Genomic DNA, 67,681 nt, shown 5'->3' with positions numbered 1-67,681 from the left:
ATTTTGTAGGACATGCCATACCTGTCAAATGGTGGGAAAACCACAACCGACCATAAAACGGGCAGCACTAGTTCCCATACTAGTGATTGAGGAACTATTTAGTAGGGTATTAGTAGACGGTGTTGGACTCTTGCCATAAACAAAAGCGGGACATCAATACATACTATCATGGATATAGCTACTTGATTTCCAGAGGCCATTCCTTTGAGGACAATTACTGCTAGAATAGTAGAAGAAAAATTAACCCAATTCTACATGAGATATGGGTTACCACTTGAAGTTCAATCGGATCAAGGTTCTAATTTCAAGTCTAGGATATTTCAAGAAGTCATGAGCAATTTTGGAATTAGACAGTTATAATCTTCAGCATATCACCCACAGCCACAGGGATCTTTAGAAAGATTTCAGCAGATCCTCAAAATTATGATTTAGAACATACTGTCACGAATATCCACATGACTGGGATTGAGGACTAGATTTTCTTTTATTTGCCACCAGAGACTCACCTAATGAGTCTACAAGCTTCAGTCCTTTTGAATTGGTTTATGTACATGAAGTAAGAGGTCCTCTAAAATTTATAAAAGATAGATTCTCGGAACAAAAGAATGAATCTTTGATGATAGACTATGTATCTGTGTTCCGGGAAAGGCTCACAAAAGCTTGCGGTGTGGCTCAGGAATACCTTAAAGCATCCCAAGACAATATGAAAAAATGGGCAGACAAGAATGCAAAAGGCCATGATTTTCAACCAGGAGATGAAGTATTAGTGTTGTTACCATTACAGGGAGAACCATTAAAAGCACAGTTCAGTGGCCCATATAGAGTAATCAAAAGACTGGGTAAGGTAGATTACTTGATTGACACCCCTGATCGCCGGAAGAAAAACCAGTTGTGGCACATCAATACGCTAAAGCAATATTACCGCAGGGAGAAGGATAAGCCAGTAAAAGTATGTCAGGTAATCGAGACTGAGGATGAGGCAGAAGCAGGCCGAGGAAATTCTCAGATTGAATCTCCTACTATCAGATTAGAGAATACAGAATGGCTAGGAAAATTAGACAATATGCTTTTGCACTTAGAGGCGAAACAGCGTGAAGACCTAACCAGGCTTTTCTCAACGTTTAAAAGAGTTTGTAGGGATAGGCCGAGATATACAACCTTAGCCACACATGATGTGGATATAGGGGGAACCATTCCTTTAAAACAACAATCCTTACTACTTAGGTCCAGACAGACAGGCCCAAGTGGAAGCAGAGGTACAATGCATGCTGAAGGGGAGCTTAGTTGAACCTAGTGAGGACAGCTGGAATTCGCAGATGGTCTTGATGGCTAAACCTGGTGGGACGGCTCAAACTTGCATGAACTGTAGAAAAATAACTCTGGTAAAGAAGGTAGACTCCTACTCAAATTCTCATTTAAAGGACTGTATGGACAGAGTGGCAACACAATGAGTCTTAAAGAGACAGATGTGTTGGAAGGATACTGTCAAATTCCTTTGACACCCCAGGATAAGAAAAAATCAGCTTCTGTTACACCAGACAGGGTTTTCCAGTATCAGGTGATGCCACATAGGTTAAGGGGTACTCGAGAAACTTCTCAGAGAATAGTGAACCCAGTGGTGGTCAGTGCTCCTGGATGGACAGCTCACCTGGCTGAAGTGATGGACAATAGAGACACTTGGAAGGAAAACACGAAACAACTGGGAGACAATGTCTGGAAATTTGAAATGGGCTAATTAGGACAATCTTTGAAAAATCTAAAGCCGAAAATGTTCTGATGGAACTTGTTGCTATAGTCCTAACATTTAAAATAAATTGCATATATATCGGGGAAAAAAAATGTTAGCGTTTTTCAATTTCCATTTTATACATTCTAATGGAATGCATTTCAGAATGGCGTTTCATTGAGCCAGGGATGGAGGTATCATGATCCTTTTTTTTTTGGGAACTATGCAGTGTGCCTTTAAGGCTGTAAGAGATCAGTAATTCTTTAAGGCAGCAAGCTTCAGAAGTTACCAAGTAAAGGTGCATCTAGTTGCCCTGGATACAACCATTCAGAGACAGCGAACAGGACATACAATGTTGCGTTTCACTTTTGAAAAACCTAACTTTGCAGAGACAGTTGAGAGACAGACTGTTCTGACAGACACAGCTGTACCAGCCTGGACTGAAGGAGAGACTGCTCAGTCAATTTAAACTGTTTATTTTTACCTCTCAAATTTCTAAAAGTTAAGCCAGATTGATTTTTTTGAAAGTGGTTGCAAATTGTTGATCTGCTGCGTCATCGCTGGAAAGAAGAGTTTGAAGCTTGAAATGTTGAACCGAACTACTGATGGCCTATCGATGAAGAACTGTTTTCCTTAACCGTATCGGACCCTGGAAGACTGTGAGTGGACTTTGAATCAAAGGACTGTTCTTCAGGAAGCATAAATCTGCAAGGGCTTTACTGTTATTTCTATTTTTAAATAGTTTTCTCTTAGTAGTGTTTAAGATTTTTAGTTTTTTCTAATAAACGGTTAATTTGTTGATATCTAAAGATACCTGGTTTGGTTCACCTCATTCAGGGGTTACTAGATTATTCAACTCAGCTGTGGCTTTCTTTGATTTGGGAAAGCTTAAAGAGACATGTTATGCGACCTGTGGAGTGACGGGACTGAATTGACAGTGCGTTGCTCCCACTGCAATCAGCAGCATATATTCTGATTGGGGGCTTTGTCTTGAGCAGTTGTGTCATAGCACAATTCAAATGGATTATTTTTCTATCGTGCTATTAGTTATGCCATTTTTTTCTGCTGGCATTAAAAAAAAATGTTGCAAAAGGCAGTTTTTGTAGATTAGGAAGTGCAGTGGCCAAGGATCGGTCCTTCAGGCACACTGGCAGTAATGATACAGTGGGTAGGAAGAGAAGTCATTGTGGGAGATTCCCTGGTTCCAAACGTACAGGGAAGAGTGGAACCAGTGGATGACAGTCCCACTGAGCTGGTCCACAGAGGAGGCGTGTCGAAAGTGAATGGTGCAGAGAACCATGTCAACAGCTGCAGAGAGGGATGAAGAGAGGTAGTGCACCTTAGTCACCATCACATAGGATGTCATTTGTGACATGGTTAGGGTAGCAGCAGGGGCGGAAACCTAATTGGAGATTTCAGACATGAAGTTATGAGAAAGATCGACACAGATTTGGGAAGCATCAACACATTCAAGGACTTTAGTGAGGTAAGGGAGTGTTTTTTGAGGAGGGGGTTCATCACATGCTGTCTCAGCTACCTGGTGATTCCATGTTGTTTTCCATATCTACTGGTCACATGCCCCCCCAGCAACCTGGGGGTGACCTGCTCTCTTTCCTGCTCTTAGCAATTGGAAAGTAAATAGCATCTTCATTATCCAATAGGATGGTCAATCAAACAGCCTTATTCCAATCGCCAACATTTTATAACCAATCAACAACTTCCATTTATATAACACCTTTAATGGGATAAAACGCCCCAACGTGATTTACAGGAAGATTATGAAACAAAATGTGACACCGAGCTACAGAAGGAGATATTAGGGCAGTTGACCTAAAGTTTGGTCAAAGAGGTAAGCATTAAGGAGTGTCTTAAAGGAGGAAAGCGAGGTAGAGATGCAGAGAGGTTTAGGGAGGGAATTCCAAAGCTTAGGGTCTTGGCAACTGAAAGCACGGCCACCAATGGTGGAGCTATTAATATCAGGGATGCACAAGAGGCCAGAACTGGTGGAGTGCAGAGATGTGAGTGGGTTTGTAGGGCTGAATGTGATTAGAGATGGGGAGGGGTGAGGCCATGGAGGGTTGAAACAAGGATGAGAATTTTTTAATTGAGGTGTTGTTTAGCTGGGAGCCAATATAGTTCAGCGTGCACAGGGGTGACAGCTGAACAGAACTTGGTGGGAGTAAGGAAATGAGCAGCAGTTTGGATAACCACCAGTTTACAGAGGCCAGAACGTGAGAGATCAGCCAGGTGCGTGTTGGAATAGTCAAGTTTCGAGGAAACAAAGGCATGGTGAGGGATTCAGCAGTGAATCAGCTGAGGCAGGGGCAATATTAGGCGATGATAAGGTGAAAACAGGCACTCACAGCGATGGGCGGTGGGGGGTGGTCAGAAGTTCATCTCAGGGTCAAATATACCATCAAGGTTGTAAACAATCTGGTTCAGTGTCAGAAAGTTGCCAGGGAGAGGGGTGGAGTTGCTGCTGAGGGAGCAAAGTCTGTGATGTGGATTGAAGACAATGGCGTCAGTCTTCCCAATATTTAGATTGGAGGAATTTTTTGTTCATTCAATACTGGATGTCAGACAAGCTGTTTGATAACTTAGCAACAGTGGGGAAGTTGAGAGAGGTGGTGGTCAGCTGGTACTGGGTGTCGTCAGTGTACGTGTGAAAACTAAAGCTGCACTTTCGGATGATGTCACTGAGAACAGCATGTAGATGAGAACTAGGAAGGGACAAGGAGAGATCCTTTGGGAACACCAGAGGTAATGGTGCAGGAGTGGGAAGAGAAGCCATTGATGGCAGTTCTCTAGTATCTGTCCTGTTGTAGCCAATGAAACCAGACAAGTGCAGTCCCACCCAGCTGGATGATGGTGAAGAGGCATTGGAGGCTGCAGACAGGTCAAGAAGGACGAGGAAGGATAGTCTGCCTTTGTGCAGTCACGTAGGCTGTCACAGGTGAGCTTGGTAAAAGCTGTGTCACAAACATTGCTCCCCGACACTGTCTCACGGGTCTGCATACAGTGAGACTGCGTAAGCTTGGTGATGTTGCTGCAAATTATGGAACAGGTATCACAATGGAACAGCTGCTCAGCTGCAGGGGGACAAGGCAGCCTGGAGACAGCTCTGAAGACCATCGCAATGCTGGAGGACTTGAGTTTGCTCCAAGCCGATGTGGCTATGTCAGTGAAGCAGTTCTTGCAGTGATCATACTGGAAGGGAGGAGGAGGAGCAGATGGTGAAACTGCACTGGTACATGTCAATCTGGGAGGGTTTCTATCCTGTGTGGAGACTCTGGTGAAGCTCTAGAGAGGAAGAGTAGGTGAAACATTCCTGGCACACGTCACACTGGAAGGGTTTGCCTCCTGTGTGAGTACGTTGATGTTCCAGGAGATCAGGCAACTGTTTGAAAGCTTTGTTGCAGAACTCGCACCTGAATGGGGACTCCCTTGTGTGGGTTCGCTGATGTTCCACCAGGTCTGACAAATGCAGGAAGGTTTTCCTACAAAACTCACAGCGGGAGGGTTTCTCCCTCGTGTGGGTCCTGAAGTGAACCAAGAGGTTCGATGAGCGTGCAAAGACTTTATCACATACCTCACACCTGAAGGGTTTCTCTCCTGTGTGTGTTCTGTGGTGATACAGGAGGTACAATGAGCGTGTGAAGGTTTTATCACACACCTCACACCGGAAGGGTTTCTCCCCTGTGTGGGTTCTGTGATGCTCCAGGAGGTACAATGAGCGTGTGAAGGATTTATCACACGCCTCGCACTTGAAAGGTTTCTCTCCTGTGTGCACTCGCTGGTGGACCAGAAGGGTGGATGACTTCACAAAAGCTTTATCACACACCTCACACTTGAAGGGTCTCTCTCCCGTGTGATTCCTTTGGTGTTCCAGAAGCTGGGATGGGTGCAGGAAGGCTTTGTCACACACCTCACACCTGAATGGTTTCATCCCAGTATGGGTTCTCTGGTGCTCCAAGAGGTTCGATGAACGTTTGAAGGTTTTATCACACACCTCGCACCTGAAGGGTTTCTCTCCCGTGTGGGTCCTGTGGTGTTCCACGAGGTGCAATGAGCGTGTGAAGGTTTTATCACAAACCTCACACTTGAAGGGTTTCTCTCCCGTATGTACATGCTGGTGGACCAGGAGGGTGGACGAATTCACAAAAGCTTTGTCACACAAGTCACACTTAAAGGGTTTCTCCCCTGTGTGAATCCTTTGGTGTTGCAGAAGACGGGATGGGTGCATGAAGGCTCTGTCACACACCTCACACCTGAAGGGTTTCTCTCCCGTGTGGGTCCTGTGGTGAGCCAAGAGGTTCGATGAGCATGTGAAGGCTTTATCACACACCTCACACTTGAAAGGTCTCTCCCCGGTGTGGATCCGCTGGTGAATCAGGAAGGTGGAAGTTTGCGTGAAACCTTTTGCACAAACCTCACAGCGGAAAGGTTTCTCCTCCATGTGCACTCGCTGGTGGACCAGGAGGGTAGACGACTTCACAAAAGCTTTGTCACAAACCTCACACCTGAAGGTTTTCTCCCCTGTGTGCATCCGCTGGTGTTGGAGGAGAGCTGAGGACTGTGTGAAGGCTTTATTGCAAATCTGACAGCTGAACTTCCTCTCCCCTGTGTGGGTGCGCTGGTGTTTCAGAAAGTACAATAACTGTACAAAGATCTTCTCACACACTTCATATTAGAACCACCTCTCCTCTGTGTTGGTGGATTGGGGATTCACAGGGCTTGATGAACTTGCAGAGACCCTGTCAAATTGCCCACATTCAATTGTTTTCTCTGCCATGTGGCTGCCCTCGTGTTACAGGAGACACAATGGTGTCACGAAGGCTGTCTACACTCTCACCGTCTGTGGATGAGGAGGTTCAACAATCATATGAAGTCCTCAGCAAACGTCAGAGAGGATATTCCAGTGTTTCAGGAACACCAATGACTGTGTGAAAACCACTCCTTGTGGAACCTGAGAGACTTCTTTCCAATCTCACCCGTTACACTCCCTCCATCTCCTGGACAGACTGATATCCCACAGCCAAACCCATGGAAGTGTTGGTTTTGATTGGACGCTGGATACTGGTCAGTTTCACTTCTCCTGACCAATCAGATTTATTGGAGATGCTTTTTCTGTGGAGTTGTCCCTGGGGTGATGTCCGGGATCTCCTCGGGTCTTGGCTGGGTGCGGTGTCTATCCTCTCTATTCTCTGATTTAATACGGTGAGATACTCCTGTAACACAATAAAATAATGAGTGATTTTCCTCTGATTCTTTCCCGTCTCTGAAGGTGCTGACCCCTCACTGGGAGACTGGTGCCCAGGGAGGGTCAGCAGGTTACTGAACTGTGGGGGCAGAAAATGTGAATTAATGGATTTTGCCTGGACTACCTGTGTTGGATTTTTTGAAAACAATCTGTACAAACTCTGCTCCGTCACTCACTCGATATTCAATCCTGACAACTAGTGTGGATATTATGGGATACAATCTGAACAAACTCTGCTCCTTTACTCACTGGATATTCAGTCCTGAACATTAGTGTGGATATTATGGGATACAACCTGTACAAACTCTGCTCCTTTACTCACTGGATATTCAGTCCTGAACATTAGTCTGGATATTATGGGATACAATCTGTACAAACACTGCTCCGTCACTCACTGGATATTCAGTCCTGAACATTAGTGTGGATATTATGGGATACAATCTGTACAAACTCTGCTCCGTCACTCACTGGATATTCAGTCCTGAACATTAGTGAGGATATTATGGGATACAATCTGTACAAACTCTGCTCCGTCACTCACTGGATATTCAGTCCTGAACATTAGTGTGGATATTATGGGATACAATCTGAACAAACTCTGCTCCGTCACTCACTGGATATTCAGTCCTGAACATTCGTCTGGATATTATGGGATATAATCAGCACAAACTCTGCGCCTTTACTCACTGGATATTCAGTCCTGAACATTAGTGTGGATATTATGGGATACAATCTGTACAAACTCTGCTCCGTCACTCACTGGATATTCAGTCCTGAACATTAGTGTGGATATTATGGGATACAATCTGTACAAACTCTGCTCCTTCACTCACTGGATATTCAGTCCTGAACATTAGTGTGGATATTATGGGATACAATCTGTACAAACTCTGCTCCTTTACTCACTGGATATTCAGTCCTGAACATTAGTCTGGATATTATGGGATACAATCTGTACAAACACTGCTCCGTCACTCACTGGATATTCAGTCCTGAACATTAGTGTGGATATTATGGGATACAATCTGAACAAACTCTGCTCCGTCACTCACTGGATATTCAGTCCTGAACATTCGTCTGGATATTATGGGATACAATCTGAACAAACTCTGCTCCTTTAATCACTGGATATTCAGTCCTGAACATTAGTGAGGATATTATGGGATACAATCTGTACAAACTCTGCTCCTTTACTCACTGGATATTCAGTCCTGAACATTAGTGTGGATATTATGGGATACAATCTGTACAAACTCTGCTCCGTCACTCACTGGATATTCAGTCCTGAACATTAGTCTGGATATTATGGGATACAATCTGTACAAACTCTGCTCCGTCACTCACTGGATATTCAGTCCTGAACATTAGTGTGGATATTATGGGATACAATCTGTACAAACTCTGCTCCTTTACTCACTGGATATTCAGTCCTGAACATTAGTCTGGATATTATGGGATACAATCTGTACAAACTCTGCTCCTTTACTCACTGGATATTCAGTCCTGAACATTAGTGTGGATATTATGGGATACAATCTGTACAAACTCTGCTCCTTCACTCACTGGATATTCAGTCCTGAACATTAGTGTGGATATTATGGGATACAATCTGAACAAACTCTGCTCCTTTAATCACTGGATATTCAGTCCTGAACATTAGTGTGGATATTATGGGATACAATCTGTACAAACTCTGCTCCTTCACTCACTGGATATTCAGTCCTGAACATTAGTGTGGATATTATGGGATACAATCTGTACAAACTCTGCTCCTTCACTCACTGGATATTAAGTCCTGAACATTAGTGTGGATATTATGGGATACAATCTGTACAAACTGTGCTCCTTCACTCATTGGATATTCAGTCCTGAACATTAGTGTGGATATTATGGGATACAATCTGTACAAACTCTGCTCCTTTACTCACTGGATATTCAGTCCGGAACATTAGTGTGGATATTATGGGATACAATCTGTACAAACTCTGCTCCTTCACTCATTGGATATTCAGTCCTGAACATTAGTGTGGATATTATGGGATACAATCTGTACAAACTCTGCTCCTTCACTCATTGGATATTCAGTCCTGAACATTAGTGTGGATATTATGGGATAGAATCTGTACAAACTCTGCTCCTTTAATCACTGGATATTCAATCCTGAACATTAGTCTGGATATTATGGGATACAATCTGCACAAACTCTGCTCCGTCACTCACTGGATATTCAGTCCTGAACATCAGTGTGGATATTATGGGATACAATCTGTACAAACTCTGCTCCTTTAATCACTGGATATTCAGTCCTGAACATTAGTCTGGATATTATGGGATACAATCTGCACAAACTCTGCTCCGTCACTCACTGGATATTCAGTCCTGAACATCAGTGTGGATATTATGGGATACAATCTGTACAAACTCTGCTCCTTTACTCACTGGATATTCAGTCCTGAACATTAGTGTGGATATTATGGGATACAATCTGTACAAACTCTGCTCCTTTACTCACTGGATATTCAGTCCTGAACATTAGTGTGGATATTATGGGATACAATCTGTACAAACTCTGCTCCGTCACTCACTGGATATTCAGTCCTGAACATTAGTGTGGATATTATGGGATACAATCTGTACAAACTCTGCTCCGTCACTCACTGGATATTCAGTCCTGAACATTAGTGTGGATATTATGGGATACAATCTGTACAAACTCTGCTCCATCACTCACTGGATATTCAGTCCTGAACATTAGTGTGGATATTATGGGATACAATCTGTACAAACTGTGCTCCTTCACTCATTGGATATTCAGTCCTGAACATTAGTGTGGATATTATGGGATACAATCTGTACAAACTCTGCTCCTTTACTCACTGGATATTCAGTCCGGAACATTAGTGTGGATATTATGGGATACAATCTGTACAAACTCTGCTCCTTCACTCATTGGATATTCAGTCCTGAACATTAGTGTGGATATTATGGGATACAATCTGTACAAACTCTGCTCCTTCACTCATTGGATATTCAGTCCTGAACATTAGTGTGGATATTATGGGATACAATCTGTACAAACTCTGCTCCTTTAATCACTGGATATTCAGTCCTGAACATTAGTCTGGATATTATGGGATACAATCTGCACAAACTCTGCTCCGTCACTCACTGGATATTCAGTCCTGAACATCAGTGTGGATATTATGGGATACAATCTGTACAAACTCTGCTCCTTTACTCACTGGATATTCAGTCCTGAACATTAGTGTGGATATTATGGGATACAATCTGTACAAACTCTGCTCCTTTACTCACTGGATATTCAGTCCTGAACATTAGTGTGGATATTATGGGATACAATCTGTACAAACTCTGCTCCGTCACTCACTGGATATTCAGTCCTGAACATTAGTGTGGATATTATGGGATACAATCTGTACAAACTCTGCTCCGTCACTCACTGGATATTCAGTCCTGAACATTAGTGTGGATATTATGGGATACAATCTGTACAAACTCTGCTCCGTCACTCACTGGATATTCAGTCCTGAACATTAGTGTGGATATTATGGGATACAATCTGTACAAACTTTGCTCCTTCATTCACTGGATATTCAGTCCTGAACATTAGTGTGGATATTATGGGATACAATCTGTACAAACTCTGCTCCATCACTCACTGGATATTCAGTCCTGAACATTAGTGTGGATATTATGGGATACAATCTGTACAAACTCTGCTCCATCACTCACTGGATATTCAGTCCTGAACATTAGTGTGGATATTATGGGATACAATCTGTACAAACTCTGCTCCTTCACTCACTGGATATTCAGTCCTGAACATTAGTGTGGATATTATGGGATACAATCTGTACAAACTCTGCTCCTTTACTCACTGGATATTCAGTCCTGAACATTAGTGTGGATATTATGGGATACAATCTGTACAAACTCTGCTCCGTCACTCACTGGATATTCAGTCCTGAACATTAGTGTGGATATTATGGGATACAATCTGTACAAACTCTGCTCCGTCACTCACTGGATATTCAGTCCTGAACATTAGTGTGGATATTATGGGATACAATCTGTACAAACTCTGCTCCGTCACTCACTGGATATTCAGTCCTGAACATTAGTGTGGATATTATGGGATACAATCTGTACAAACTCTGCTCCATCACTCACTGGATATTCAGTCTTGAACATTAGTGTGGATATTATGGGATACAATCTGTACAAACTCTGCTCCATCACTCACTGGATATTCAGTCCTGAACATTAGTGTGGATATTATGGGATACAATCTGTACAAACTCTGCTCCTTCACTCACTGGATATTCAGTCCTGAACATTAGTGTGGATATTATGGGATACAATCTGTACAAACTCTGCTCCGTCACTCACTGGATATTCAGTCCTGAACATTAGTGTGGATATTATGGGATACAATCTGTACAAACTCTGCTCCGTCACTCACTGGATATTCAGTCCTGAACATTAGTGTGGATATTATGGGATACAATCTGTACAAACTCTGCTCCGTCACTCACTGGATATTCAGTCCTGAACATTAGTGTGGATATTATGGGATGCAATCTGTACAAACTCTGCTCCATCACTCACTGGATATTCAGTCCTGAACATTAGTGTGGATATTATGGGATACACTCTGTACAAACTCTGCTCCATCACTCACTGGATATTCAGTCCTGAACATTAGTGTGGATATTATGGGATACAATCTGTACAAACTCTGCTCCTTTACTCACTGGATATTCAGTCCTGAACATTAGTGTGGATATTATGGGATACAATCAGCACAAACTCTGCTCCTTCACTCACTGGATATTCAGTCCTGAACATTAGTGTGGATATTATGGGATACAATCTGTCAAAGCTCTGCTCCTTTACTCACTGGATATTCAGTCCTGATCATTAGTGTGGATATTATGGGATACAATCTGTAAAAGCTCTGCTCCTTTACTCACCACCCCTCACTTGGTTTTCAGCCCCTGGCAGGAAGTGAACCAGCTGCGTTCGAGGAGGAGGAGGAGACATTGGGCAGAGTGGATTGACTCTCTGAATGACGTCTCTCATAGCCAATCAGGATTTGCCTTAAACACAGAAACAAACCATACCCAGGCTGATCACATTCTAAGCCAATGAACTGAAGCTAAGAACCAGTTCCTCCCATTCCAGGGTGAAATAATGAGCAGATGTCTGCTAGTTAACCCTTGATGGGTCATTACAGAACACAAAGACAGAGTCCTGAATGTGTGAGGAAAGTAGCTTCGTAAGACTGTAATGTAAAAATTATAACTGGACTGGAAACACTGAAACTGGGGTCAGGTAAAGGCATGTCATCTAATACGACACAGGCTGAAAACATGATAAATATATTTTTTACCTCAGTTTTTAACCAGGAAAGGTGCTTCACTGAGCTGCAAAGGAAACTTGAGTGTTTTGCAGAGATAGGTTGAGACATTGCTCACATTACCAACACCATGGTTATAAAAAAAACTGTGCAAATATCAGGTGAATAATTAATGGCTGGATCAGGTGCATTTAAGCAGTCTTGGAATAATAAGGGATAATACAAGTGGAGCTCTGGCCCTGAAAACTGCAGAGCTGCCTGAGGAATGGAGACAGCAGATATTAGTTCTCCTTTCATTTTAAACTGGGAAAAGTGACTCTGCAAACTCAGGAAGGACCATTACTGAGGAATACCATGGAAATTTGTGCACACCTGGTGACCAGCATCAGTGAGGAATACCAGGGATTCCTGTACACATCTGGTGACCACTATCACTGAGAATACCAGGGATACCTGTACACACCTTGTGACCAGCATCACTGAGGAATACGAGGGATACCTGTACACACCTGGTGACCAGCATCACTGAGGAATACCAGGGATACCTGTACACACCTGGTGACCAGCATCACTGAGAATACCAGGGATACCTGTACACACCTTGTGACCAGCATCACTGAGGAATACCAAGGAATACCTGCACACACCTGATGACCAGCATCACTGAGAATACCAGGGATACCTGTACACACCTGGTGACCAGCATCACTGAGGAATACCAGGGATACCTGTACACACCTGGTGACCAGCATCACTGACGAATACCAGGAATACCTGCACACACCTGATGACCAGCATCACTGAGAATACCAGGGATACCTGTACACACCTTGTGACCAGCATCACTGAGGAATACCAGGAATACCTGCACCCACCTGGTGACCAGCATCACTGAGGAATACCAGGAATACCTGCACACACCTGGTGACCGGCATCACTGAGGAATACCAGGAATACCTGCACACACCTGATGACCAGCATCACTGAGGAATACCAGGGATTCCTGTGCACACCTGGTGACCAGCATCACTGAGGAATACCAGGAATACCTGCACACACCTGATGACCAGCATCACTGAGGAATACCAGGGATACCTGTACACACCTGGTGACCAGCATCACTGAGGAATACCAGGAATACCTGCACACACCTGATGACCAGCATCACTGAGAATACCAGGGATACCTGTACACACCTTGTGACCAGCATCACTGAGGAATACCAGGAATACCTGCACACACCTGGTGACCAGCAACACTGAGAATACCAGGGATAGCTGCAAACACCTGGTGACCAGCATCACTGAGGAATACCAGGAATACCTGCACACACCTGATGACCAGCATCACTGAGGAATACCAGGGATTCCTGTACACACCTGGTGACCAGCATCTCTGAGGAATGCCAGGGATACCTGTACACACCTGGTGACCAGCATCACTGAGGAATACCAGGAATACCTGCACACACCTGGTGACCAGTATCACTGAGGAATACCCAGGATATCTGTGCACACCTGGTAACCAGTATCACGGAGGAATACCAGGATACCTGTACACCTGGTGCCCAGAAGCACTGAGGAGTACCAGGGATACCTGTAGACACCTGGTGCCCAGAAGCACTGAGGAATACCAGTATACCTGTACACACCTGGTGACCAGTATCACTGAGGAATACCCAGGATATCTGTGCACACCTGGTAACCAGTATCACGGAGGAATACCCAGGATACCAGTACACACCTGGAGCCCAGAAGCACTGAGGAGTACCAGGGATACCTGTACACACCTGGTGACCAGTAACACTGATGAATACCCAGGATATCTGTGCACACCTGGTGACCAGTGTCACTGAGAATACCCAGGATATCTGTGCACACCTGGTGACCAGTGTCACTGAGAATACCCAGGATATCTGTGCACACCTGGTGACCAGTGTCACTGAGAATACCCAGGATATCTGTGCACACCTGCTGACCAGTGTCACTGAGAATACCCAGGATATCTGTGCACACCTGGTGACCAGTGTCACTGAGGAATAACAGGGATACCTGTACACACCTGGCGACCAGTATCACTGAGGAATGCCAGGGATACCTGTACACACCTGGTGACCAGTAACACTGAGAATACCAGGGATGTCTCGACACACCTGGTGACCAGTATCACTGAAGAATACCAGGGATACCTGTACACACCTGGTGACCAGTATCACGGAGAATACCAGGGATACCTGTACACACCTGGTGACCATATCATTGAGGAATACCCAGGATATCTGCACACATCTGGTGACCAGTATCACTGAGAATACCCAGGATATCTGTGCACACCTGGTGACCAGTATCACTGATGAATACCCATGATATCTGCACACACCTGGCGTCCAGTATCACTGAGGAATGCCAGGGATACCTGTACACACCTGTTGACCAGTATCACGGAGAATATCAGGGATATCTCTACACACCTGGTGACCAGTAACACCGAGAATACCAGGGATGTCTCGGCACACCTGGTGACCAGTATCACTGAAGAATACCAGGGATACCTGTACACACCTGGTGACCTGTATCACGGAGAATACCAGGGATACCTGTACACACCTGGTGACCATATCACTGAGGAATACCCAGGATATCTGCACACACCTGGTGACCAGTATCACTTAGGAATACCAGGGATACCTGTACACACCTGGTGACCAGTATCACTGAGGAATACCCAGGATATCTATACACACCTGGTGACCAGTATCACTAAGAATACCAGGAATACCTGTACACACCTGGTGACCAGTATCACTGAGGAATACCCAGGATACCTGTACACACCTGGTGACCAGTATTACTGAGGAATACCCAGGATATCTGCACACACCTGGCGACCAGTATCACTGAGGAATACCAGGGATACCTGTACACACCTGGTGACCAGTATCACTGAGAATACCAGGGATACCTCTACACACCTGGTGACCAGTATCACTGAGGAATGCCAGGGATACCTGTACACATCTGGTGACCAGTATCACGGAGAATACCAGGGATATCGCTACACACCTGGTGACCAGCATTACTGAGGAATGCCAGGGATACCTGTACACACCTGGTGACCAGTATCACTGAGGAATGCCAGGGATACCTGTACACACCTGGTGACCAGTATCACTGAGAATACCAGGGACACCTGTACACAGCTGATGACCAGCAAAACTGAGGAATACAAGGAATATCTGCACTCACCTGGTGACCAGTTTCACTGCGGAATACCCAGGATATCTCTACACAGCTGGTGACCAGTATCACTGAGGAATACCAGGGATACCTATACACACTTGGTGACCAGTATCACTGAGAATACCAGAAATACCTGTGTACACCTGGTGACCAGTATCACTGAAGAATACCAGGGATACCTGTACACACCTGGTGACCAGTATCACGGAGAATACCAGGGATATCTCTACACACCTGGTGACCAGCATCACTGAGAATAGCAGGGATATCTCTACACACCTGGTGACCAGTATCACTGAAGAATACCAGGGATACCTGTACACACCTGGTGACCAGTATCACTGAAGAATACCAGGAATACCTGTACACACCTGGTGACCAGTATCACGGAGAATACCAGGATACCTGTACACCTGGTGCCCAGAAGCACTGAGGAGTACCAGGGATACCTGTAGACACCTGGTGCCCAGAAGCACTGAGGAATACCAGTATACCTGTACACACCTGGTGACCAGTATCACTGAGGAATACCCAGGGTATCTGTGCACACCTGGTAACCAGTATCACGGAGGAATACCCAGGATACCAGTACACACCTGGAGCCCAGAAGCACTGAGGAGTACCAGGGATACCTGTACACACCTGGTGACCAGTAACACTGATGAATACCCAGGATATCTGTGCACACCTGGTGACCAGTGTCACTGAGAATACCCAGGATATCTGTGCACACCTGGTGACCAGTGTCACTGAGAATACCCAGGATATCTGTGCACACCTGGTGACCAGTGTCACTGAGAATACCCAGGATATCTGTGCACACCTGCTGACCAGTGTCACTGAGAATACCCAGGATATCTGTGCACACCTGGTGACCAGTGTCACTGAGGAATAACAGGGATACCTGTACACACCTGGCGACCAGTATCACTGAGGAATGCCAGGGATACCTGTACACACCTGGTGACCAGTAACACTGAGAATACCAGGGATGTCTCGACACACCTGGTGACCAGTATCACTGAAGAATACCAGGGATACCTGTACACACCTGGTGACCAGTATCACGGAGAATACCAGGGATACCTGTACACACCTGGTGACCATATCATTGAGGAATACCCAGGATATCTGCACACATCTGGTGACCAGTATCACTGAGAATACCCAGGATATCTGTGCACACCTGGTGACCAGTATCACTGATGAATACCCATGATATCTGCACACACCTGGCGTCCAGTATCACTGAGGAATGCCAGGGATACCTGTACACACCTGGTGACCAGTATCACGGAGAATATCAGGGATATCTCTACACACCTGGTGACCAGTAACACCGAGAATACCAGGGATGTCTCGGCACACCTGGTGACCAGTATCACTGAAGAATACCAGGGATACCTGTACACACCTGGTGACCTGTATCACGGAGAATACCAGGGATACCTGTACACACCTGGTGACCATATCACTGAGGAATACCCAGGATATCTGCACACACCTGGTGACCAGTATCACTTAGGAATACCAGGGATACCTGTACACACCTGGTGACCAGTATCACTGAGGAATACCCAGGATATCTATACACACCTGGTGACCAGTATCACTAAGAATACCAGGAATACCTGTACACACCTGGTGACCAGTATCACTGAGGAATACCCAGGATACCTGTACACACCTGGTGACCAGTATCACTGAGGAATACCAGGGATACCTGTACACACCTGGTGACCAGTATCACTGAGGAATACCCAGGATATCTATACACACCTGGTGACCAGTATCACTAAGAATACCAGGAATACCTGTACACACCTGGTGACCAGTATCACTGAGGAATACCCAGGATACCTGTACACACCTGGTGACCAGTATTACTGAGGAATACCCAGGATATCTGCACACACCTGGCGACCAGTATCACTGAGGAATACCAGGGATACCTGTACACACCTGGTGACCAGTATCACTGAGAATACCAGGGATACCTCTACACACCTGGTGACCAGTATCACTGAGGAATGCCAGGGATACCTGTGCACACCTGGTGACCAGTATCACGGAGAATACCAGGGATATCGCTACACACCTGGTGACCAGCATTACTGAGGAATGCCAGGGATACCTGTACACACCTGGTGACCAGTATCACTGAAGAATACCAGAGATACCTGTCCACACCTGGTGACCAGTATCACTGAGAATACCAGGGACACCTGTACACAGCTGATGACCAGCAAAACTGAGGAATACAAGGAATATCTGCACTCACCTGGTGACCAGTATCACTGCGGAATACCCAGGATATCTCTACACAGCTGGTGACCAGTATCACTGAGGAATACCAGGGATACCTATACACACTTGGTGACCAGTATCACTGAGAATACCAGAAATACCTGTGTACACCTGGTGACCAGTATCACTGAAGAATACCAGGGATACCTGTACACACCTGGTGACCAGTATCACGGAGAATACCAGGGATATCTCTACACACCTGGTGACCAGCATCACTGAGAATAGCAGGGATATCTCTACACACCTGGTGACCAGTATCACTGAAGAATACCAGGGATACCTGTACACACCTGGTGACCAGTATCACTGAAGAATACCAGGAATACCTGTACACACCTGGTGACCAGTATCACGGAGAATACCAGGGATATCGCTACACACCTGGTGACCAGTATCACTGAAGAATACCAGGGATACCTGTATACACCTGGTGACCAGTATCACGGAGTATACCAGGGATACCTGTACACACCTGGTGACCAGTATCACGGAGAATACCAGGGATACCTGTACACACCTGGTGACCAGTATCACGGAGAATATCAGGGATACCTGTACACACCTGGTGACCAGTATCACGGAGAATACCAGGGATACCTGTACACACCTGGTGACCAGTGTCATTGAAGAATACCAGGGATACCTGTACACACCTGGTGACCAGCAAAACTGAGGAATACAAGGAATATCTGCACACACCTGGTGACCATTATCACTGAGGAATACCAGGGATACCTGTACACACCTGGTGACCGGTATCACCGAGAATACGAGGGATACCTATACACAACTGGTGACCAGTATCACTGAGGAATACCCAGAATATCTCTACACAGCTGGTGACCAGTATCACTGAAGAATACCAGGGATACCTGTACACACCTGGTGATCAGTATCACTGCGAATACCAGGGACACCTGTACACACCTGGTGACCAGTATCACTGAGAATACCAGGAATACTTGTACACACCTGGTGACCAGTATCACTGAGAATACCAGGGAGACCTGTACACACCTGGTGACCAGTATCACTGAGAATACTAGGAATACCTGTACACACCTGGTGACCAGTATCACTGAGAATACCAGGGATACCTGTACACACCTGGTGACCAGTATCACTGAGAATACCAGGAATACCTGTACACACCTGGTGACCAGTATCACTGAGAATACCAGGGACACCTGTACACACCTGGTGACCAGTATCACTGAGAATACCAGGAATACTTGTACACACCTGGTGACCAGTATCACTGAGAATACCAGGGAGACCTGTACACACCTGGTGACCAGTATCACTGAGAATACTAGGAATACCTGTAAACACCTGGTGACCAGTATCACTGAGAATACCAGGGACACCTGTACACACCTGGTGACCAGTATCACTGAAAGGTCACAGATCTGAAACATGAACTCAGTTTCTCTCTCCACAGGTGCTCCTGACATATTGAGTATTTTCAGTGTTTTCTGTTTTGATATGAGATTGGAAAGGTCAAGTCTCGAGGACATTTGGCACAACTGGTCCATTCAGGTGATTTTGCTCCACACAAGCCTCTTCCCACCTTTCTTCATCTCACCCTATCGGGATATCCTTCTTCTCATTTCTCCCTGACGTACTGAACTAATTTCCCTTTAAAGGCAGCTATACTATTTGCACCAACCACTAACATGGTAGCATTCTCACCACTCTCTGGATAAAGAATTTTCTGCTACATTCATTGGATTTATTGACAACTATCTTTTATTTCTGGATGGATCCTCGGTTTTTTCTCACTGCAACAAGTGTAAACATCTTATCTACATCTACTCTATCAAACCTTTTCATAATCTTAAAGATCTCTATTAGGTCACTCCTCAGCCTTCTCTTTTCTCAAGAACAGAGCCTTAGCCTGTTCAGCCAAGGTTCAATACTCATTTAACATAATTTCTCTGCTTTTCAGTTCAATCTCTCTGGAAATGAAACCTAGTGCATAGTTTGCATGTTTGATGGCCTTATAAACCTGCATTGTTATTTTTAGTGATTTGTGTATCTGTACCCCAAGTATGATTTGCTCCTTACCACTTACCCTTTTTTCTTCTACTCCATTTAGACTTTTATTTCCTGAACAGCATGTGGTCTCCACATTCTTCCTACCAAAAGGTAATACTTCACACTTGTCTATACTAAAACTAATTTGCCAAATTACACAACACCCATTCTGCACGTTTATTAATGTCTTCATGTATTTTGTTGTAGTCTTCCTCTGTATTAACTACACCCTCCACCTCAATTTCGCATCAAAACAGAAAGTGCTGGAAATACTCAGCAGGTCTGGCAGCATCTGAGGAAAGGGAAGCAAAGTTAACATTTCAGGTGTGTGACCTTTCATCAGAACTGGAAAAGGTTAGAAAAGAATTAGGTTTTAAGCAATTTAGTGCTCTCTGAACATTTTAAATTGTACTTCTGGTTCACGAGTCCAAATCATTAATGTAAATTATGAACAACAGTGGTCTCAGCACCAATCCCTGTGGAACACCACTTCCTGTCATTTGCCAATCTACATAACAACCTTTAAACCCTACTCTCCTTTCTGTTCTGTAGCCAGCTTGCCATCCGTTTTGCTACTTGTTCCCAGACTGAACATGTCCTGACTTTAGTCATGAGACTACTATGAAAAAGGACTTTGCTGATAATGCAAATATATTACAAGGACTACATTACACTTGTTACTTTTGTTACTGCTCCAGAGAAATTAATAAGGTAGGTCGAGCATGATTTTGAAATGGATACTGACCACTTTTATTATATTGTCAGTTTCTTGATGTTTATCTCAAACATCTTTCAGTGAGGATTCCATTATTTTCCTATCACTGATGTTAAGCTAACTGCTTCGTTGTTCCCTGGACTTGTTCTATCTCCTTTTAAAACAAAATAGGAATCATATTAATGTCTGCCAGTCCTCTGGCACAATTCAATTTTTTAATGAATTGTTATATACATGTCATAGTGCCTCTGCTATCTTTTCCTTAGCTTCTTTTCATATGTGTGGATGTAATCCATCTGGACCAGTGGTTTTATCCTCTCAATTGGACTAGATTATTAATTATTTCCTGCCTATCTTGAATCTCTTGATTATATTTTTGGTCTCTTCTAATGTCATACCCACCTTGTCAGTCTCCCTGATAGATACGAGGACAAAGTAATTATTTGCTATTTATGCCATTTCACCATCATTACCTGACTTCATTGTGCATCTCTTTGTGGCCCTATCCATAGCCTGATATTTCTTTTGTTAATTACACGTCATAGAATCCCTTCTTTTTGTTTATATATTCCTTGATGATTTAATTTTGTTAGGCTTGGCTTTGCCCTTGATAATTTAATTTTCCTGTTTTATTTTGCCTTAATTGCTTTATTTATTTTAAATTAATTCATGTGATGTGGGCGTCGCTGGCCAGGCCAGCATTTATTGCCCAGCCCTAATTGCCCTTGAGAAGGTGGTGGTGAGCTGCCTTCTTGAACCGCTGCAGTCCATGTGAGGTAGGTACACCCACAGTGCTGTTAGGAAGGGAGTTCCAGGATTTTGACCCAGCGACAGTGAAAGAACGGCGATATAGTTACAAGTCAGAATGGTGTGTGACTTGGAGGGGAACTTGCAGGTGGTGGTGTTCCCATGCCACTGTGCATCGGTGGTGGAGGGAGTGAATGTTTGTGGGCGGGGTGCCAATCAAGCGGGCTGCTTTGTCCTGAATGGTGTCGAGCTTCTTGAGTGTTGTTGGAGCTGCACCCATCCAGGCAAATGGAGAGCATTCCATCACAGTCCTGACTTGTGCCTTGTAGATGGTGGACAGGCTTTGGGGAGTCAGGAGGTGAGTTACTCGCCGCAGGATTCCTAGCCTTTGACCTGCTCTTGTAGCCACAGTATTTATATGGCTACTCCAGTTCAGTTTCTGGTCAATGGTAGCCCCAAGGATGTTGATAGTGGGGGATTCAGCGATGGTAATGCCATTGAATGTCAAGGGGAGATGGTTAGATTCTCTCTTGTTGGAGATGGTCATTGCCTGGCACATCTGTGGCGCAAATGTTACTTGCCACTTATCAGCCCAAGCCTGGATATTGTCTAGAAATGCTGCATTTCTACATGGACTGCTTCAGTATCTGAGGAGTCACGAATGGTGCTGAACATTGTGCAATCATCAGCAAACATACTCACTTCTGACCTTATGATTGAAGGAAGGTCATTGATGAAGCAGCTGAAGATGGTTGGGCCTAGGACACTACCCTGAGGAACTCCTGCAGTGATGTCCTGGAGCTGAGATGATTGACCTCCAACAACCATAACCATCGTCTTTTGCGTTTGGTATGATTCCAACCAGCGGAGGGTTTTCCCCGATTCCCATTGACTTCAGTTTTGCTAGGGCTCCTTGATGCCATACTCGGTCAAATGCTGCCTTGATGTCAAGAGCAGTCACTCTCATCTCACCTCAAGTTCAGCTCTTTTGTCCATGTTTGAACCAAGGCTGTAACGAGCTGAGTGGCCCTGACAGAACCCAAACTGAGCATCACTGTGCAGATTATTGCTAAGCAAGTGCCGCTTGATGGCACTGTTGATGAAACCTTCCATCACTTTACTGATGATTGAGAGTAGGCTGATGGGGCGGTAACTGGCCGTGTTGGACTTGTCCTGTTTATTGTGTACAGGACATACCTGGGAAATTTTCCACATTGCAGGGTGGATGCCAGTGTTGTAGCTGTACTGAAACAGCTTGGCGGGGGGCGTGGCAACTTCTGGAGCACAGGTCTTCAGTACTATTGCCGGAATATGGTCAGGGGCCATAGACTTTGCAGTGTCCAGTGCATTCAGTCATTTCTTGATGTCATGCGGAGTGAATCGAATTGGCTGAAGTCTGGCATCTGTGATGCTGGGGAGATGGATCATCAACTCGGCACTTCTGACTGACGATTGTTGCATATGCTTCAGCCTTATCTTTCTCCCTAATGTGCTGGGCTCCCCTATCATTGAGGATGGGGATATTTGTGCAGCCAGCTCCTCCAGTTAGTTGTTTAATTGCCCACCACTATTCACGGCTGGATAAGGCAGGACTGCAGAGATTAGATCTGATCCGTTGGTTATGAGATCGCTTAGCTCTATCGCATACTGCTTACGCAGTTTGGCACACAAGTAGTCCTCTGTTGTAGCTTCACCAGGTTGACACCTCATTTTGAGGTATGCCTGGTGCTGCTCCTGGCATGCCCTCCTGCACTTTTTATTGAACCAGGATTCGTTTCCTGGCTTGATTGTAATGGTAGAGTGGGGGACACGCCGGGCCATGAGGTTACAGATTGTGGTTGAGTACAATTCTGCTGCTACTGATGGCCCACAGCGCCTCATGGAGCCCAGTTTTGTATTGCAAGATCTGTTCGAAATCTATTCCATTTAGCACGGTGGTAGTGCCACACACCACGATGGGCGGTACCCTCAATGTGAAGGTGGGACGTCATCCCCACAAGGACTGTGCAGTGGTCACTCCTACCAATACTGTCATGGAGAGATGCATCTGCGGCAGGCAGATTGGGGAGGACAAGGTCAAGTATGTTTTTCCCTCTTGTTGGTTCCCTCGCCACCTGCTGCAGATCCAGTCTAGCAGCTATGTCCTTTAGGACTCAGCCAGCTCGGTCCATAGTGGTGCTACTGAGACATTGAAGTCCCCCACCCAGAGTACATTCTGCACCCTTGTCACCCTCGGTGCTTCGTCCAAGTCATGTTCAACATGGAGGAGTACTGACTCATCAGCGGAGGGAGGGTGGTAGGTGGTAATCAGCAGGAGGTTTCCTTGCCCATGTTTGACCTGATGCCATGAGACTTTAAGGGGTCCGGAGTCAATGTTGAGGACTCCCAGGGCAACTCCCTCCCTACTGTATACCACTGTGCCGCCACCTCTGCTGGGTCTGTCCTGCCTGTGGGACAGGACATACCCGGGGATGGTGATTCCAGTGTCTGGGACATTGTCTGTAAGGTATGATTCCATGAGTATGACTACGTCAGGCTGTTGCTTGACAAGTCTGTGGGACAGCTTTCCCAACTTTGGCACAAGCCCCCAGATGTTAGTAAGGAGGACTTTGCAGGGTCGACAGAGCTCGGGTTTGCCGTTGTCGTTTCCAGTGCCTTGGTCGAGGCCGGGTGGTCCGTCTGGTTTCATTCCTTTTTATTGACTTTGTAGCGGTTATATACAACTGAGTGGCTTGCTAGGCCATTTCAGAGGGCATGTAAGAGTCAACCACAATTTTGACTCCTTCCTAACCTGTTCATATTCCCTTTTATCATTCTACCTTTATCATCTACATACCTAGTGTATCACTTTTCTTTAGTTTCAATTTTACCTGTCTCTTTATCCATCCATGGTCTTTCATTATTTATTAGTTTAGAGTTTTTTTGGAGAATACATTTCTCCTGGATTCTATTAATCACGTTTTAAAATATTTCCCATGCTGTTATTTTCCAGTTTAATTTTCCCTAGTCCCATTCTCATAATTAGCTTTTTATCAATCTATTACTGTGGCCTTTGTGCTATTATTTTCCTTCTCAATCTGCATCTCAAACATGATTATGATGTGATCGCTATTGCTTGATGTTGCTCTGCACTTACTTCTCTTATTTTTTTTTAATAGATACAGCACTGAAACAGGCCCTTCGGCCCACCGGGTCTGTGCCAACCTTCAACCACCCGTTTATACTAATCCTACACTAATCCCATATTCCTACCACATCCCCACCTTCCCTGTATTCCCCTACCACCTACCTATACTAGGGGCAATTTATAATGGCCAATTGACCTATCAACCTGCAAGTCTTTGGCTGTGGGAGAAAACCGGAGCACCCGGCGAAAACCCACGCGTTAACAGGGAGAACTTGCAAACTCCACACAGGCAGTATCCAGAATTGAACCTGGGTCGCTGGAGCTGTGAGGCTGCGGTGCTAACCACTGCACCACTGAGCTCCAGTATATTTCCCAGTAATAGATCCAGCAGTGATTCCTCCCGAGTTGGGCTTCTTACAGATGGGGTAAGAAAGGATACAATAAGTACACAATATTGTTACAACCGAGGTGGGAGGAGTGCCCTGTTTATTCCAGTTCCACTTCTCCACAGGTCAAAACATACAGTTAAATCATTTCCCACTTACCCATACGGTCAATCATAGACAATATTTTTATCCCAGAATTAAACACACCAACCAGGTTTCTTCAATAAATAACAAAATTATCAGTTTATTATAAAGCAAGTCTTAACCAGTAATGAAGTAAAGCATAAACACACAGATTGAAATATTAAAGTTACCTTTTTACTTTAGCTCCTCATACTCACACACCGGTTAACTGAAAAAATAAAGGGATTTTTATTCTTAGAGCTCTATTACGGATAAAAAAAAAACACTTGGGCTGAAAACCTGCTCATTCTTGAAGAAGCCACAGATGAGAAATGTTGTATTCCAACGCTGGCATACATTGTGGCCTCTGCACATGTAGACAGGTCACTGGGATCTTTTAGAACAGTTCGTTTCAGGTGGCATTGAGAATTAATTTAGCAGGCTTTTCTTCAAAGACAGGAGACGAGATAAGCAGACACAGTGCACTTCTCAGGGTCTTTTAGAGAGGTGCTGGAAAGCTGAGCTGGGTTGTGGTCTTCTCTCCTTCCTTGAGAATTCTCTTCTCTCCTTGGAAGTTCTCTCCCTTTTTTAATACAGTTCAACCCAACTCAAAACAATTCAAAAGTGAAACCGACAACAGGAGGTCAACATTTTGACCTCCATCAATCTTGACCTGTCACTTCTTTGTAAACAATTTCTCCAGGTGTCCAAAGTTCTCTGTTGTTTATTCAGCTGGAAGTCAGGTGGTTTCCCACAAAGGCTTGTTGTTGTTGTTGCTGAAAGTAAAAAGTGTTTTCCCAGAAAAGCTTGCTTTCCTCACAAGACTTCTCAGTGCCCCTTTTAAAAAACATTTCCAGGGACTGTTTTCTAAAGTCAAGTGGCCTTTACATGACCCCCTTTGAAAACCCTAAAGTTTAACATTTCTTCAATCTTTCAAAAATGGATCCTCAAAAAATATATTTAACACAACACAGAGGCTGTTTCCGAACAATATCCTAACTCCATTCCCTTTTCCCCTTTACCAACATCTACGCTTGCCAGTCTATTAGGGTGTAACTGAAATCTCACATGATCATTACTCTACATCTTCTACTCATTTTATTGTTTTATGCATTTCTTCATCCACTTCCGTTCCACTATTAGGCTCTCTTTAGAATACCAGTTAGTATGAGTGATTCCTTCTTATCCTTTATCTCAATTCATATGGATTATTTTTCTATCGTGCTGTTAGTGATGCCCTTTTTCTCTACTGGCATTAGAAAAAAAGTTGCCAATGGTCATTATTGTAGATTAGGAAGAGCAGTGGCCAAGGTTAGGTCCTTCAGGCACTTTGGCAGTAATGATAAAGTGGGTGGAAAGAGAAGTCATTGTAGGAGATTCCCTGGTTCCAACCATACAGGGAAGAGTGGGACCATTGGAAAGCCATCCCACTGAGCTGGTCCACAGAGGAGGGGTTTTGAAAGAGAATGGCGCAGAGAACCGTGTCAACAGCTGCAGAGATGGATGAGGTGCGGAAGTGCACCTTAGTCACAGTCATGTAAGGTATCATTTGTGACGTTGTTAGAGTAGCAGCAGGAGCGGAAACCTAATCGGAAATTTCAGACATGAAGTTATGACAAAAATGGGCACAGATTTAGGAAGCAACAACACATTCAAGGACATTAGTGAGGTAAGGGAGTGTTTTTTGAGGGGGTTGATCACATGATCTCTCAGCTACCTGGTAATCACATGATGTCTTGGGTATCTAGTGGTCACATGCCCTCCCAGCTATTTGGTGGTGACCTGCTCTTTGAAGTATACTTCGAAAGTATAATTCAGAAACTGGCCGTTCAGTCCAGTTCATTCATGTGGACATTCACCCTTCACATGAGCAAATAATCCCATATTTACCTTCCCTAATTCCAGATCTCTTCATCACCTTTTCCTTCATCCACTATCCAATCCAATTTTGAATGTTGACATCGTGCCTGAGGCAGAAACTAACTGTGGGAGTGAATTCCAGAGCCAATTCCGATATGAACTCTCCTGCTTCCAATGTATTTGTGAGTGTTCGTTTAAACATTAATCAATTGACTGTGTCTCTCTGATTTTACTCTGCGCCACATTGATTTCTTTGTTTATCCGTCTCCTTCAAGCCTATCTATGACTCTGTATTTCCCTGCCCCGATCGCGATGTTTAAAAGGTACTGATTTAATTTGTTCTGAATTTCCTTCCCATCCCAGTCTGGGACAAGTCAATTGTTACAACCTGAACTGATCTACTTTGGTCAGATTCTCGTTCTATGTTAAATGAGTTAATTCCCTCCTACTGATTTACAGTCAGATAGTCAGACACATGCATTACAGATTTACTCATTTATTCAACACCGCTGTGAACACAAGGAGCTCTCTCCTGAGATGAAGCATTGATATTAGAACAGGTAAGGGGGTCAGGCCTTCAGTTACACTGACAGTTACCAACTCTGGTTGAATGGATTCCTGGAGGTTTCATCACTAACCTCCCACTCCTATACTCCCACCATTGGTCACCCAACATGGGGATCCTCACAGTGCCCCACCTTCCCATGGCAACTGGAAAGCGAGTAGAGTCTTCATTATCCAATTGGATGGTCAACCAAACAGCCTTATTCCAATCTCCAATATTTTATAACCAATAAACAACTTCCATTTATATAACATCTTTAATGGAATAAAATTCCCCAATGTGGTTTACAGGAAGATTATGAAACAAAATTTGACACTGAGCCACAGAAGGAGATATTAGGGCAGATGACCAAACGCTTGGTCAAAGAGGTAAGCATTAAGGAGTGTCTTAAAGGAGGAAAGAGAGGTAGAGATGCAGAGATGCTTAGGGAGGGAATTCCAAAGCTTAGGGTCTTGGCAACTGAAAGTAAGGCCACCAATGGTGGAGCTATTAATATCAGGGATGCACAAGAGACCAGAACTGGTGGAGCGCAGAGATGTGAGCGGGTTTGTAGGGCTGAACGTGATTAGAGATGGCAAAGGGTGAGGCCATGGAGGGATTTGTAACAAAGATGAGAATTTTTAATTCAAGGTGTTGTTCAACCAGGAGCCAATATAGTTCAGCGTGCACAGGGGTCACAGCTGAACAGAACTTGGTGGGAGTAAGGAAATGAGCAGCAGTTTGGATAACCTTAAGTTTACGGAGGAAAGAATGTAAGAGATCAGCCAGGTGTGTGTTGGAATTGTCAAGGTTAGAGGTAACAAAGGCATGGATGAGCTGAGGCAGGGGCAATATTGGGCAATGTTAAGGTGAAAATAGGCAATCTCAGTAATGGTGCAGATGTGTGGTTAGAAGCTCATCTCCAGGTCAAATATATAACCCAGATTATGAACAGTCTGGTTCAGTGTCAGACAGTTGCCAGGGAGAGGGATGGAGTCGCTGCTGAGGGAGCAAAGTCTGTGATGTGGATTGAAGACAATGGCGTCAGTCTTCCCAATATTTAATTGGAGGAAATTTTTGTTCGTTCAATACTGGATGTCAGACAAGCTGTTTGATAACTTAGCAACAGTGGGAAAGTCGAGAGAGGTGGTGGTCAGTTGTTTCTGGGTGTCGTCAGAACTAATGTGTGAAAACTAATACTGCGCTTTCGGATAATGTCACTGAGGGACAGCATGTAGATGAGAAATAGGCAGGGACAAGGACAGATCCTTTGGGAACACCAGAAGTAATGGTGCAGGAGTGGGAAGGGAAGCCATTGATGGCAGTTCTCTAGTATCTGTCCTGTTGTAGCCAATGAAACCAGACAAGTGCAGTCACACCCAGCTGGATGATGGTGAAGAGGTACTGGAGGCTGCAGAAAGGTCAAGGAGGAATAGTTTACCTTCGTCACAGTCACATAGGCTGTCACTGGCGAGCTTGATAAAAGCTGTGTCACAAACATTGCTCCCCGACACTGTCTCACGGGTCTGCATACAGTGAGACTGGGTAAGCTTGGTGATGTTGCTGCAAATTCTGGAACAGGTATCACAATGGAACAGCTGCTCAGCTGCAGGGGGACAAGGCAGCCTGGAGACAGCTCTGAAGACCATCACAATGCTGGAGGACTTGACTTTGCTCCAGCCGATGTGGCTATGTCAGTGAAGCAGTTCTTGCAGCGATCATACTGTAAGAGAGGAGGAGATGGTGAAACTGCACTGGTACATGTCAATCTGGGAGGGTTTCCATCCCGTGTGGAGACTCTGGTGAAGCTCTAGAGAGGAGGAGTAGGTGAAACATTCCTGGCACACGTCACACTGGAAGGGTTTGCCTCCCATGTGAGTACGTTGATGTTCCAGGAGATCAGGCAAATGTCTGAAAGCTTTGTTACACAACTCACACCCAAACAGTTACTCCCCTGTGTGAATCTTCTCGTGTTCCAGGGGGTGGGATGGGTGCATGAAGGCTCTGTCACACACCTCATACCTGAAGGGTTTCTCCCCCATGTGAATCCTCTGGTGTAGCAGAAGGTGGGACGGGTGCATGAAGGCTTTGTCACACACCTCACACCTGAAGGGTTTCTCCCTTGTGTGGGTCCTATGGTGATCCAGGAGGTTCGATGAGCGTCTGAAGGCTTTATCACACATGGTACACCTGAAGGGTTTCTCCCCTGTGTGGATCCTGTGGTGATCCAGGAGGTTTGTTGAGCGTGTGAAGGCTTTATCACACAACTCACACTTATAGGGTTTCTCTCCCGTGTGAATTCTCTGGTGTTGCAGCAGGCTCGAGGGGTGTGGGAATGCTTTCTGGCAAACCTCACAGCTGAAGGGTCTCTCCCCTGTGTGGATACTATGATGGCGACGGAGGGTCGATGAATCAATGAAGGCTTTATCACACACCTTACATTTGAAAGGTCTCTCCCCTGTGTGGATGCGCTGGTGTATCAGGAGGGTAGATGAATGTGTGAACCCTTGGTCGCAAACTTCACAGCGGAAAGGTTTCTCCTCCATGTGCACTCGCTGGTGGACCAGGAGGGTGGACGACCTCACAAAATCCTTGTCACACACCTCACACCTGAAGGGTTTCTCCCCTGTGTGCGTCCGCTGGTGTTGTCGGAGAGCTGAGGAGTGTGTGAAGGCTTTATCGCAAATCTGACAGCTGAACCTCCTGTCTCTTTGGTGGATGCGCTGGTGCTGCAGAAGGGTTGAAGAGCGAGTGAAGGACTTGTCACACACTTCACACCTGAAGGGTTTCTCCCCTGTGTGGGTCCTCTGGTGATCCAGGAGATACGATGAGCGTCTGAAAGCTTTATCACACACCTCGCACTTGAAGGGTTTCTCTCCTGTATGAATCCTCTGGTGTTGCAGCAGACTTGAGGAACATGTGAATGCTTTCTGGCAAACCTCACAGCTGAAAGGTCTCTCCCCTGTGTGGATCCTGTGATGGCGAAGGAAAGTCGATGAATCCGTGAAGGTCTTATCACAAACCTCGCACTTGTAAGGTCTCTCCCCTGTGTGGATCCTGTGATGGCGAAGGAGAGTCGATGACTGCATGAAGGTCTTATCACAAACCTCGCACTTGAAAGGTCTCTCCCCTGTGTGGATCCGCTGGTGAATCAGGAGGGTAGATGAATGTGTGAAACCTTGATCGCAAATCTCACAACGGAAAGGTTTCTCCCCCGTGTGCACTCGCTGGTGGACCAGGAGGGTGGACGACTTCACAAAAGCTTTGTCACACACCTCACACCTGAAGGGTTTCTCCCCTGTGTGCAAACGCTGGTGTTGGTGGAGAGCTGAGGAGTGTGTGAAGGCTTTGTCACTCATCTGACAGCTGATCTTCCTCTCCCCTGTGTGTGTGTGTGCTGGTGTAGCAGTAAGATCAAAGACTGAGTGACAGATTTGTCACACACTTCACACCTGAAGGGCCTCTCCCCTGTGTACGTGCACTGGTGAACCTGCAAGCTCAAGGTCACAAACGCTTGTTGTGAAACTCACACTGCAGCAGCTTCTCGCTAGTGTGAATATGTTGGTGGTGTAGAAGTGTCAATGGGTGTGTGAAGACCCTGACACACACCTCACACCTGAACGCTCTCTCCCCTGTGTGAATGCGCTGGTGTTGTAAAAGATTGGACAACTTTGGGAAAGTTTTATTGTAAATGTCACACGTGAAGGGTTTCTCCTCTGTGTGGGTTCTCTGATGGACCAGGAGGTGGGATGATTGAGAGAGAGTTTTGTCACACACCTCGACTTTGAACAGTTTCTCCCCTGTGTGGTTGTGTTAGTGTTTCAGGAGGTACGATAACCATACAAAGATCTTCTTGCACACTTCACACTAGAACCACCTCTCCTCTGTATTGATGGATTGGGGATTCACAGGGCCTGATGAACTTGCAGAGACTCTGTCAAATTGTCCACATTCAATTGTTTTCTCTGCCATGTAGCTGCCCTCGTGTTACAGGAGACACAATGGTGTCACTAAGACTGTCTACACTCTCACCGTCTGTGGATGAGGAGGTCCAACAATCATATAAAGCCCTCAGCAAACGTCAGACACCTGTCAGGATCTGCCAATGCATCACAAGGTATAATGAACACTCAAAGTCCTCCTCACAGTCGGAGCAGTCCTTACGCCCCTCACCGTGAATGACCTTTCACCTGAGTGGATGTTCCAGTGTTTCAGGAACACCAATGACTGTGTGAAAACCACTGCTTGTGGAACTTGAGAGACTTCTTTCCAATCTCACCCGCTACACTCCCTCCATCTCCTGGACAGACTGATATCCCACAGCCAAACCAATGGAAATGTTGGTTTTGATTGGACGCTGGACACTGGTCAGTTTCACTTCACCTGACCAATCAGATTTATTGGAGATGCTTTTTCTGTGGAGTTGTCCCTGGGGTGATGTCCGGGATCTCCTCAGGTCTTGGCTGGGAGTGGTGTCTATCCTCTCTCTATTCTCTGATTTAATACAGTGAGATACTCCTGTAACACAATAAAATAATGAGTGAGTTTCCTCCGATTCTCTCCTGTCTCTGAAGCTGCTGACCCCTCACTGGGAGACTGGTGCCCAGGGAGGGTCAGCAGGTTACTGAACTGTGGGGGCAGTAAATGTGGATCAATGGATTTAGCCTGGAATGCCCGTGTTGGATTTTTTGAAAACCTAAAAAAGAACTTGCATTTATATAGCACCTTTCATGACTACCGGCTGTCCCAAAACACTTTACAGCCAATGAAGTACGTTCGAAGTGCAGTCACTGTTTATAATGTTGGAAATGCAGCAGTCAATTTGTACACAGCAAGCTCCCACAAACAGCAATGTGATAATGACCAGCTAATCTGTTTTTGTGATGTTGATTGAGGGATAAATATTGACCAGGACCCCGGGGATAACTCCCCTGCTCTTCTTTGAAATAGTGCCCTGTGATCTTTTATGTCCACCTGAGTGGACAGCGGGAGCCTCAGTTTAACACCCTCAGTACTGCACTGGAGTGTCAGCCTCAGTGCTCAAATCTCTGGAATGGGCCTTAAACCCACAACCTTCTGACTCCGAGGTGAGAGTGTTAACTAAACCACGGCTGACAATAACTTAGAATATTTCTGTTGTACTAGATTCAGTTCCTAAGAGGTTAAGTCCCAAGGCTGTGGACAGAATGCTTTTCCCACTCGAAGCTGCAGCCTGGAAGTTTGATTTGATTTAAAGTGGTAACTAGTTAGAGCTGCAGGTGTCAGTATTGTCTTTGTGTCTGGGTTCCTGAAGCTGTGAAACATGGTAAAGACCCAGGTGTCAGCTGGAATAGACATCTTAAAACATTGTCTTCAATCAGTACTGCTTATTAACCATTCTACTTTCATTAACTCATCGGAGTTATATTGTTTGTCCACAGTTCTAACAGTATGTGAGGAATAACCCACTGTTCCCAGGAAATCTCACACCTGTTAGTTTTAGTGAGATTATTGAGCGTGTTTCAAATCCCTCCATGTCCTCGCCCCTCCCTATCTCTATCACCTCCTCCAGCCCCACAACCCTCTGAGATATCTGCACTCCTCTAATTCCAGCCTCTTGAGCATCCCCGATTGTAATAACTCCACCATTGGTGGCCCTGCCTTCAACTGTCTGGGCTGTAAACTCTGGAATTTCCTGTCTGAACCTCTTCACCTCTCTCTCCTCCTTTAAGAGGCTTCTTAAAATCCATCTCCTTGACCAAGAGTTTGGTCATGTCTCCTAATATCTCCTTATATAGACTGGTCTTGTGGTTTATTTGATAACATTCCTGTGAAGTGCCTTTGGACGTTAAATGTGCTATAAAAATGCAGGTTGTTGTTGAGGGAGGCCCTCTTTAGCCCTATTGGGTTTCCAAGTATCCACACCCACATGGTCCCCGACACACAGCATCTGGTGACATTTCTCCAGCATCACTGTGAGTCCTGCCTCCTGTAACTGGATATCTTCAATATGAATCACAGAATCATAGAGCAGCTTCAGCACAGAAAGAGGCCATTCGACCCGTCGTGTCTGTGTCAGCTCTCTGCAAGAGCTACTCACCTCGTCCTACTCCACCACCCTTTCCCTGTAGCCCTGTAATTTTTTCTATTTAGATGATTATCCAGTTCTGTTTTGAAAGCCATGATTGAATCTGCCTTCACCACACTCTCAGTCAATGAATTCCAGATCCTAACCACTGGATGTATGAAACAAGTTTTCCCTCATGTCACTGTTGCTTCTTTTGTCAATCACCTTAAATCAATGTCCTCTTGTTCTTGACCCTTGCACCAATTCGAACAATTTCTCCCTATCTACTCTGTAGAGAGTGCTCATGATTTTGAACACCTCTAACAAATCTCTTCTGAACCTTCTCATCCCTGATGGAACAGCTTAGAACCAAAGAAAAATTATGGCACAGAAGAAGGCCATTCAGCCCATTGTATCTGCGCCGGCTGAAAAAAACTAGCCACCCAATCTAATCCCACCTTCCAGCACCTGGTCCATAGCCTTCAGCACTTCAGGTGCCTGTCCAGGAACCTTTTGAATGAGTTGAGGGTTTCTACCTCCGCCACTGAACTGGGCAGTGAATTCCAGACACCCACCACCCTCTGGGTGCAACAGCTTTTCCTCATGTTCCCGCTAATCCTTCAACTAATCACCTTAAATCTGTGTCCCCTGGTAATTGACCTCTCCGCTAGGGGAAACAGGTCCTTCCTGTCTACTCTATCTAGGCCCGTCATAATTTTGTACCCCTCAATTAAGTCACCCCTTCAGCCTCCTCTGTTCGAAGGAAAACAACCCCAGCCTATATAATCTTTCCTCATAGCTGCAACTTTCAAGCCCTGGTAACATTCTTGTAAATCTCCTCTGTACTCTCACCAGAGCAATTATGTCCTTCCTGTAATGTGGTGGCCAGAACAGTTTGCAATACTCTAGCTGTGGCCCAACCAGCGTTTTATACAGTTCTAGCATTACATCCCTGCTTTTGTATTCTATATCACGGCCAATAAAGGAAAGCATTCCATATGCCTTCTTCACCACTCTGTCTACCTGCACTGCCACCTTCAGGGACCTGTGGACATGCACTCCAAGGTCTCTCACTTCTTCTACCCCTCTCAATATTCTCCCGTTTATTGTGTATTCCCTTGCTTTGTTTGCCCTCCCCAAATGCATTGCCTCACATTTCTCCGGATTGAATTCCATTTGCCACTTTTCCACCCACTCAACCAAACCACTGATATAAATCTGGAGGCTCTTCACTATCAACAACACGGCCAATTTTTGTGTCACCTGCAAATTTCCCAATCATGCCTCCCACATTTAAGTCCAAATCATTAATATATACCACAAACAGCAAGGGACCCAACACTGAGCCCTGTGCAACGCCACTGGAAACCGCTTTCCATTCGCAAAAACATCTGTTGACTACGACCCTTTGTTTCCTGTCACTGAGCCAATTTTGGATCCAACCTACCACATTCCTCTGTATCCCAGGAGCTTTCATTTTTCTGACCAGTCTGCCATGCGGGACCTTGTCAAAGGCCTTCCTAAAATCCATGTAGACCACATCCACTGCACTACACCCATCAATCCTCCTTGTTACTTCCTCAAAAAATTCAATCAAGTTAGTAAGCCACGACCTTCCCTTAACAAATCCATGCTGATTATCCCTGATGAATTTGTGCCTATCTAAGTGGTAGTTTATCCGATCTCTCAGAATTAATTCTAATAATTTTCCCACTACTGAGGTCAGACTGACTGGCCTATAATTATTTGGCCTATCCCTCGCACCCTTTTTAAACAATGGTACAATGTTCCCAGACCTCCAGTCCTCTGGTACCTCGCCTGTATCTAGTGAGGATTTGAAGATGATCCTCACAGCATCTGCTATTTCCTCCCTGATTTATTTTAACAACCTGGGATACAAATCCATCCGGCCCTGGTGTCTTATCCACTTTTAAGGATGTCAGACCCTATAGTACTTCCTCTCTCATTATGCTTATCGTATTTAATATTCCACACTCTATCTTTGAGTACAATGTCTGCATTATCCCTCTTCTTCTCCAGTCTATCCATGTAACTGAAGTCCCTCACCCCTGGAACCACTCTCTTAAATCTTTTCTGCATCCTCTCTAATGCCTACACATTTTTCCCCAGAGTATTGTGCCCAGAACTGGCTTGATCAAGCTTGCCTCAATCCTACCAACATCAAGCTGTACCATCTGTGTACTCTCCACTCTCTCACCCCCTCCGTCAGCCCTTGGGTCCCTGCTCTCTCCCTCTGTAGCTTGCTCTCTCTCCCCGTCGGTCCCTGCTCTCTCTCTCACCCAGAGTCCCTGCACACCCTCTTTTTCTCTCCCTCCCAGGACTCCTGCTCTCTCTCTGCCTAGGTCTGCTCTCTCTCACTCTTTTCACCACACCCCATCCTGCGTGTAGTATAAGGGTCTGAAAGGATTAATGTTTGGGAAGGTAAGAGTAACATCTCCCACCATGATGAAGACAGAAGGGATCACATATGTAATAGCCTTGGGCGGAAGTAAGAAGCATCATGAGTAGCAGAAGCTAAACAGACTTATGGAAAATATCTATAGTACATGTAAATATAATAAATGATTTGTTTAGATTTACAACACCTCCAAGATCTCTGTAAACCAAGCTCAACCTAGCACTTAAAATGCGAGCAACACAATGTAATACTGAGGGTCCTGCTCTCCCTCTCTTTCTCCCACATGTTCCAATTCACTCGCACGAAAAGCACCCCTCAGCTCTCTCTATCTCTCTTTTCCCACCACCGCCTACACCACGTCCCTGCTAGCTCAGGGTCCATGCACTCTCCCCATCTTTTCTCTTCCCACACTCCCCCCAACCCACCTCCAGGATTCCATGCTCTCTCTCTTTCTCTCACCCCCCCCACGCACACCACCAACCCACTGCCCAGGTCCATGCTCAAGCTCCCTCGCTCTCACCTCATAGTCCCTGATCTCGTTCCCTCTTTCTCTCTCTGTCTCCACCACCCCAGCACAATGCTCTCCCCTTCCACCCCTCACACCCTCTCCAATCCCCCCAACCCTGGTTCCCTCTTCTCTCTCTCTCTCTCTCACTCAGTTAAAGTGAGGCAGCCTGTTAACAGAGGGTGAACAAGCGGCACTTAAAATAACTGAAACATCTTAATTAGTTAATTCAAATACAACTTGGAAAGAGTCAAAGAGAAATGACATTCAGTCCTGAACATTAGTGTGGATATTATGGGATACAAACTGCACAAACTCTGCTCCTTTACTCACTGGATATTCAGTCCTGATCATTAGTGTGGATATTATGGGCGGCACAGTGGCGCAGTGGTTAGCACCGCAGCCTCACAGCTCCAGTGACCCGGGTTCAATTCTGGGCACTGCCTGTGTGGAGTTTGCAAGTTCTCCTTGTATCTGCGTGGGTTTCCTCCGGGTGCTCCGGTTTCCTCCCACAGCCAAAAGACTTGCAGGTTGATAGGTAAATTGGCCATTATAAATTGCCCCTAGTATAGGTAGGTGGTAGGGGAATATAGGGACAGGTGAGGATGTGGTAGAAATATGGGATTAGTGTAGGATTAGTATAAATGGGTGGTTGATGGTCGGCACAGACTTGGTGGGCCGAAGGGCCTGTTTCACTGCTGTATCTCTAAATCTAAATCTAAAAAAATTATGGGATACAATCTGTACAAACTCTGCTGCTTCACTCACTGGATATTCAGTATGGATATTATGGGATACAATCTGTACAAACTCTGCTCCTTCACTCACTGGATATTCAGTCCTGAACATTAATGTGGATATTATGGGATACAATCTGTACAAACTCTGCTCTGTCACTCACCGTCTCTTCGCTTGGTTTTCAGTCCCTGTCAGGAAGGAACCAGCTGCGGAAGAGGAAGAGGCAGGAATGAGCCGATTGGTTGGATTTTCTGATTGACAGCGCTCGCAACCAATCGGAGACTTAATTACACGATAATTCCACAGTGGGTGGGGATTTCAATCATTGTGCTCAGCCAATCAGAGAGGTGAATGTGGGTGTTGCTCTTGTTACTGTGAGACTGTGTAAATTGAATGCAGTCAATGAGAGAGGCAGCAGCAGAGTTACTGTTCACTCATTGACAGCTTTGGAGATGGAGGAGCTGCTGGAACAGCTTCAGTGTCACCCAGGTGACAGCTGCTGATTCACTTTCCCAGTGACTGACTCCTGGTCCTGACACACATTGAGGGAAATCTGAAGACCCAAAAAAACACTGGCTTCCCACTGGCTGACTGCATGTGGCATTTCTCAATCCAGTGTGTCGCCTGACAACGCAGAGCATGTACAGAGCGATTCCTGACATTTTCAGTGGGTCGGAACATTTGCCAGCTGGCCAGTATTAATCTGCGCATTACCCCTCAATGGCTATCACTGCTTCCACTCCCCCACAAAACAAAGCGACTGCAAATACTCAATACTCTAAAACATAGAAAATAGGAGCAGGGGCAGGTCATTCGGCCCTTCGGGCCTGCTCCGCCATTCAACAAAGATCATGACTGATGTCTAATTCAGTACCCTGTTTTCACTTTTTCCCCATATCTTTTGATCCCTTTGGCATTAAGAAATATATCTATTTCCTTCTTGAATATATTTAATGATTTGGCCTCCACTGCCTTCTGCAGTAGAGAATTCTACAGGTTCACCACCCTCTGAGTGAAGAGATTTCTCCTCATCTCTATTCTAAATGGCATACACTGTATCCTGAGACTGTGACCCCTGGTTCTGGATTCCCCAGCCATCGGGACCATCCTCCCTGCATCTAGCTTTTCTAGTCCTGTTAGAATTTTATTGTGAAGGGAGTAAAAAGAGTATGCCAAAAAAGCTACAAAACTGCTTTTAATGAAAGAAGGAAATAAATAGAGTCTAGCGGCAAGATTTCACAGGGGCAAATGGTGACTATAGCAGATGTCAATGTGAGGCTGAAAAGTGCGGGAAACTTCTGATACTGGAGGGAATTTTTAAAAATACCAAACTAAAAGCAATGGATCTTAAATTCACAATTCCAGAGAGATTTGGATACATGAAAGGACCAAATCAAACTCAAAATCGGTCACTCTGGGGAAAAAGACTTTTGAGATATAGAATTGCTTCAAAATTAGACAGCTAGTCTGAAGCAGAGCAAGTTAACACATTGCTGTATTCCATTGGAGCAATAGCAGACGATGTTATTAGAAGACAGGGCATTAATGACACATCAGATAAATTTCATGAAGTTTTAAAAGCCTTTGATAGTTATTTCAAACTACGGGGCAATAAGATTCTAGAAAGGGCAAAATTGAACAGAAGGGTACAGAAACCAGGTGAAATGGTGGATTCTTTTATTAATGACCTTTACAGACGGGCGGCGCAGTGGCGCAGTGGTTAGCACCGCAGCCTCACAGCTCCAGGGACCCGGGTTCAATTCTGGGTACTGCCTGTGTGGAGTTTGCAAGTTCTCCCTGTGTCTGCGTGGGTTTTCTCCGGGTGCTCCGGTTTCCTCCCACAAGCCAAAGACTTGCAGGTTGATAGGTAAATTGGCCATTATAAATTGCCCCTAGTGTAGGTAGGTGATAGGGAAATATAGGGACAGGTGGGGATGTGATAGGAATATGGAATTAGTGTAGGATTGGTATAAATGGGTGGTTGATGGTTGGCACAGACTCGGTGGGCCGAAGGGCCTGTTTCAGTGCTGTATCTCGAAACTAAACTAGCTGGAGGATCTGAATATAGAGAACTAAAAGCAGAATTAATAAGAGACTGCATTGTAGTAGGTATTGTTGATGAATCCGTTTCCGATTTATTGCAGTTTAAGGAAAACTTCACCCTAGACAAAGATATTCATCTGATGAGACAAGCAGAGGTCTGGAAGAAGAACAAAGCAATCCTGAAGGTGAAAAACGACCTTGGTTCAGGAAACCTCCATCCACCGTACATTTCCTTAATCAGAGGGCTGTAAAAGTAGCACCAGAAAAGAAGGTACACGGGGGGGTGGTAGTTGCTGGTGGATGTACAAGACCGCCAGGAAACCCTGCCATCACTGTGGCATCAAAAAGACCCACAAGTGGGAACAGTGTTCTGTAAACAAAGCAGAATGCTTCCACTGTATGAAAATAGGTCACTTTGGGAAGGTGTGCCAAAGTAAAATCTCTACTGCCACAGCTTCTAAAGTAAAAGTCTTCAGGCATAGAGTTGTGAATGAAGTTGAACAATCTCCATCAGGAGAGAAATCAGAAAACTTCCTTGGTAAGATCAGTGATTCTAATCAGGCAATTTGGCCAGCAGATATACATATCACAATTTTAAACTAGACACTGGAGCAAGCGTAACAATCTTATCAGACAATGAACCGTGGTTATCAATGCATTATCTGCAAGCAACAGAAACTCAGTTATATAGCCCAGGGGGGATTGAACTGAAAGTCAAGGAAAAGCTGCAGGCAACACTACAGTACAAGGGAAAGCAGAATTTGAAAATACTGTGTCACGAGCATGTGCTATGTCGAATGAAGATTTTCTTAATCCATCGGCTTGACACCTGAATTAAATGTTTAAAAAGGTGACTTCTAGCAGCTAAAATGGCCACTGAAATTTGCATCAAAATCCCTTCCATTCCAAAGCATTGAGAGGGAGTCAGGATGTCTGGCCAGTCCCCTCCAGAACAATGACTTGGGAAGTTTAGAGTACATCACCTGGCCAGTCCCCATTAACAAGACATTGAAAGCAAATAATTTGGGACATTACACTGGTGGGGAAGAACCACTCAAAGGTAATCACTTGAACAATGGGAACCTGATTGAGAGAAGGGAATTCCTAGGCATGAACTAATTGAGTTGCAAGATGAAATACACACTGGGCCATAATATGACAGGCCCACTATTTCTGTGTTTTAAGCTGTGTTGTTTTCTCTTCAGGAGACAAGCAATTGGACACTGATCAGAGGATGCCCAAATGGGGTCCACCTCTCTCTCTCTACCCAGTCCACCTAGCAAGTTTCGAGCCCTGCCTTCTGGCTTAACTACCTAAGTCTATCATTGCTGCAGATGCAGATCCTGTGAAGGAAACTATCGGCATCGCTGTTCTCCAGGAAAACCCCAAATCTGCTGTCCACCTCTGCAAGCCGGAAACCTCAGGACCACCGTGATCAGCCAGAAGACAACCGAGTCACCAACCTCCAGAGACTGCATACCCCCTTTTATTGTTCTGGATTCTAAATCAACAAATCCTTTCCCACTCTGTAACCTATTTTTCTGTGTGCATGTGAAAGTTGGAGTGTAGTTTATTATTTTATTTAGATCATTTTAAGCACAATAAAGCTAACCTCTTTGTTAAACTCAAGAAATCTTGTCTGGTTCTTTTATGATCATAGCACGTAACCAGTTGGACACTCACTGTGGTCAAACAAGGAGAGGGAAAAGAGGGGAGCCCATCAACCCCTCCTCACTGTATGTTCTACGGAATCAAGAATTTTCTCTCTTAAGTAGAAGGGCTTGTATTAACTTTCATCTTATAAAAAAAAATGGAAGAAGTTAAGCAACAAGAATCCAGGAGTCACTTACAAAACGATGTTCCAAAATTATTTACTGGCCTAAGAAGACTGAAGACCAAATATAACATTACATTAAGAAAAGACGCTAAACCAGCACGTCTCTTCATGCCGAGGAAGATACCGCACCCACTAATGAAGCAAGTCCAACATCAGCTAGAAGAGATGACCAGGATGGGAGTCATTCTCCTGACACTGAACCCTCAGAGTGGTGCTCGCGAATGGTTCTAGTTCCGAAACCTCATGGTACTCTTCGCATTTGTGTAGATGCAACTCAACTTAATAAGTAAGAGAAGTTCATCTGATGTCCCCAGTGGACGAAACTTTGGCAAGATTGTCCAAAAGTACCATGCTCACGAAGCTGGATGTGCATTGTGGCTTTTGTCAAGTTCCATTGGATAAGAAGTCAAGGTTATTGACAAACTTCATTACTCCGTTTGGAAGATTTTGTTTTAATCGTCTACCATTCGGCATAACATCAGCACCAGAAATATTCCAAAGAACTATGTCAAACATTCTGCAGGGCCTTAAAGGAATAATATGCCATATGGACGACATCTTAGTCCATGGTGAATCCATTGAAGAACACGACAAGAGGGTGAGAGCAGTTTTGAATCGTCTACAAGAAAAAGGCCTGACACTTAATTAACCGTTGGAATTTTCGAGAATGTCTTTGTTTTTTTAGGACACATCATTAGTAGCAATGGCATAATGGCAGACCCGCAAAAGATAAAGGCCATTAGTGAATTCCCACTTCCTACTTCTGTCCAAGATCTTCAACAATTCCTTGGAATGGTTAATCAGTTGCCAACATTTTTACCCAATCTAGCTCAAGTTACTGAACCCTTACAACAACTATTAAGGAAAGCTCAAGCATGATGCTGGGATGCACATCAGGAGCAAGTATTTCAAAGGATCAAGGAGATGCTGAATTTACCGGATATCTTAGCGCACTATAACCCTTCACTGCCAACCACAATTGCAGCTGACGGCTCATCTACAGGGATAGGGGCAGTCCATTTTCAAGAACAGCCAGATTGATGTCCATGAGTGGTTCATTATGCATCACAAGCGTCGTCTGATTCTGAAATGAGGTATGCCGCCAAAGAGAAAGAAGCTCTCGCAGTCTCATGGGCTTGTGAGAAGTTCTTATATTATATTAGTGGATTAAAGGTTGTCATAGAGACAGACCACAATCCCTTAGTTTCCTTACTTGATGAAAAGGAACTCGCTAGGATGTGTCCAAGAATTCAGAGATTCCAGTTGAGGCTAATGAGGTTCACGTACGAAACGGTATGCGTGCGGGGCAAGCAACAAACGACAGCAGATGCATTGTCCAGAGCTACTGTTGACCATCCTACGCAACAGGATATTAACTTTATTAATGAGACTGAGTCATATTCTCAGTTCACTGCATCACATCAGCTGGCAAATTTGAAAAAGCACCAAAAATTCATCATGCTCAGATGCAAGCTAAGGAATGTATGTATAGTCACCAATATTGCAAGCAATGTTGGCCACAGCAGTGTCCCAGTGATAAGAGGATGAAAATCTTCTTTGAACACGAAAGACACTTTATTATTGTGGATTATTTGCTGGTATATGACGAGAGACTGGTGATTCCAGAGTCACTCCATGTAGACATCTTGGAGAAAATACACCAGGGCCACATGATTATAATGAAATATACAGCATAGGCTTAATTGTCTGTGTGGTGGCTGGTAATATTGAAAGATAAAGAAGAAATGATTTCTAATTGCCAGGTATGCACAGTGCCAGGGTTCGGGACATCTGCTCAGGGCTGGACAGGAACTTGGAATGAGAGAGGGAGGATCCAGTTGTCTCAGTCCATGTAGATACCAACAACATGGGTAGGACTAGGAAAGAGGTTCTGTTTAGTCAGTATGAGGAGCTAGGCACCAAATTGAAGAGCAGAACCTCAAGGATAATAATCTCTGGATTATTACCTGAGCCATGTACCAATTGACAGAGGGCATATAAGATTAGTGAAATAAATACGTGGCTCAAAGACTGGTGTGGGAGAAGTGGGTTTCGGTTCATGGGGCACTGGCACCAGTATTGGGGAAAGTGGGGGCTGTACCGTTGGGCCGGTACACTGGGACCAGTGTTCTAGCCAACTGTATAACTAGGGAAGTAGAGAGTGCTTTGAACTAAAGGGCTGGGGGAGGTGGTGAGGGATCAAACTTGAGTAGATGAAGCAAATCAAGGGGTAGAGTCAAAGCAGAAGAGCAGAATAGTAATATGGGAAATGATGGCCAGAGAATGGCAGAAAGGGACAGAGAGAAAAAAAAACCTAAGAACACACCAACAGTCGAGACTAGATGTTACAAAGATAACAAAAAAAAACTAAAGGCTCTGTATCTAAATGCACGTAGCATTCATAACAAAGTAGACAAACTGATAGCGCACATTGAAGTAAATAAATATGATCTGATAGCCATTACAGAGACGTGTCTGCAGAATGACAAGTATTGAGGGGTATATGACATTCAAGAAGAATAAGAAGCGAGGTAAGGGTGGAGGGATAGCACTGTTAATCAAGAATGACATTGGTGCAATAGTTAAAGATGACCTTGATTCAGGAGATCAGGATGTAGAATCGGTTTGGGTGGAGATGAGGAATAGTAGGGGAAAGAAGTCACTAGTGGGAGTGGTCTACAGGCCCCCGAACAGTAATCACAATGTAGAACAAAGTATGCAAGAAGAAATATTGGGTGCTGGTGATAAAGGGACGGCAATTACCATGGGTGATTTTAATCTACATATAAACTGGAAAAATCAGATATGCAATAGCAGCCTGGATGAGGAGTTCATAGAATGCTTTCGAGATAGTTTCTTAGAGCAGCATATTCTGGAACCAACCAGACAGCAGGTTATATTAGACTTGTGTTACGACCAACGCTCCAGTCAAAGCCCCCAATTAAAATATATGATTCTGTTTGTGGTGGGAGAGACACACTATTAATTCAATCCCATCACTACACAGATCGCCGAACATATCATTTAAACTTTCCAAATTAAAGAAAGATCCAGCCAACTTGTACCATCTATTAACCCCCGAATGAGGCTAATCAAACCAGGTATCTTTAAATCAACAAATTAACTCTTTAATTAGCAGAACTAAATTCTTAAACACTATGATGATATAAACAACATTTATAATCGAAAAAATTAGAGTCCTTGCAAATTTACAGTCCAATGTTGCTTGAAGTCCTCATAGAATGTTGCTTTCCTTCTCCAGCGAATTTCAACAATTAACTTGCAAACACTTTCAACAGAATCAATCTGACTTTAGAGTTTTTGAGGGATAAAAGATTGTCACAGTCTAACTGCCCTTTCTTCAATTTAAATTACCAGAGATCTCTGTTTTGGCTTGACTTTTTTTTTTGAATTTTGAGAGATAATAATTAACAGGCTAAAATCCTATTCCTTCAGTTTAAATGGTTGAGAGCTCTTTTTCAGGTGTGCTAAACACCACAGCTGTGTCCTCTGTCTGTGTGTTCTGTTAGAATAAACTGTCTTCAACTCAAAGCCAGTTCAAAACTGAATAGTAACAAATGTACCGCATGAGACTCACTTCCAGTGGCTATATCTATGGTACAAAGAACAAGAACAAAGAACAGTACAGCACAGGAACAGGCCATTCGGCCCTCCAAGCCAGCGCCGATCTTGATGCCTGCCTAAACTAAAACCTTCAGCACTTACGGGGTCCGTATCCCTCTATTCCCATCCTATTCATGTATTTGTCAAGATACCTCTTAAACGTCTCTATGGTACCTGCTTCCACCACCTCCCCTGGCAACAAGTTCCAGGCACTCACCACCCTCTGTGTAAAGAACTTGCCTCGCACATCCCCTCTAATGAGAATGCGCCCTTTGAATCAGTCTCCAAATGGCTGTTTCCCATGGCAACCAAAAATGCACCTTTCTATAACTCCTGAGGCTTGCTGGTTCTTAAAGCAATACTGATCCTCTGCAAATCTTAAAGGCAAACCGCATATTCCCGGAAAAAAAACTACACGACCATGACACTTGGTATTGTGTAATGTGACAGGATTAATTACTCACCTCAGAGTAAAGGCACCTCCAGGTAACAGAGACCACAATATGATTGAATTTTATATCCAGTTTGAAAGACAGAAGCATGGGTCTAAGACTAGTATAAGGGCAACTATATGGGCATGAAAGCTGAGCTAGCTGAAGTGAACTGGGTTATTAGGCTTGGAGACAGATCAATAGAAAAGCAGTGGCAGACATAAAAGGGAATATTTCAGAATACTCAGAATAAGTATAATCCTACAACAAAGAAAAATTCTAAGGGGCGGACCCACCATCTGTGGTTAACTAAAGAAGTTAAGGAAAGCATCAAACTTAAGGAAAAGGCATATAATTGTGCAAAAATGAGTGGCAGTTCAGATGATCAGTCAGACTATAAAGAACAGCAGAGAATGACTAAAAGGTTAATCAGAAGAAAGAAAATAGAGTATGAGAGGGAGCTAGCTAGAAATGTAAAAATGGATAGCAAGAGTTTCGACAGATATTTAAAAGGAAAAGAGTAAGTAAAGTGAGTGTTGGTCCTCTAGAAAGTGAAAATGGGGAGCTAATAGTAGATAATAAGGAAATGGCGGATGCAATGAACAAATATTTTGCAACTGTCTTCACTATAGGGGATACTAAAAACATTCCAGTAATTGCTGTAAATCAGTAGATGGAAGGAAGAGAGTAACTTGGTGAAATTACAATCACCAGGGAAGCAGTACTGACCAAACTGATGGAGCTGCTGGTTGACAAGTCCCCGGGTCCTGATGGCCTTCATCCTAGGGTCTTAAAAAGATGGATAATGAGGTAGTAGATGCATTGGTGTTATTTTTTCAAAATTCACTAGATTCTGGAAAGGTTCCATCAGATTGGAAACTAGCAAATATAACCCCTCTATTCAAGAAGTGGGGGAGGCAGAAAATAGGTAACTATAGGCCAGTTAGCTTGACATCTGTCATGGGGAAGGTGTTAGAATTGATCATTAAGGAGGTTGTAGCTGGGCACTTAGAAAAACTCAAGGTAATCGGGAATAGTGGGCATGGATTTGTGAAAGGGAAATCGTGTTTAACCAATTTGTCGGAGTTCTTAGAAGGAGTAACATGTGCTGTGGATAATGGGGAGCACATTGACGTACTGTACTTGGATTTCCAGAAGGCATTCGACAAGGTGCCATATAAAAAATGATTGCGCAAAGTAGGAGCTCATGGTGTAGGGGGTAACATATTAGCATGGATAGAAGATTGGCTGGCTGGCAGAAAACAGAGGGTATGTATAAATGGGTCCTTTTCTGAATGGCAGGATGTGACAAGTGGAGTCACGCAGAGGTCTGTGCTGGGGCCTCAACTTTTTACAATTTCTCACAGAATCACAGAATTGTTACAGCACAAAAGGAGGCCATTCGGCCCATCGTGTCTGCACCGGCTCTCTGAGAGAGCAATTCAATTAGTGCCATTCCCCCACCGTCTCCCCTTAATCCTGTACAATCATCCTTTACTGGCATGAATTAAAAGAATGGTGAAGTTATCTAACCTGTCTTCATAGAGTCCCTCTAATCGATGAAGAGCAAGGAGTGTAGAACCTCCATTTCCTGTGTAAAGACACATATTAATTAACAACATTCCTTCCACCCTTTTTATATAGTCTCATCTCTGAGCCATTACCTCTCAAGCATGACTTCCTGTCATTGATCACTCAGTAATGTGCCATACATTGCAGAGGGGAAAGAGTGGGTGGGCTGGACTTACAAAACTGTTTATGGCTGAAATTAAAATCAGAAAATTCTGAAAATACTCAGCAGTTCTGGCAACATCCGTGGAGCGTCATAGGGTCATTTATGGCACAGAAGGAGGCCATTCGGCCCAACGAGTCCATGCCAGCTTTCCATGGAACTAAGCAGTCAGTCCCACTCCCTGGCTCGATCCCCGTAGCCCTGCAAGTCTATTTCTCTCTGACGGTCATCCAATTTTCTTTTGAAGTCATTGATCATCTCTGCTTCCACCACCCTGTGGGCAGCGAGTTCCAGGTCATTACCACCCACTGTGTAAAAAAGTGCTTCTTCATATTCTCCCTGCCTCTTCAGAAACAGAGTTAACATTGGGTCATCGACTTGAAACGTTAACTCTGTTTCTCTCTCCACAGATCCTGCCTGAGTTCCAGCAATTTTTGTTCTTATTTCAGATTTCTAGCATCTGCAGTATTCTGCTTTTGCTCCGTGACTGGCCAGTCTCACTGTCAACCAAATCAAAAAGCGCTATTCCATTCCTCTCATTCCATGCAGCGTTGTGTACAGTTTTGGTCTCCATACCTGAAGAATGCTATACTTGCCTTAGAGGGGCTGCAACGAAGGTTCACTAGAATGATTCCTGGGATGAGAGCATTGTCTTATGAGGAGAGGTTGAGTAGAGTGGGCCTATATTCTTTGGGGTTGGAAGAATGGGAGGTGATTTCATTGAAACGTATAAGAATTTGAAAGGGCTTGACAGGGTGGATACTGAGAAGATATTTTCCCCAGCTCGAGAATCTCGAACTAGCGGCCACAGGCTCAGGATGAGGCATCGGCCATTTAACACTGAGATGAGAAATTTCTTCACTCATAATCTTTGCAATTCTTTACTCGAGAGAGCTGCGGATGCTCAGTCTTTGAACCTGAGATCGATAGATTTTTGAAGTCTAACCGAATCAAAGGGATCTGAGGACGGGGGCGGGAAAGTAACTTTGACGTAGAAGATTGACCATGATCTTATTGAATGGCAATGCAGGTGAATGGCCTATTCCTGATCCTACTTCTTATGTCCTCAGGAACTCCCCAGCATTTTCTCCATAGCCTAACAAATTAGTCTTCTTCAGGAACATGCCCAATTGCCCTTTTGAAAGTTCCTATGAAATCTAATTCCACCACCCTTTCAGGTAGTTTGTTCCAGAGCTTAAGAACTCTTTGTGTGAAGAAATTTCTCATTTTCTCTCTCGTTCTTTTGGCCATTATTTTTAACCTATGCCCTCTGGTTACCGACCCACTTGCCAGAGGAAACAGTTTCTTCTTCCTGCACCTGAAGGGGAGACCAAAACTCCGGGCGATTAATAGAAGATTGTCACTAATAAATCCAGTCGGGAATTCAGGAGAAACTTCTTTACCCAGAGAGTGGTGAGAATGTGGAACTTGTTACCACAGCGAGTGGTTGAGGTGAATAGTATAGATACATTGAAGGGGAAGCTGGAAAAACACATGGGGGAGAAAGGAATAGAAGGATATGCTGATAGGGTGAGATGAAAAAGGGTGAGCAGAGATTCGTGTCGAGCATAAACACCAGCAGAGACCAGTTGGGCCAAATGGCCTGCTTCTGTGCTATAAATATTATGCAATTCTATGTCTATCAAAATTCCTCATAATTTTGAACACCTCTATCAGATCTCCTCTTAACCTTCGATGCTATAAGGAGAACAATCCCAGCTTCTCCAGTCTCTCCACGTAACTGATGTTCCTCATCCCTGGAACCATTCCAGCAAATCTCTTCTGCACCCTTTCCAAGGCCTTGCTTTCCTTCCCAAAATGTGGTGCCCAGAATTGGACACAATACTCCAGCTAGGGCCTAATCAGTGATTTGTAATGGTTTAGCATAACTTTCTAGTTCTTCATTTTGTACATGGCAGGAGCTCTTACCACTTTAGGCCCTGTAGTGTCAGCAAACACGTGATACTGTACGCCAAGGGGAAGCTCATTCCTCTCCAGCTTGCTGGTGATCTGCTGCTCGAATGCCAGCTTCTGACTTCCACCAGCAGCTGTAATGAGTATAATATCCCAGAACACACCAGGCGTCACTTCCTTTCCTGGGCAGAAAGGCAAAAAAAAAAAATCTTTAAGGGTAACCTGACACAGAGGCAGCACCACAATAACACACTGCAGCAATTCATCTGTGGCCTGTCGATGGCCAGGAGTGTATTTTTCATTCGTTCATGGGATCACTGGTAAGGCCAGCCTCCATTGCCCATCCCCAACCGCCTCCATGGAGGCGGCCGCGAGCCTCCCCATAAACCGCCGCAGTCCCTGGGGTATAGGCACACCAACGGAAGGGATTCCAGGACCTTAACCCAGTGACAATGAAGGAGCGGCGACACAGCTCCAAGTCAGGACGGTGCGCGGCCTGGGGGGGGGAATCCGTAGGCAGTGCCGCCCCATATTCTGCCGCCGCCGCCCTTCTAGGTGGCAGAGGCCACGGGCCTGGAAGGCGCTGTCAAAGGAACCCTGGTGAGCTGCTGCAGTGCATCGTGTAGATGGCACACACCATCTCAATGACTTAGATGACGGGAGTGATGGCATGGTAGCTAAATTTTCAGATGACACAAAGATAGGTAGGAAAGTATGTTGCGAAGAGGACATAAGGAAGTTGCAGACTGAAATAGATAGGTTGAGTGAGTGGGCAAAAATCTGTCAGATGGCGTATAATGTGGGAAAAAGTGAAGTTGTTCAGTTTGGCAGGAAGAATAAAAAAGCAGAGTATTACTTAAACAGAGAAAGACTGCAGAATTTCGAAGTGCAGAGGGATCTAAGTGTTTTAGTGCAGGAGTCACAAGAAGTTAGTATGCAGGTACAGCAGGTAACAAAGAAGGCTAATGGAATGCTATGCTTTATTACGAAAGGAATTGAAAATAAAAGTAAGGATGTTAAACTTCAGTTATACAGGGCATTGGTGAGACCACATCTCGAACACTGTGTGCTGTTTTGGTCTCCTTATTTAAGGAAGGATGTAAATGCATTGGAGGTGGCTCAGAGGATGTTTACTAGATTAATACCTGGAATGACTGGGTTGTCTTTTGAGGAAAGGTTAGACAGACTGGGCTTGTTTTCACTGGAGTTCAGAAGAGTGAACTTTATTTAAGTTTATAAGATCCTGAACGGTCTAGACAAGGTGGATGTGGAGAGAATGTTTCCTTTTGTGGGTGAGTCCAGAACAAGGGGGCAGTGTTTTAAAATTAAGGGGTCGCCCTTTTAAGACAGAGACAAGGAGAAATTATTTCTCACAGAGGGTTGTGCAACTTTGGAACTCTGTGCCTCAGAAGGTGGTGGAGGCAGGGTCATTGAATATTTTTAAGACGGAGGTAGATAGATTCTTGCTAGGCAAGGGTATCAAAGATTATTGGGGGTAGATGGGAGTGTGGAATTCAAGGCACAAACAAATCAGCCATGATTTTATTGAATGGCAGAGCAGGCTCAAGGGGCCAAATGGCCTACTTCTGCTCCTAATTCGTATGTTCATAGGATGATGGAACCCCTTATATCAACCCAATTTCCAATCAGACTGTGGGAATGTCTGGGGATGAATCTATTCATGTTTAATGAAAAATCCTACCTGATTGGCCTCCACAATTTTAAAGGCGGATTGAGTTTAACCGTTTATACACAATGACAACTGACTGAGTCATATGAATGTTACAGGAAATCTTTGCATCATGTGACATACCTGACCAGATAGTTTCCGATAATGGACCACAATTTGCAAACAACTACTTCACGCACTTGGCGGAAAACTGTGTATTTGTACATCTTCCAAGTTCTCCGAGATATCCACAATCTAACGGTGAAGCTGAGAGACAAGTCAGAACTATCAAAGCACTGATAAAGAAAAATGGAGATTTTCAAACAGCACTCCTAAACTACAGATCTACTCCATTACTATGTGGATTAGCACCATCAGAACTGTTGATGGAAAGGAAGCTTAGAACACAACTTATTTTGTGCATACTTCAGGAGGTATCATAAGAAACAGGAAGAATCCTATTCCTATTCATCAAAGACGTCAATCAATCATACACTTGGATGAACCAGATGTTGAACCTGAGATTCAGAAAACAGCGGATATTACAAACCTCAATGAAGGCTGTCCAAGTCAAAAAACAAGAGTTCAGAGAAAGACTACCAATCTTTCACATCTGACAACAACACGATCAGGGAGAGTTGTGAAGCCTCCTGACAGAGTGAATCTGTGATGTCAGAGATTTGGGGGGAAGGGGGGAGATGGGGTAATATGTAAAAATAAAAAAGTGAATGTTTAAATATATATATATGGATAAAGACTTGGTGGGGGATGTAGTATAAGGGTCTGAAAGGGTTAATATTGAGAGAGTGTAAGGAATACCTCCCACCATGATGATGTAAGAGATCACATGTGAGAGAGACTGGAGGGAGATGCAGCATGGCTTCAGAGAATTTATACAGACTTGTGTAAAGTTGCATATAGTTAGAATGTAACAAAAGAGTTAATGTTCAAATTACTGAAGAGACTGTAATCTCTCAGCTAGACTAACCAAATATACTAAGGTGGCAGCAAACTAAGCAAACATACAATAGAAATAAAGGCCAACACAACATTTTTCCTTCCTAATTCCACTGACACGTTAACTTTCTGTGTGACTTGTGTATAACGACACCCTAATGTCTCAACACCAACATTTAATAGTTTCTCACCATGACAGATTAAATATAAGACTCAGAAGTGTGAAGTGATTCATTTTGACAGGAAGAATGAGGAGAGGCAATATAAAATAACGAGTACAATTCTAAAGGGATGCAGGAGCAGAGGGACCTGGGGGTATATGGGTACAACTTGTTCAAGGTGGCAGGGCAGATTGTGAAAGTGGTTAAAAGGCATAGGGGATCCCCAGCTTTATAAATAGAAGGCTACATTACAAAAGCAAGGAAGTTATGATGAACCTTTATAAAACCCTGGTTCGGCCTCAGCTCATGTACTGTGTTCAATTCTGGGCAATTGTTATGACCTCAGTGAGATCATTAAGATGAAAAATTATGAGGTATGAACCCCACCCCTCCAGACCAACTTAAAGAATTACAGGACAAGATTTCACATTTTAAGATTTTATTATAACAACTAAACTAAAAGAAATCCGCAATTAACTAAATAGTGCTTTGCAAGTAGCTGATTTCGCAAATTACAAAGAAAGGTATTTTCATTACTTACTAGACTTACTACAACACTTGAAAACATGACACCACACTTATATGTTACACATTCCTCTTTGATGGTGAAATCCTATGTGGTTAAAAGTCCCAAACTCCTCCAAGTTGCAATGGGTTGGATCTCCCAGACCTTTCCAAAAATTAACATCCTCTTCGCTCACTTTTCTGAGCACTTCCAACCTGGACGTCTGCAAATAAAGTGGTTCCTGCTTATCCTGCTGGTCTTCAACTTCTCATCAAGTTTCAACTTTCAAAACAGGTTCAAGTCTTCACAACCTTTCACTGTATCAGGCTTCTAAGAGGTGTTTCCTCTCTCTCTCTCAAGGCCACAACTGCTGGGTTCCCTTCTTATAGCCTGCCTTGAGACTGCAACCACTATATTCCTCTCTTACAGCCTGCCTTAAGGCTGCAACCACTGGTTTCCTCTCATAGCCTGCCTTAAGGCTGCAACCACTGGTTTGCTCTCTTACAAGCTGCCTTGAGGCTGCAACCATTGGGTCCTTCTCTTACAGTCTGTATGCCTTCAAAAATGTTGTTATATTTATCTGGACTCAAAACTTTTGTCAATAGCTTATTGACCTGTTCCAATATGAAGAGTTCAGAGGTCTGGTTTCACAGAGCCACTTGGGCCTTCCAATGTTCCCAGGTGTTCACACTGCTTGGTACATTTTCAGAACCACTGGCTCTTTGTTTTATGAACCGAAAGTCTGGGAGGGTGGAACCCGTTGTTCTTCAGGTGTTACCCCTGCAGTCCCTTTTTTTCCCCAATAACTCTTTGATCTGTCTTGCCCTTCAGCAGAGTGGATGTGAAACCACCTGACCTTCCAGACTCCATCTTAAACTTTTAAAAATCACAACTCTTAAAGCACAATTAAGTTCCAAAGTCGAGTGTTCAGAACAGCAATGCACTTTAGGAAGGATGTGAAGACTTTAAAGAGGCTGCAAAAAAGATTTAGGAGAATGGTTCCAGGGATGACCGACTTCAGTTACGTGGGTAGATTGGAGAAACTGGAACTGTCATCCTTAGAGAGGTTGAGGATATTTGATAGAGGTATTCAAAATCACAAGGGGTCTGGACAAAGTAGAGAGAAACCATTCCTATTGGCGGAAGAGTTGAGAACCAGAGGACACAGATTTAAGGTAATTGGGAAAAAACCAGCAGCGACATGAGGAAAAATTTCTTCATGCAGTGAGTGGTAAGGGTCTGGAAAGTAAGGGCCTGAAAGGGTGGTAGAGGCAGATATAATCATGGCTTTCAAAAGGGAATTGGATAAGGAACTGAAGGGGAAAACTTTACAGGGCTACAGGGAAGGGTGGGGAAATGGGACTAACACTATTGCAGAGAGCCCGCACAGAGAAGATGGGCCAAATGGCTTCCTCTGCTGTAGCCATTCTCAGAGAGAGGGGATAGGAGAGAGGGCCACAGGAGTGAGGCGCACAGTACAGAGGTGCAGAGGAGCGACACAGGAGGGAGGGGCACAGGAGAGAGAAGCAAAAAAGGGATGGGCACAAGAGGGAGGAGCAGGGGGAGGAGGGACACAGGAGGGAGAGGCAAAACAGAGAGGGGCAAAAGAGAGAGGATCACAGAAGGTATGGACTGTTACATGTTTGGTTCTGTATCCTGCCATCATATAGAATCTAGCTAGACAGAGTTTTCGACTGTAGTGTTTAAACAATAATCTTTATTGCATAGTAACTGTATACACTCCACACTAGCCTGTGTGTCTCCTTCAAAAGCCACGCTGTAACTGTTTGAGCCGCTCCCACATGACCGCTTACCTCATCATGGTGGACGGTAATCTTTACATTTTCTCAAGATTAACCCTTTGATACCCTTATACTACATCTCCAAGTCTTTATCTCAATATATATTTACATACATTCACTTTTGTATTTACATGCTCCCCCATCAAGTCTCTGGATTCGTAGATTCAGGCTATTAGGAGGCTTCACCACTCTCCCTGATCGTGTTGCTGTCAGATGTGGAAGATTAGTAATCTTTCTCTGATCCCTTATGTGTCGACTTGGACGTTGAGGTTTATAGCATTCGGTGCCTTTTGAATTTTCGGTTCATCGTCTGAGTCGTCTAAATGTATGACCGGCTGGCGTCTTTGATGTAAAGGAATAAGATTCCCTCTATGTCACCGTATAGAACCTTCTTGAGGTCGCAGTGGATAAGATTGCTGTTGATTCTCGTCTTTCTGGAGAATTACCCCTTCTCTATTTTGGTCTCGTACCCATAACTTTTGCTATTCTGACAACTATGGTAGGTTTCTTGTACGGTATCTTCTGTTATAATTATGGGTCTGGTTTCTTTGAATACAATTTTTCTTGGTCTTATACTTTCTGATAGTCATTGCTTTGCAATCGTAAAAGTAATTTCTTGGGTAGAATTGGAAGTCGCTTTCCAAGTTTTCTTTCCGTTAAGAGTTCTGATGGCGCTAATCCACACAGTAATGGAGTAGTTCTGTATGTCAGAAGTGCTAATTGGAAATCTTGCGTTTTCTTCACCATAGTTTTAATGGTTCTGACTGCTCACTCAGCTTCTCCATTTGATTGTAGATGTCGGTGAACAAATCCACATTCTTCCGCAAAGTGCGTGAAGTAATTGTTTGCAAATTGTGGTCCATTATCAGATACTATCTGATCAGGTATACCATGTGTTACAAAAACTTCTCGTAAAACTCTGATGACTGCTTCAGTTGTTGTTGTGTACATCGTTTAACTTCGATCCATCTTGAGAAGTAATCAACAATAATTAGATAGGATTTTCCATCAAAGAAGAATAAACACTTGTTCCGGTGTCGAGTTTGAAATTAGTGATATGCCCGTTTACATTTTTATTTTTTTTTAATCATTCACGGGATGTGGGCGTCACTGGCCAGGCCAGCATTTATTGCCCATCCCTAATTGCCCTTGAGAAGCTGGTGGTGAGCTGCCTTCTTGAACTGCTGCAGTCCATGTGGGGTAGGTACACCCACAGTGCTGTTAGGAAAGGAGTTCCAGGATTTTGACCCAGCGACAGTGAAGGAACGGCGATATAGTTCCAAGTCAGGATGGAGTGTGACTTGGAGTGGAACTTGCAGGTGGTGGTGTTCCCATGTATTTGCTGCCCTTGTCCTTCAAGTTGGTAGAGGTCGTGGGTTTGGAAGGTGCTGTCTGAGGAGCCTTGGTGCATTGCTGCAGTGCATCTTGTAGATGGTACACACTGCTGCCACTGTGCGTCGGTGGTGGAGGGAGTGAATGTTTGTAGATGGGGTGCCAATCAAGCGGGCTGCTTTGTCCTGGATGGTGTCGAGCTTCTTGAGTGTTGTTGGAGCTGCACCCATCCAGGCAAGTGGAGAGTATTCCATCACACTCCTGACTTGTGCCTTGTAGATGGTGGACAGGCTTTGGGGAGTCAGGAGGTGAGTTACTCGCCTCAGGATTCCTAGCCTCTGACCTGCTGTTGTAGCCATGGTATTTATATGGCTACTCCAGTTCAGTTTTCGGTCAATGGTAGCCCCTATGATGTTGATAGTGGGGGATTCAGCGATGGTAATGCCGTTGAATGTCAAGGGGAGATGGTTAGATTCTCTCTTGTTGGAGATGGTCATTGCCTGGCACTTGTGTGGCGCGAATGTTACTTTTTACTTATACGTCTGCTGCCCAAAATGCTTGATTCGGATCATTGATCTCGCCCAGCGAATATTCCGATTGGTCTGCTGCAGGAGGTTGCATAACTTCATTTACCTCTCTATTCCTAACTACATTTTGTTCGAAGTTGAGGTAGTTGCGATTTTATTTCAGCGCACCTTACTGAAATGTCCTATTTTTCTGCCATAAAAGCATTCGGCTCTATTTGCAGGTCACTGCTCGTGTCTGTGGTTACTTTTGGCATCACAGCACTGGCAGGGTTTAATGGCACCTTTCGCTTCCCCCAGCCCAGTGTACCTTTTTTTCCTGGTGCCTCTTGTTCATCCCTCTGGTGAAGGAACTAAACAGTTACAGGAGGTTTCTTTCCTCACCCAGCAGGATTGGTCTGTTATTGCTGTGCAGATTGAGGTAGGAATCACAAGCTTTTAAGGCTTCATCAAATTTGGCTGATGTTTCATCAATATGTTGTCTTTCTATTATATCATCAGCTATAACACCAATTAAATATAATAATGTATTCACTTGGTCTGCTTCAGACTTGCTGTCCAATTTCAATGCAATTCTATATCTAAGGAACCTTTTCCTCCATAGTACACAATTCTGATTAGGATTGGGTCCATCATGACTTTTGAAACTCTCTGGCACTCCCAATTTTTGATCCATGATTTTTAAAAAAAATTCTAGATGTTTTAAAGAGTTCTCCTTTAAGAAACTTTTTTCCCCCACCCATCCAGGCAAGGTGAGCTCGCTTTGATGGAGTGTAGCAGGTGCTTGAGTGTGTTCCTGCTGTTTTTATAGGCTTTCTGGGAGCTATCCCTTTGCTTAAGCAGTTCACTTATATGTTTACACAGCTGCCTATTGGAATTGACAAGAGCTGTTCGATGGACAGTTCCAGGGTATACCCCTTTGCTTTTTGAGAGCGAGAGATTATTTATTTATCTTCTTCAAGCTTTCATTTTTTTTTTAGGCTTGGCTATGTTAATGGAGACTCTGCTGTGTTTGGGGATTTCCTGCACTTCTTTTTTCAGCATCAGACTTTTCCCGTGCTTTTTTTTCAGTTCGGACACATTTCAGGGTTTTTCCTGCTCTCTGCCCTTGCATTCAGCCTGAGTTAGGGATTGGTTTTCCCCTTTTCTTTCTCTCTCACACAGAGCTTGTCGAAAATTATTTTCTTAAGCTCTTCAAAGCTGTTTTTTAAAACCAAGATTTCTCAATTGAAAATAGAGTGAAAGTTCCTGATTCCTTAGAACATAGTGTTTCTGATAGCTACTTTCCCTTAACTTGAAGTGTTGCCTGTAACTTCGCCTTTACTTAAAGTACGATACCTCCTGGGCCCTGTCACTGGGGTTCCATTGGTTGTGGTTCTTTACCTGATAGGACTTTTACACTGGCACAATGACTCACCCATTCGCTTGTTTCTCGGCCACCCTTCCATTCTATGGAACTTCCCTCGGCCTTCTAAGGTCTGTAGTTTTTCTCTTTTCAGCTAGTTGTTTTAAATTTTCTTTTCTGGCTGAAGAATGATAGTTGCTTCAAACCTTTTCTTCTGGGTGCAGGATTTCGATCCCAGCAGTGTTCACCAAGATATATGTTTGATTCTGTATGCTACCACCATATTGAGTCCAGCCAGAGTGATTCGCACAATGTAGTATTTACAAATTAAATATTTATTCCATAATAACTATATACACTCCACACTAGCCCGTGTGTCTCCATCAAAAGCCATGCTGTAACTGTTCTCTAGTGTCTCCCATGTGATCTCTTACCTCATCATGGTGGGTGGTAATCTTTACACTCTCAAGGTTAACCCTTTGATACCCATACACTACAGTGATGTAGCGTTGGGTGTTGTCAGCATACATGTGAAAACTAATGCTGCGCTTTTGGATGATGTCACTGACGGGCTGTATGCTGATGAGAAATAGGAAGGGCCAAGGAGATCCTTGGACAACATCAGAGGTTTTGGTGCAGGAGTGGGAAGAGGAGCCATTGTTGGCAGTTCTCTAGTATTTGTCCAGTTGTAGCCAATGAAACCAGACAAGTGCAGTCCCACCCAGCTGAATAATAGTGGAGAGGCATTGGAGGAGGATGGTGTGGTCACACTTGTCAAAGGCTGCAGACAGGTCAAGGAGGACAAGGAGGAATAGTTTACCTTTGTACAGTCACGTAGGCTGTCACTGGTGAGCTTGGTAAAAGCTGTGTCACAAACATTGCCCCGCTACACTTTCTCATGGGTCTGCATACAGTGAGACTGGGTAAGCTTGGTGATGTTGCTGCAAATTCTGGAACAGGTATCACAATGGAACAGCTGCTCAGCTGGAGGGGGACAAGGCAGCCTGGAGACAGCTCTGAGGACCATCGTAATGCTGGAGGACTTGAGTTTGCTCCAAGCCGATGTGGCTATGTCAGTGAAGTAGTTCTTGCAGCAAACATACTGGAAGGGAGGAGGAGGAGGAGATGGTGAAACCGCACTGGTACATGTCACTCTCGGAGGGTTTCTATCCTGTGTGGAGACTCTGGTGAAGCTCTAGAGAGGAGGAGTAGGTGAAACATTCCTGGCACACGTCACACTGGAAGGGTTTGTCTCCAGTGTGAGTACGTTGATGTTCCAAGAGATCAGGCAACTGTTTGAAAGCTTTGTTACACAACTCACACCTGAATGAGGACTCCCCTGTGTGAGTTCGCTGATGTTCCACCAGGTCTGACAAATGTGGGAAGGTTTTCTTACAAAACTCACAGCGGGAGGGTTTCTCCCATGTGTGAGTCTTCTGGTGATCCAAGAGGTTCGATGACCATGTGAAGGTTTTATCACACACCTCACAGCTGAAGATGTTCTCCCCCATGTGGGTCCTCTGGTGTTGCAGGAGGCGGGAGGGGTGCTTGAAGGCTTTGTCACACATGTCACACCTGAAGGGTTTGTCTCCTGTGTGAATCCTTTGGTGTAACAGGAGGTGGGATGGGTGCATGAAGGCTTTATCACAAACCTCACACCTGAAGGGTTTGGCCCCCGTGTGGGTCCTCTGGTGATCCAAGAGGTTCGATAAGCGTGTGAAGGCTCTGTCACACACCTCACACCTGAAGGGTTTCTCTCCCGTGTGGGTCCTATGGTGATCCAGGAGGTTCGATGAGCGTCTGAAGGCTTTATCACAAACCTCACACTTGTAGGGTTTCTCTCCTGTGTGAATTCGCTTGTGTTGCAGCAGGCTCGAGGGGTGTGGGAATGCTTTCTGGCAAATCTCACAGCTGAAAGGTCTCTCCCCTGTGTGGATACTGTGATGTCGATGGAGAGTTGATGACTCTGTGAAGGTCTTATCACAAACTGTGCACTTGAAAGGTCTCTCCCCTGTGTGGATCCGCTGATGTATCAAGAGGGTATGTGAATGTGTGAAACCTTGATTGCAAACCTCACAGCGGAAAGGTTTCTCCTCCATGTGCACTCGCTGGTGGACCAGGAGGGTGGCTGACTTCACAAAAGCTTTGTCACACACCTCACACCTGAAGGGTTTCTCCCCTGTGTGCGTGCGCTGGTGTTGTTGGAGAGCTGAGGAGTGTGTGAAGGCTTTATCGCAAATCTGACAGCTGAAATTCCTCTCCCCTTGGTGGATGCGTTGGTGCTGCAGGAGGGTTGAAGACTGAGTGAAGGTTTTGTCACACACTTCACACCTGAAGGGTCTCTCCCCTGTGTGGGTCCTCTGGTGATCCAGGAGATATGATGAGCGTGTGAAGGCTTTATCACACACCTCACACTTGAAGGGTTTCTCTCCTGTGTGAATTCTCTGGTGTTGCAGCAGACTTGAGGAACATGTGAATGCTTTCTGGCAAACCTCACAGCTGAAGGGTTTCTCCCCTGTGTGGATCCTATGATGGCGAAGGAAAGTCGATGAATCCGTGAAGGTCTTATCACAAACCTCGCACTTGTAAGGTCTCTCCCCTGTGTGGATCCTGTGATGGCGACGGAGAGTCGATGACTGCATGAAGGTCTTATCACAAACCTCGCACTTGAAAGGTCTCTCCCCTGTGTGGATCCGCCGGTGAATCAGGAGGGTGGATGAAAGTGTGAAACCTTTAGAACAAACCTCACAGCGGAAAGCTTTCTCCTCCATGGGTACCCACTATTAGACCAGGAGGTTCGATGACTTCACAGAAGTTTTGTCACACACCTCACACCTGAAGGGCCTCTCCCTTGTGTACGTGCACTGGTGAACCTGCAAGCTCAAGGTCACAAACACTTTATCGTGAACCTCACACTGCAGCAGCTACTCGCCAGTGTGAATGTGTTGGCGCTGTAGCAGCGTCGACGGGTGTGTGAAGACCCTGACACACACCTCACACCTGAACGCTCTCTCCCCTGTGTGAATGCGCTGGTGTTGTAAGTGATTGGACAACTTTGGGAAAGCTTTGTTGCAAATGTCACACGTAAACAGTTTCTCCCCTGTGTGTGTTCTCTGATGGACCAGGAGGTGGGATGATTGAGAGAATGTTTTGTCACACACCTCGACTTTGAACAGTTTCTCCTGTGTGGGTGTGTTGGTGTTTCAGGAGGTACGATAACTGTACGAAGGTCTTCTCACAGACTTCACACTAGAACCACCTCTCCTCTGTGTTGGTGGATTGGGGATTCACAGGGCCTGATGAACTTGAAGAGACTCCGTCAAATTCAATTGTTTTCTCTGCCATGTGACTGCCCTCTTGTTACAGGAGACACAATGGTGTCACTAAGACTGTCTGCACTGTGGATGAGGAGGTTCAACAATCATATAAAGCCCTCAGCAAACATCAGACACCTGTCAGGATCTGCCAATGCATCACAAGGAATAATGAACACTCAAAGTTCTCCTCACACTCGGACTGTGAATGACCTTTCACCTGAGTGGATGTTCCAGTGTTTCAGGAACACCAATGACTGTGTGAAAACCACTGCTTGTGGAACCTGAGAGACTTCTTTCCAATCTCACCCGTTACAATCCCTCCATCCCCTTCACTGACTGATATCCCACAGCCAAACTGATGGAAGTGTTGGTTTTGATTGGACGCTGGATACTGGTCAGTTTCACTTCTCCTGACCAATCAGATTTATTGAAGATGCATTTTCTGTGGAGTTGTCCCTTGGGTGATGTCCAGGATCTCCTCGGGTCTTGGCTGGGTGTGGTGTCTATCCTCTCTCTGTTCTCTGATTTAATACGGTGAGATACTCCTGTAACACAATAAAATAATGAGTGAGTTTCCTCCGATTCTCTGCCATCTCTGAAGGTGCTGACCCCTCACTGGGAGACTGGTGCCCCTGGAGGGTCAGCAGGTTACTGAACTGTGGGGGCAGTTATTGTGTATCAATGGATTGCCTGTGTTGGATTTCTTTAAAACTCAAAAAAGAACTTGCATTTATATACCACCTTTCATGACCACCATATGTCCCAAAACACTTTACAGTGTTACAAGGATTTTTTTTCGATTAAAACTTAGGATTCTGTGTTTTTAAAAACAGTGAAAGGATTTCAGTTCGCTTTGAGACACCTGCAAACAGTTGAACTTTATGGATGTTTTGAAAGGACGTTCAACAAAAGCTGAACTGGTAAACAAGGACTGGAATGCAAGTAATTTCAAGGAAACCAGTATGGGGGTTGACCTCAGAGCTACTCTCTGTTATGACAAGAGAGAATTTATGGCTGGGCATGTGACCTGTTTTCGGAAGGTTTTGGTTTCAGTTTGGAACTTTATAAAGCGAGTGGATTTGGACAAAAGCAGGCAATTGAAATTTGGTTTTGACCTGCCTGGAGATCAGAAGAAAACCCAGAGAAGGTATCTCCTCTCTGTTAAGAATCCCTGCATCAAGTGTGATTCCTATTGCCTCCTGTGTTTAAGAAATTCTGACTATTCGAAGAAACCTTTTACTGCTATACTGCTGCTGTGAAACCTAAACAGATCCTTGTTACTGCACACCGGATGGAAGAACTTATGTGAAGCCTTCTACAGTTGAAGTTCTTTGAACGCCTACCCATCACAGATTATTCATCAGCCTTGAAAAACTTTGAGTGGCATCCAACTATTCAACTTTGGGACACCTTGCCAAACTGAAGAATTTCCTGCCAGATCGTGACAACTTAGGTCTTTTAATATTCCTTTCGTTCCGAATAAACAGCTGTAAACAAAAATCCTTTTTTTTCTTCCTGGTTAACCAGTTTTTGGTTGTATGTGTGTGTGCATAAGGGCGAGGGAAAATAAGAAGCTTTAATATCTCAATTCGTATGTAGATTTAGGTCATTATCGGTTAAGACTTGGCTTTGTAATAAAAAGTTAATTTTATTGTTGATTAAAGAAACCTGGTTGGTGTGCTTTATTCAGGGACAAATAGAGTATCTAAGTGGCTGCTTTGGTCAGGGGAAATTTATTAATATGCTGTGACCTGTGGAGAACTGGGACTGAATTAACAGTGCACTCCTCTCACCTCGGTCGTAACACGAGCCAATGAAGTACTTTTGAAATGCAGTCCTCAATTTGTACACAGCAAGCTCCCACAAACAGCAATGTGATAATGACCAGCTAATCTGTTTTTGTGATGTTGATTGAGGGATAAATATTGACCAGGATCCCGGGGATAACTCCCCTGCTCTTTGAAATAGTGCCCTGCGATCTTTTATGTCCACCTGAGTGGACAGAGGGGGCCTCAGTTTAACACCCTCAGTACTGCACTGGAGTGTCAGCCTCAGTGCTCCAACCTCTGGAATGGGCCTTAAACCCACAACCTTCTGACTCCGAGGTGAGAGTGTTAACTAAACCACGGCTGACAATAACTTAGAATATTTCTGTTGTACTAGATTCAGTTCCTAAGAGGTTAAGTCCCAAGGCTGTGAACAGAATGCTTTTCCCACTCGAAGCTGCAGCCTGGAAGTTTGATTTGATTTAAAGTGGTAACTAGTTAGAGCTGCAGTTGTCAGTATTGTCTTTGTGTCTGGGTTCCTGAAGCTGTGAAACGTGGTAAAGACCCAGGTACCAGCTGGAATAGACATCTTAATACATTGTCTTCAATCAGTACTGCTTATTAACCATTCTACTTTCATTAACTCATCGGAGTTATATTGTTTGTCCACAGTTCTAACAGTATGTGAGGAATAACCCACTGTTCCCAGGAAAGCTCACATCTGTTAGTTTTAGTGAGATTATTGAGCGTGTTTCAAATCCCTCCATGTCCTCGCCCCTCCCTATCTCTATCACCTCCTCCAACCCCACAACCCTCTGAGATATCTGCACTCCTCTAATTCCAGCCTCTTGAGCATCCCCGATTGTAATAACTCCACCATTGGTGGCCCTGCCTTCAACTGTCTGGGCTGTAAACTCTGGAATTTCCTGTCTGAACCTCTTCACCTCTCTCTCCTCCTTTAAGAGGCTCCTTAAAATCCATCTCTTTGACCAAGTTTTTGGTTATCTGTCCTAATATCTCATTATATGGACTGCTGCTTTGGTTGTCATGCAGGCCCCCCACCTGCCAAGAATGAGACACATATATTTTGCCACATGGACATTAAATTTTAAAATTATTGCTGGGAAGAAAAGAAGGCCTATTACAAGGGGTTGCCAAGCCCTTGACTGGAAAGACATTCTTTTCATACCAGCAGACAGTGTTGGAACAAAGGAACCAGTCTCTGCCCCATTACACAGAAGAGACCTGGTCAAACCAGTTGGTCACATAACCACCTGCTGGCCAACTAGGGGAGTTTTAAATTGGAGAAACAGAATTTGAACTCAGAAAGCTGTTTGCACCTGGACTGCAAAGACCTCTCTTCTGTCTGCTCCCATCTCTTTCTCACGGAACAGAAACCCATTGAAGACACAGGAATCCCAAGAGAGAAAGGTCTCCGACAGTGAACAAGGTTTAAGAAGAATACTGGGCCCCAACGAAATGCAGGATCCACCTACGATCAAGGACTCTACAGCGAGTTCGAAGCACAGTAACAAAGCCCCTTCAAAGACTGCCTCAAACGTTTTCACTTTATTTTTCTTCTGCTCTTTTCTGTCTCTATTTGCATGTGTGTATCGCGTATGCATGCTAGCGTAGGGCGCGGCAAGTATCCATAGGCATTAACCAAATTAGAGTTTAAGTTTGAATAAATTTCACCTTTAAAGCTAAGAAAGCCTGTTTGTGCTCATTTCTTTGTCTTATAATTGGAAAGTGGTGAACAAGGATTCACCAAGGGGGAACTCAAAACACAGTGTGTTTAAAATTAAAACCCTGTTACAATAAGGCCCGGTGAAGGCTGAGAAAGACCCCTAGATACCTTTCTCACCTGCTCGTAACATGGTTTATTCAATAACATTCCTTTGAAGTGCCTTGGGACATTTTACTATTATAAAGGTGCTACAAAAATGCAGGTTGTTGTTGAGGGAGGCCCTCTTTAGCCCTATAGTGTCTCCAAGTATCCACACCCACATGGTCCCCGACACACAGCATCTGGTGGCATTTCTCCAGCATCACTGTGAGTCCTGCCTCCTGTAACTGGATATCTTCAATATGAATCATAGATTCATCGAACAGTTTCAGCACAGAAAGAGGCCATTTGGCCCAACATGTCCTTGTCAGCTCTCTGCAAGAGCCACTTCACCACCCTTTCCCTGTAGCCCTGTAATTTTCTCTATTTAGGTAATTATCCAGTTCCGTTTTGAAAGCCACGATTGAATCTGCCTCCACCACACTCTCACGCAGTGAATTCCAGTGAATTCCCTCGCTGCGTAAAAAAAGTTTTTCTTCACACCACCGTTGCTTCTTTTGACAATCACCTATAATCAATGTCCTCTGGTTCTCGACCCTTCCACCAATGAGAACCATTTCTCACAATCGACTCTGTCTCGACCCCTCATGATTTTGAACACCTCGATCAAATCTCCTCTCAACCTTCTCTTCCCTGTGGGGAACAGCTTCTCCAGTCTATCCATGTAACTGAAGTCCCTCATCCCTGGAACCAATCTGGTAAATCTATTCTGCATACTCTCTTATAATGCCTTCACATCTTTCCTATGGTGTGGTGCCAGAATTGGCTTGAACGAGCTTGTCCCAATCCTACCAACATCAAGCTGTCCCAACTGTGTACTCTCCACTCACTCTCTCCCCGTCCCTCAGACCTCGGGTCCTTGTTTTCTCTCTCTCTCTCACTCACTGGGCCCCTGCTCTCTTCCTCTGTTGCTTGCTCCGTCACCAGATCCCTGCTCTCTCCCTTGCTCTCCCTCCCACAGGTCCCTGCTCTTTTTCTCTTTCACCCAATGTCCCTGCACTATCCATTTCTCTCACTCCCTATCACTGGATTCCTGCTCTCTCTCACCCCCCACCACCCACATCCCGATTCACTGATATCAAGTGCACCCCCCATCTCCCTGCACTCACTCACTCTCTCTTCCCACCAATGCCTCCACGTCGTCCCTGCTCCCTCAGGGTCCTTGCTTTCGCCCAGTCATCTCTCTTCCCATCCCAACCCCAGCCCACCACTGGGGTTCCATGCTCGCACTCTCTCGCGCTCTCTTTCTCTCCGCCCACGCACACAACTCACCCCCCACTCCTCTCCGACCGGGTCCATGGTCTCACTCCCTCTCACTCTCACCTCCGAGCCCCTGATCTCACTCCCTCTTTCTTTTTCTTGTGCTCCCAGTCTCCACGGCCCCAAGACCCTGCCTTCCCCATCCCGCCCTCCCACTCTATCCAATCCCCCAAACCCTGGTTCCCTGCTTTCTCTATCACTGAATTTAAAGCAAAGTAGCCTGTGAATAGAGTGTCAATAAACATTTTAAATAACTGAAATATCTGAATCAATACAAAGACAAAATTTAACAGATCAAAGGGAAAAGATATTCAGTCCAACATCAGTGTGAATATTAAGCAATACAATCTGGACAAACTCTGCTCCTTTACTCACTGGATATTCAGTCCTGAACATTAGTGTAGATATTATGGGATACAATCTGTACAAACTCTGCTCCTTTACTCACTGGATATTCAGTCCTGAACATTAGTGTGGATATTATGGGATACAATCTGTACAAACTCTGCTCCTTTACTCACTGGATATTCAGTCCTGAACATTAGTGTGGATATTATGGGATACAATCTGTACAAACTCTGCTCCTTTACTCGTTGGATATTCAGTCCTGAACATTAGTGAGGATATTATGGGATACAATATGTACAAACTCTGCTCCGTCACTCACTGGATATTCAGTCCTGAACATTAGTGTGGATATTATGGGATACAATCTGTACAAACTCTGCTTCTTTACTCACTGGATATTCAGTCTTGAACATTAGTGTGGATATTATGGGATACAATCTGTACAAACTCTGCTCCTTCACTCACTGGATATTCAGTCCTGAACATTAGTCTGGATATTATGGGATACAATCTGTACAAACTCTGCTCCTTCACTCACTGGATATTCAGTCCTGAACATTAGTGTGGATATTATGGGATACAATCTGTACAAACTCTGCTCCTTTACTCACTGGATATTCAGTCCTGAACATTAGTGTGGATATTATGGGATACAATCTGTACAAACTCTGCTCCGTCACTCACTGGATATTCAGTCCTGAACATTAGTGTGGATATTATGGGACACAATCTGTACAAACTCTGCTCCTTCACTCACTGGATATTCAGTCCTGAACATTAGTGTGGATATTATGGGATACAATCTGTACAAACTCTGCTTCTTTACTCACTGGATATTCAGTCCTGAACATTAGTGTGGATATTATGGGATACAATCTGTACAAACTCTGCTCCTTCACTCACTGGATATTCAGTCCTGATCATTAGTGTGGATATTATGGGATACAATCTGTACAAACTCTGCTCCGTCACTCACTGGATATTCAGTCCTGAACATTAGTGTGGATATTATGGGATACAATCTGTGCAAACTCTGCTCCGTCACTCACTGGATATTCAGTCCTGAACATTAGTGTGGATATTATGGGATACAATCTGTACAAACTCTGCTCCGTCACTCACTGGATATTCAGTCCTGAACATTAGTGTGGATATTCTGGGACACAATCTGTACAAAGTCTGCTCCGTCACTCACAGGATATTCAGTCCTGAACATGAGTGTGGATATTATGGGATACAATCTGTACAAATTCTGCTCCTTTACTCACCACCCTCATTAGGGTTTCAGCCCCTGGCAGGAAGTGAACCAGCTACGGAAGGAGGTGGAGACACTGGGCTGAGTGGATTGACTCTCTGATTGACGTCTCTCACAGCCAGTCAGGATTTGCCGTAAACATAGAAACCAACCATACCCAGGCTGATCACATTCTAAGCCAATGAGCTGAAGATAAGAAGCAGTGTGAAATAATGAGCAGATGTCTGCTAGTTAACCCTTGATGGGTCATTACAGAACCCAAAGACATAGACCCGAATGTGTGAGGAAAGTAGCTTAGAGATATTGAAATATAAAAAATAATTAACTGGACTGTGAACATTGAAACTGGGGTCAGGTAAAGGCATGACATCTAATACGAGACAGGTTGCAAACGTGCCAAATATATTTTTTGATTTCAGTTTTTACCAGGAAAGAGGCTTAGCTGAGCTGGAAAGGAAACTTGAGTGTTTTGCAGAGATAAGTTGAGACATTGCTCACATTACAACCAGCATGGTTATAAAAAAATGTGCAGAGATCAGGTGAATAATCGAAGGCTGGATAAGCTGCCCTCAAGCAGTGTCAGAATTACAAGGGACAAAATAGGCAGAGCTCTCGCACTGAAAACTGGAGAGCTGCCTGGGAATTGAGACTGCAGATACTAGTTCTCCTTTCATTTTAAACTGGTAAAAGTGACTCTGCAAACTCGGCAAAGACCATTACTGAGAATACCAGGGATATAACTGGTGATCAGTACCACCACCTTTTACCTTGCACCATCATCCCTTGTTTCATTCAATATCTCCTGCCCTCCATCCTGCTTCGGAATGACAATCTGGGTCGGACGTACTGTG

General features: G+C 44.5%; 2 pseudogenes; both read right to left on the bottom strand.

The window, feature by feature from the left end:
- Nucleotides 1–12,025, bottom strand: part of LOC137345851 (zinc finger protein 91-like) — a 19,649-nt pseudogene extending 7,624 nt beyond the window's left edge.
- A 13,012-nt stretch (nt 12,026–25,037) lies between these two features.
- Nucleotides 25,038–66,883, bottom strand: LOC137345850 (zinc finger protein 729-like; annotated as a pseudogene).
- Between the last annotated feature and the right edge of the window lie 798 nt (nt 66,884–67,681).

The sequence above is a fragment of the Heterodontus francisci genome, chromosome 29 (assembly GCF_036365525.1).
Source record: "Heterodontus francisci isolate sHetFra1 chromosome 29, sHetFra1.hap1, whole genome shotgun sequence".
Taxonomy (NCBI): domain Eukaryota; kingdom Metazoa; phylum Chordata; class Chondrichthyes; order Heterodontiformes; family Heterodontidae; genus Heterodontus; species Heterodontus francisci.
The sequence above is the reverse complement of the archived record's forward strand: the minus strand, read 5'-3'. Positions and strand labels throughout refer to the sequence as shown.